This window comes from Mya arenaria, chromosome 16, assembly GCF_026914265.1.
Source record: "Mya arenaria isolate MELC-2E11 chromosome 16, ASM2691426v1".
NCBI classification, from domain to species: Eukaryota; Metazoa; Mollusca; class Bivalvia; order Myida; family Myidae; genus Mya; species Mya arenaria.
Genome location: NC_069137.1, coordinates 13,420,011 through 13,492,099, shown reverse-complemented (window position 1 = coordinate 13,492,099; position 72,089 = coordinate 13,420,011).

Genomic DNA, 72,089 nt, shown 5'->3' with positions numbered 1-72,089 from the left:
ACATGCTTGTTCTGAATTAAACATATAGTGTATATCGGTATGCCATGGCGGGCTAGTAGACATAAGGGGGCTACACTGATACGCAATTGTACATTACGTGTCATCGCCTTAATAAGCACACAATATGAACATACCAGGCATGAACTGAAACTATATTGACCTCATCCTACATTTGGTCGCTCTGATATACATACTTAAGCGATAAATAAGTCATGTAAGGAGCATCAGGTGACATTTGCCGACTGGTTGTCGTCAAAATAAGCACATATAAGGGTCAAATCGGACCTAAGCCTCACACAGTGGCCTCTTCCTTCTTGTTGTCACTCCAGAAGATACCCTTTTAACCAGGCATGATATGCCTTTAATCACATTTATATTTAAGATTGTTTCTTGAAACAAAATATATTAACGTTATTTCGGTTTTAATGTTGTTTAAAGAATGATTTAAATTGTTGTTCATTTATGCTGTATGTATGTATGTATTCGCGCCTCCGATCGTTCAAACTGCATTAATGAACAGAAATCACATATCACTAAGATGTCGTGACGTCACAAAATCTATGTTTATAAACTTTTTATACCATAAAGAAACACATTGTCTCATGAAATCCGCTTATCATTATCAAATAACTTTTTAATCCTTGGACAAAAAGTAGCAATATTGTCAGGGTTATTGTGTTACAGCTGTAATCTCACGGTATTTATTTACATTAAATGCAGAAGCCCGGTAACCTCAAACTCTAAATGTTGTTATAAGGTTATACTATGTTCGTATTGCCCTGATTTTTCTATCCTGTGATAGATCCCCTCGGAGATGGGATTCTGCGATGAACGTGATATTATGCAACCGACTAGTATGTTTTGCTTATTTCAGCGATAAAATTTAGTTATCAATACTGCGCTTCAATGACGAGTGATATATTTGAATTCGCTTCTAGTTATACACTTAATTATGTAAATATAATAGCATTATAACGGATGGTAGAGGTTTAATGAACATAACTTCATTGGCATATTATAGCATGGTACATTTTACTGTTACTGACAATGCATTTTCTGATCCTAAAAAATACTTTACTTTTAGGCAGAGGTAAAATATTCATGTCATGGGTAGGCAATAAAAAAGGCAATTTACTTCTATGTCCTTTAATAATAACAAATGCGATAACAGTAAATATAAAAACCCGTATGCAGAACTGTATTCTTTTCAAACACAGTAAATTTCGGGCAAAAGAAAATTTTGTAATCTGGTAAAATAATTACATGTCTCCCAAAGGTCGCAGCGATGTTACCCAAAGGTCGGATTGTGTTAAACATTTCGGACACTATATAAAGTCATTTTCTTGAAAGGTCACTGTTGCTCTTCATATGTTATGAGGAATAAATGTCGCAAGTGTCAGGTTCAACGCGGGGAAAGGGCAACTACTTCAATTTCAAACATGCAATTTATTCATTTTTTTGTTAGAATGTTTATTATATAGTGATAAAAATACCCGTGTATAACAATACATGACAGCCTAAGGCGTACAGTCGATATTATTTATAATGTTATGTGACAAGAATGCGACCTCATCCTACAGTTTGTGGTCCAAGTTGGCACCTAACAGGTCAAATCAAGTCCTAAGTTGTGCATTAAGTCACTCCGGTTTCTGGTTGATGCCATAATATATACCTAATAGGGAAAATAATGTCCCGAACAGTACATTTAATGTACTTTGCCATGACAACGCGGCAAAGTAGTCAAAATATGGGGACAAACTGGTACTCAGCTGCACACAAAGTGTCATTGCCCAATAGGCACATACTAGGAACATACGAGATATGACCTTAGGTTATTTATGTGATGTTCAAAGTTGGGGAGCGGTAAATATTTATTTTTTATGTATGCAAAATATTCCTCTTTCGTTAGAATGTTCATTAAACAATCATGCCTACTTGTGCGACAACCAGTAGTCGAAGGCCACTATTTCCTGTTCAGGACTTCAGTGTCGCGTTTAAGTGCATTCTAGGACGGTAACAAGAAAGCAAAGATCGCTTTATGTTCATTTCAGGATTTATATGTCTTTGTTATATTTTTACAGGGACTTGATTTACATTATGAATGCATGCATGTGCTTTAATTTTTATTTACATAAATTTTAAATAAAACAAGTATAATCACAAGTTATTTGTTATTAATTAAACACTGTTTTGACATAATTATATACTGAACTATCACTCAACTAACATTCATAACGGTGTTAAGGTGTTGCACATTTTCACGACTTTATGTTTTATGTCACCAATAAATCGCGCATGCTGTTTTGTCTATAAATTGTTTGTTCAACATACCGTTAATCCTTATCCCGACTTAGGATTAACGGTGTTTAATGTGTATATTGACATCGGCTTACGGATTATTGCCCTAGTAGAAACAAACCCGAGACATGCTAGTACAAATCTGAACTGAACTGAACATAAATGGATATACGCCATGACTGGCAGCAAAGAATTCTCATAAAACGGACATAGTAAACATCCATTAAACATTAAGTGTTGTAGGCGATCTATATCATTCGAGTTTTAAGAACTATGTTTGGGAAAAATACAAGAATATGAGGATAATGGGGATATATAGTACATGTGGAAAATAAAAATATTGGAAATATATTGTCATAAAGTTATTAAAAACTATCGAGTATACTGGCGAGGAGGAAACAAGTCAATGATTATGAAAAAGTGTAGAAATCTAACTGCTATGCGATTTTGGTCAAAAGAAACGCGTCAGTTAGAAACTAGCAATATATGTCTGAAGATCTCAGCAAGTTGATACCAAATTCTGCAAAAACAGTGATATCTTGCCACCGACTTGTAAAGTATGCCTATATGAGCAAACAAGTAATCTTAATAATTATTACAATACGCCTCAAAAAAGTGATACGTTTGGAATCGTTCCAAATTATCCAAATAAATATGTATTTCTTGTAGCACCATAACTTATAACAAAATTCTAATTACCATTACTTATTTGATATATATTCTAGCATGGCAAATACTACTTTTACTAACCTATTAGGCTGAGGTTAATATTCCTTTAATGTTTATGTGATTATCATCTCTATCCTTTCATACCATTAGTGTATCCACATTTCATCAGAACATTGCATCTACATAAAATATATTATATTATAATTTATATATATTGGATTACACAAAATGTAATGAAGCATATGCCAAATTATGTTTTATCAAACACCATACCTTTTGGGCAACATGCTATTTAACCATCTAATAACAAGTACAAGTTTCCCAAAGGTTGCACCCATGTAACCCAAATGTCGGATTTGTTTAAATATTCCGTAGACGATTTACAATCTTTTTCTAGAAAGGTCACGGTTGCTCTACTGCTCTACACACGACAATTTCACATATACCATGTTGAAAGTTGATGGGGGGTCGACACTCTAGTTTCCTTTTACTGTTGCCTGAACTTACAAAATAGTGACCTCCACCTACTAATTGTGGTCCGCGTATCCACAAAATAGTACTAGCACCCACTGGCCGATGCCCTAGTAGACGCATGAGACGTACCTGTCCTGAATTGAACATAATGTGACATCCACGATGACTTTATGCCCTAGTGGGTTCATAAAAGGAACAAACAGAGCAAATTCAGCTGTTCATATAGTGCCATCCGCATACAAATTGTCACCCTAGTACGCACAAAATATGAACATGATATTCGTGAACTGATTGTTTATGACCTCCGCCTACTGGGCATCACCCTGTTACGCACATGCTAGCGTTAAATGCAATAAGAATTAATATGAACCAACTGGTCTAAGGCCGGACATACATTGACATCCAGGTACTGGTTGATGGGCAGACAACTGATAGAGACAAATTTGTTTCAAAATGGGTTTATTGTGACGTCCGTCATTCCTCGTCGCACTATTATGCACATAATTGAGTCAAACGATAACATATATTGACAATCTGTCAACTGGTTGTCATCAAAGTAAGCACATAATAAGAACCTACCGTACATGAACTTAATTTTATTGACCTCCGGCTGTTGTCCAACTTAACACATATAACACATATAAGGATATAACAGTAATGAATTCAAGTTATGACCTCCACGTACTGGTTTTTGTCCTATTAAACAAATGATATCCATTTGCTATTGGTTTTGGCCCTGGTAGTCTCATGATACCGACATACTAAGTATGAGCCAAAAACAAAGTGATATCAGCCTACTGACATCGCCTACTATTTATCTGCCTTGTCGGCACATAATAGGGATCTACTGAGCCATATCGGAACACATGGTGACCTCCACCAACTGGTTGTAATCCTACCAGCTGCATTGTAGGGACAAACTAGACATACTGTAATCATATAGTGAACTGCGCCTACTGCTTGTCGCCATAGTAGGCGAAAGAAAACGACATACTAGTCCTGTCTAAAATAAGTGACCTCCGCCTACTGGTTGTTGCACTAACTGGCACAAAATAGGAAAATACTTCGATTAAAGAAACCAAAAAGCTGAGACTTTCGCCAACCGGTTTTCATCTTCGTAGACGCAAAATAGCGACCGAATAGACATGATAGTGATCGCCCCTACTGTTTTTTCAATAGAAAGCAAATAATAGGGACGGACTATTTCGAGACTATAAGGCAAATTATAGAAACATCATAGACGTGAAATGTTCATTATGACCTGCTTGTGGTTCTTGCACTAATAAGCACCCAAAAGGGCTAAGCGGAACAAGAATGACCTCCTGCTACTGGTTATCGCTCTTGCCATAGAAGGGATATTTTAGGGACATTATTAGTTTGAACTAAACACACAGTGACATTTGCCAACTTGTTATTTCCCTAGGACGAACAAAACAGGGACATATCGGAGCTGAACTTAACATAAAGCGATCTCTGTCTATTGGCTGCCACACTTGAAGTCACGAAAGAGCGACATACACGCCCTGAACCGAACTGGACATAGTTAGTTTTGCCTACATTTCGTTGCACTAGTAAGCACTAAAAACGATATACGAGCTGCACACATACTTCTGCATAAAACATTTCAACATAACTTCTTTGGTTTAGTATAGCATGACACGTACTACTGTTACTGACCACAGATTTTCTGAGACCTTAACAATATTTTTAGGCTAAATATTCATGTCATGTCTAGGAAGTTAAATATCAGATATACCTTTATGTCCAGTTATATAAAAATGCATTTACACAGCATTAGAACAATGAATTTACAACGACAAAAAAATAAAACACAATAAAAAATAAGAAATGCGATAACATTGCATGTAAAAACTCGTATGCAAAACTATATTCTTTTTGAACACAAAACTTACTTTCGGAAAACAGAAGATTTGACCATCTGGTAACATCATTTCATGTCTTTCAAAGGTTTCAACAATATTACCAAAAGATCGGATTTGTTTATAATATATTTTAGACATTATACAAAAATCACCAGCCTATGCTGAACACAAAATGATCTCCCTACTGGTTGATACCCGAGATGGCATATATCTTAAACCGCAGCATACTACTTGTCGCCGGAGTAGGAACATAATAGCGGCATTCTATCCCAGAAGACCGACTTCCGGCATGACCTTGGACCATAGCTTATACTCATTCGGAGCTCCTCGGCCATTTTTTTTTAAAAACAACCTCGGATGTATTTGGACGGTTTATATACTAAAAAAGAGGTACGTTTACGTCCGCTGCAAGTAGATCGCGTAGTGATTTTATTCAGTAGTTAAACTTTATGACTTTACTCTTGGAAATCTTAATTATGTTTGCAATAATATACTTCAATGACAATCAGTTTAAACTAAGATCAGTAAACACAATTCTAAAACACTACATTCTAAAATGATTTAATTAAAAAAATACGAACTACTTTAACTGATGTACCGACAAACATCCGAGGTTGTTTTCAATAAAAATGGCCGAGGAGTTCCGAATGAGCTTATACTAAGCTTAATCTGAACAAATGGTGACCGCCGCCTACTGGCTGTTGTCCTAGTTTACACATATAAGGGAAATACTAGACATGAACTGACAAATACAACCTTTGGGTAACATCGTTGCGACCTTTGGGAGACATTGAAAATTTTCACCAGAAGGTCATTTCTTCTTCTCGCTAATAGTCAATGCGCGTTTAATAATAATATATTATTGTTAACGTATTTTTATGTCACATATTTTATTATCCCAGTTGTTATTTGATAAATATATTTGAGTTTTTGAACCAACGTTCTGATGAAGTGGCTACACGCGTTTTGATTCGGACGGAGAATTGATTTTTGCTTTTTTTAATTTGCTAGATATCACACCTTATTAATTCTTTACTTATGACTTTTAAATAAGGCATCGTTTATTGTTACAAACAAATATGAATAGCATGGTACTTCAAATTAAATTTCTTTGACGCGTACCAAATGTGACGTTTTCAAATACATATACAATCGAAATCCGTTGTCTCGATATATCAGGGACTGGCCATAATACTTCGAGCCTCGCGAATATTGAGCCAAGCGATATTGCGTATTGTATGTGTATATTTATACGTTAAAGAAAGACTTGTTAACCTCGTTTGTTGTTTGCTACGTTATCTCATAAAGACCTATTATTATCGTGTGCATATCGTACAGTTCACAATATGACAAATTTGATCATATGAAATAATTTGATTTTTTTTAAAATTTATTTACGCAATAAAATTATATAAACCCATCCATAGAAAACATAAACAACTAATCTTGATACTAAGTTAGTAGGAATACGTGTGAATAGCTTAGGTTGTACCGAGTCCTCTCAAGATTGCTCAACATTTGACAGTTGTATTAATTCTTCCATTTGGAGAAACCTTCAGCGCAATAATTTTATCTGAAGACGCCTGATTAAAACACAATCAGATTTATACCTGTACTGACATTACTATTAAAACGCACATTAGATGAGTTTGGACATACATAAATGTGACATAATGCAAATGTTACGAAAGTTGAATTGGAGATGTTAATCCAACGTGTTTATGATCAATGCGTACTTTGTTGGTTTCAAAATGTTAATAATAGTAAAAAGCTAGAAACGTATGTACTTATGAAAATAAGTGTTGTATGTGAGCCCAATCTTAACTATATTAATATAATCAAACATAGAATAGCATGTATCAATCTATTAAACTAACACAGTGGGCGATTTGTTAAACACGAAATCCTCGTGCACGTTCTTATCAATGAGATATTTATGTCAAATTTGTTCTTATACATGTATTCAACAATATTCAAACCCTATATTTTCATCAGGCATGTTATTTACAAACTTAGATAATTGTGTAAATGGAAAAGTTAATGATAACTTAGATTTATCTGGTTCATTTTTTAGATATATTCTCTTTTATTCCACTTTTCAGTGATTTAACATATGATATAAGTGACATGGCATACAATGTAGTTAATAATATAAATAATACATGTTCAAAAAGTACATTACTTATACATATTATATAGTTGTATGATTATTTACAAATGATTGGTTATAATGATTGAACCAACCTTTCAAATTTTGCATTCAATATGTACACGCATGCATACTGTATAATTACCCGTCAAATAACTAAGAGCTTATCGAAAACGAAAAATAAGCATTTAGTGGCAGGTTTAAGATGTGTATGTTAGGGTACTTATGCAACAAAATGCAAGCAATATTTTATCACACTTACACACTATTATTTTTATTGTACAGACTGATAGTGTCGTGAACAAATTTGCATGCTTTTTTAAGAAACATCTTAAAAGTTTTCTCCGGGAGACTGAAAGCAGTGATGAAGTTTGGCTGGAACAGTGAACGCATTAGATATTCATTATCCGAACTTACGAGCAACGTATATATGTGCTGACCGCATAATGTTTTAGTTTCGTGTAGAAAAGTTTTTCTGAGGCTGCCAGTTTTTGAGCAGATGATAATGGTATGCATTATAATATCACTTGTTTCAGTTTTGCAGAGTTTACACGTGTATTCGGGTTGAAATTGTCTGTAAACTAAGGCCTTGGTTGCACTTATGGCGTGAATGATTTCCGTGCGTGACTGTGCATTCAACCAAAGAATGGATGGGGCAATAGACTCATGGACGCTTTGGAATCTTCGGAATTCCTCGTCGGAGTTGGTTCTTCTTCGCCACTGAGTTTTGTGATACAGTGATAATGTTCGATTGACTATTTGTTTCCACTTACTTTGACTTGGGAATATGGATGTTTGAAGGTACATATTCAAAGACCCAATCAGTTCGTATTTTTGCAAGAGTGAAATTATGTCCGGAATGTAGCCTGTCTGATGTTGAAATCCCTTTGCTATGTATAGGTTCAGTCTATAGTTGAATATTTGACGAGTTAGCAATGAGGTGGGCATAGTACAAAGTTTTTGCAGGAACATGAGTTTACGTTTATGGATGTCGTATTCCATTGTGTACCAGCCTAGCATGCTTAGGGCCATATCCGTGCGTGTCGATGTCGGTAAATGTTGACTTCGTTTAGCTGCTAGGCGCTTGAATCTTTCTAATCGCAGCATTGATGTAGCGGAAACATTGGACCATAATTTTGCGCCGTACAGTGCTTTGGATATGCTTACTTTTGTCACGAGAGAGGCTATTGTCAAAGGGTTAACATCGCCCTCTGATTGTTCAATTGAAAGTACACTGAAAAGGGAGGAGTATCCTTTTCGTAGACGATTGTAAATAGTTTCACTGCAACTTAAATTATACCTCAAGTTCACACCGAGGTGTTTAGCAGAGTGTACGCTGACCAGTGTTTGCTGCCCAAATGGTACTGTTGTTTCACGAGGAATGTTTTTCTGGAATATAACTAGTTGGCATTTACTGAAATTAAATTCATAGTCCCATTTGTTGGCGTATTCAAGGACAACAGCGAGTTGATTTTCAAGAGACATTTTGTTCGGGCAAAGTAGAGTTTGATCATCGGCGAGAGAGGGGTTCCCACAGGGGATATCATGCAGTGTTAAACCATGGCCATTATTTTCAAGGATGTTCAGTATTTCATCAATGAAGAGGAGATAACTCCATGTTGATAATATTCCGCCTGTGTCGTACACTTTGAAGAACAGGAAAGGTTTCGGATAGGACTCCATTTGCAAGAACACATCCTTTAAGAGATGAATATATATTAACCATCAGCCTCAGGAAAACGCCTTTTAGACCAAGTGATTTCATTTTCATAATTATGGCACTGTGCCGAACGGAATCAAATGCACCCTTGGTGTCCAGTAGGGCACAGTAAACACTTGATCCGAGCTCCAGTCTATTTGCAACTGCTTCTTGTACGTTGAACGATGTTGTTACGGGCCCGATATGCTTTTGGTATGCATTTTGTTGTTTATTAGGGAAGTCGATGCCACTGTCAGCACACCATGTATTCAAACGGCTATGGATGACATTTTCAAAAAGCTTGTATAGCACCGGCAATAAAGAAATAGGTCTGTAGCTACTTGGGGAGGACCTTGGTTTTCCCTCTTTGTGAACTGGTATAATGATACCAAGTTTGCATTCTTCCGGAACGTAAGCACATTTGATCATTAGCGTGAATAGTCGTGCAATATATGCCCGCAGAGTTTTGCCGCCGTATTATATGTGCTCCGGCGTTACTTTGTCATATCCGGGGGATTTTCTCATCTTCATTTTTCTAATAGCATTATTTAACTCTTCGATCTGTACGTTTTCTGTTAAATTTGGGTCGAACTCATACTCATTCGATTGTATGAATGCATTAACATCAGAATCTAATTTGTTCAGAAATTCGTTGTCGAAATGTGGTGCACTCTTAGGTTTGAAAGTTTGTGAGTAGTAGTCACGAAAAGCATTTGATATTTGGTGTGGGTGCCTCAATGAGATACCATTTATAGCTAGCTCATTTATTGGATTCGATCTAGAAGTACGTTTCGTCTTTACTAAATACCAAAATAAACTCATGTCGCACTCCGCAGCCTCGTTTAAGTCATTATAAAACTTTTCATTGCAATTGTATATAGCAGCCTTTTGGGTGTTGATGAATGCTCGTTTTGCTGATTTGTAACTGACATATAGTGGATTATCACGCTCTCTGGGTTTTCCTGCAGAACACCATTTTTTTCGTTCATCTTTTTGGATCATATGCGCGCATTTTACATCACTAGTCCAATAAGGCTTAGCATGCATGTTATATTTTGACATGGGCAAGTTTGATTCAGCACATTCTAACATTGATCTAATTATATGATCATAGAGTGAGTGTATATCAGTATTACACAACCGTATACTATCAAGACTAAGTTTGCACAGTTTGTTATCAAGAGCGACTGCGTATGAATTAAAATGTTGATCTGTACATTTGTTCCATGCAATTAATAGTTTATCAGGCACCTATTATTACCGTGTGCATATCGTACAGTTCACAATATGACAAATTTGATCATATGAAATAATTTGATTTTTTTTTAATTTATTTACGCAATAAAATTATATAAACCCATCCATAGAAAACATAAACAACTAATCTTGATACTAAGTTAGTAGGAATACGTGTGAATAGCTTAGGTTGTACCGAGTCCTCTCAAGATTGCTCAACATTTGACAGTTGTATTAATTCTTCCATTTGGAGAAACCTTCAGCGCAATAATTTTATCTGAAGACGCCTGATTAAAACACAATCAGATGTATACCTGTACTGGCATTACTATTAAAACGCACATTAGATGAGTTTGGACATACATAAATGTGACATAATGCAAATGTTACGAAAGTTGAATTGGAGATGTTAATCCAACGTGTTTATGATCAATGCGTACTTTGTTGGTTTCAAAATGTTAATAATAGTAAAAAGCTAGAAACGTATGTACTTATGAAAATAAGTGTTGTATGTGAGCCCAATCTTAACTATATTAATATAATCAAACATAGAATAGCATGTATCAATCTATTAAACTAACACAGTGGGCGATTTGTTAAACACGAAATCCTCGTGCACGTTCTTATCAATGAGATATTTATGTCAAATTTGTTCTTATACATGTATTCAACAATATTCAAACCCTATATTTTCATCAGGCATGTTATTTACAAACTTAGATAATTGTGTAAATGGAAAAGTTAATGATAACTTAGATTTATCTGGTTCATTTTTTAGATATTTAACAACATAATTTTCTTATGATTAATATTTACATTTGTGTTTGTATATACATTACTTGTTCACCGTCTTTAAATTGTATTATGTATAATAGCAATGACATTTTTATGTTTATGCTAATAAAACTTAAACTTGACTCTGACATACTTTTAACGTCTGTATTCGTACCAGCTAAAGACAGAAATTAAAGTGAAAGCATGTTTGCTCAAACTGTTAAACCATTTAAATATGATAATGATTATAATACCAATCAAGCAAAATTAATCGATCAGCGCCTCGGCTTAGCCAAGCGAACAAATCAAGGTGTGAAAACTGACATCGAGTAATACAAACAAAACAAAATGTTTACTGTTTACTAGAGACCGCAAAATGACATCGAGCGTTGAGAAATATTTAACCTCAAAATACCAAGCTAACCGATCGAATTTTATATGAACATATTGAAAAAAACAAACACTTTAAACCTTGTTCGAGCCAACGAGGATATCGAACATTGCGATACCGAGACACCGAGTTTCGACTGTAATCGAATATGAATTCATTGGCATCAGTGGCCGAACTGCCGGGATGAAAACCTATCATATTTATCATTTTGACACTTCCGATTGCACTTAAGTTTGGGTCGCAATTTTTACACCTTACTTAATATATTGTTTAACGCTATGCGTCTAGAATTTTTATATTCACTCGCGTTACCACGCGCCAAGAAGGCAAGTATCTTAAACCATAGCATATTGGTTGTCGCCAGAGTAGGAACATAATAGCGATATTCTATGCCTGAATAGAAGACAGGGAGACCTCAGCCAACTGGTTGTCGAAATTTTGGAATCATAAAAAGACATTTTCAGTCTTGAACAAAACTTGTACGAGTCTTTACCTTAAAAAACCTTGATAAACAGTGGTCTTCACCATGTCACGGCGCCGTATTAAAACACCCTGAGTCTGAGCAGAGAATATAATGACCTCATACTTCTGAGTATTGCCATAGTTTACTCATTATAGGGAGTAACTAGACGTGAACTGGGCATAAATTGACCTCAGACTACTTGTTTTCGCACTAGTAGAAACATAATTGAGACGTCCTTGACCTAAAGTGATTATGCAGTGACCTCCGCATGCCCTAGCGGGCATTAATAAGGTCATCAACCAGGCTCAAATGTCGCAGGCCATCTTTATTATTGGAACATACTGGGCCTGAGTAAACGTATAATAGCTTGCACGTACCGATTGTCGCCCTCATGTGCACATTTAGTGAATCAGCCTACTGGTAGTCTCTCTGTTTGGCACAAATAAAGACATACCAGACCTGATTTGATCGCATAAATATTGACCGCCGCCTACTGGTTGTCGCCCAGGTAGGGATTCAATAAGGACATATTATGAGTCCTGAACTGAACAAAGAATGATATCCGCCTAATTTTACCGTTCTAGAAGACACAGTATATGGATATACTTGGCTTGAACTAAACAAATTGTTGAGAAGAAATATAGTTGGAACATACTAGGTTGAACTGATCATACAGTGTCATCCTGGTTATGCCTGACGCCCTTGCATATGCATAAAAGAGACTTACTAGTCCTAAACTGAATGTATAGTGACTTCCGGCATGACCTTGGACCATAGCTTATACTCATTCGGAGCTCCTCGGCCATTTTTTTCAAAAACAACCTCGGATGTATTTGGACGGTTTACATACTAAAAAAGAGGTACGTTTACGTCCGCTGCAAGTAGATCGCGTAGTGATTTTATTTAGTAGTTAAACTTTATGACTTTACTCTTGGAAATCTTAATTATGTTTGCAATAATATACTTCAATGACAATCAGTTTAAACTTAGATCAGTAAACACAGTTCTAAAACACTACATTTCTAAAATGATTTAATTAAAAAAATACGAACTACTTTAACTGATGTACCGACAAACATCCGAGGTTGTTTTCAATAAAAATGGCCGAGGAGTTCCGAATGAGCTTATACTAAGCTTAATCTGAACAAATGGTGACCGCCGCCTACTGGCTGTTGTCCTAGTTTACACATATAAGGGAAATACTAGACATGAACTGACAAATACAACCTTTGGGTAACATCGTTGCGACCTTTGGGAGACATTGAAAATTTTCACCAGAAGGTCATTTCTTCTTCTCGCTAATAGTCAATGCGCGTTTAATAATAATATATTATTGTTAACGTATTTTTATGTAACATGTTTTATTATCCCAGTTGTTATTTGATAAATATATTTGAGTTTTGTTTTGTTTTTGAACCAACGTTCTGATGAAGTGGCTACACGCGTTTTGATTCGGACGGAGAATTGATTTTTGCTTTTTTTTAATTTGCTAGATATCACACCTTATTAATTCTTTACTTAGGACTTTTAAATAAGGCATCGTTTATTGTTACAAACAAATATGAATAGCATGGTACTTCAAATTAAATTTCTTTGACGCGTACCAAATAAGACGTTTTCAAATACATATACAATCGAAATCCGTTGTCTCGATATATCAGGGACTGGCCATAATACTTCGAGCCTCGCGAATATTGAGCCAAGCGATATTGCGTATTGTAATATTTATACGTTAAAGAAAGACTTTTTAACCTCGTTTGTTGTTTGCTACGTTATCTCCTAAAGACTAATTATTACCGTGTGCATATCGTACAGTTCACAATATGACAAATTTGATCATATGAAATAATTTGATTTTTTTTTAAATTTATTTACGCAATAAAATTATATAAACCCATCCATAGAAAACATAAACAACTAATCTTGATACTAAGTTAGTAGGAATACGTGTGAATAGCTTAGGTTGTACCGAGTCCTCTCAAGATTGCTCAACATTTGACAGTTGTATTAATTCTTCCATTTGGAGAAACCTTCAGCGTAATAATTTTATCTGAAGACGCCTGATTAAAACACAATCACATGTATACCTGTACTGACATTACTATTAAAACGCACATAAGATGAGTTTGGACATACATAAATGTGACATAATGCAAATGTTACGAAAGTTGAATTGGAGATGTTAATCCAACGTGTTTATGATCAATGCGTACTTTGTTGGTTTCAAAATGTTAATAATAGTAAAAAGCTAGAAACGTATGTACTTATGAAAATAAGTGTTGTATGTGAGCCCAATCTTAACTATATTAATATAATCAAACATAGAATAGCATGTATCAATCTATTAAACTAACACAGTGGGCGATTTGTTAAACACGAAATCCTCGTGCACGTTCTTATCAATGAGATATTTATGTCAAATTTGTTCTTATACATGTATTCAACAATATTCAAACCCTATATTTTCATCAGGCATGTTATTTACAAACTTAGATAATTGTGTAAATGGAAAAGTTAATGATAACTTAGATTTATCTGGTTCATTTTTTAGATATTTAACAACATAATTTTCTTATGATTAATATTTACATTTGTGTTTGTATATACATTACTTGTTCACCGTCTTTAAATTGTATTATGTATAATAGCAATGACATTTTTATGTTTATGCTAATAAAACTTAAACTTGACTCTGACATACTTTTAACGTCTGTATTCGTACCAGCTAAAGACAGAAATTAAAGTGAAAGCATGTTTGCTCAAACTGTTAAACCATTTAAATATGATAATGATTATAATACCAATCAAGCAAAATTAATCGATCAGCGCCTCGGCTTAGCCAAGCGAACAAATCAAGGTGTGAAAACTGACATCGAGTAATACAAACAAAACAAAATGTTTACTGTTTACTAGAGACCGCAAAATGACATCGAGCGTTGAGAAATATTTAACCTCAAAATACCAAGCTAACCGATCGAATTTTATATGAACATATTGAAAAAAACAAACACTTTAAACCTTGTTCGAGCCAACGAGGATATCGAACATTGCGATACCGAGACACCGAGTTTCGACTGTAATCGAATATGAATTCATTGGCATCAGTGGCCGATCTGCCGAGATGAAAACCTATCATATTTATCATTTTGACACTTCCGATTGCACTTAAGTTTGGGTCGCAATTTTTACACCTTACTTAATATATTGTTTAACGCTATGCGTCTAGAATTTTTATATTCACTCGCGTTACCACGCGCCAAGAAGGCAAGTATCTTAAACCATAGCATATTGGTTGTCGCCAGAGTAGGAACATAATAGCGACATTCTATGCCTGAATAGAAGACAGGGAGACCTCAGCCAACTGGTTGTCGAAATTTTGGAATCATAAAAAGACATTTTCAGTCTTGAACAAAACTTGTACGAGTCTTTACCTTAAAAAACCTTGATAAACAGTGGTCTTCACCATGTCACCGGCGCCGTATTAAAACACCCTGAGTCTGAGCAGAGAATATAATGACCTCATACTTCTGAGTATTGCCATAGTTTACTCATTATAGGGAGTAACTAGACGTGAACTGGGCATAAAGTGACCTCAGACTACTTGTTTTCGCACTAGTAGAAACATAATTGAGACGTCCTTGACCTAAAGTGATTATGCAGTGACCTCCGCATGACCTAGTCCCTAGCGGGCATTAATAAGGTCATCAACCAGGCTCAAATGTCGCAGGCCATCTTTATTATTGGAACATACTGGGCCTGAGTAAACGTATAATAGCTTGCACGTACCGATTGTCGCCCTCATGTGCACATTTAGTGAATCAGCCTACTGGTAGTCTCTCTGTTTGGCACAAATAAAGACATACCAGACCTGATTTGATCGCATAAATATTGACCGCCGCCTACTGGTTGTCGCCCAGGTAGGGATTCAATAAGGACATATTATGAGTCCTGAACTGAACAAAGAATGATATCCGCCTAATTTTACCGTTCTAGAAGACACAGTATATGGATATACTTGGCTTGAACTAAACAAATTGTTGAGAAGAAATATAGTTGGAACATACTAGGTTGAACTGATCATACAGTGTCATCCTGATTATGCCTGACGCCCTTGCATATGCATAAAAGAGACTTACTAGTCCTAAACTGAATGTATAGTGACTTCCGGCATGACCTTGGACCATAGCTTATACTCATTCGGAGCTCCTCGGCCATTTTTTTCAAAAACAACCTCGGATGTATTTGGACGGTTTACATACTAAAAAAGAGGTACGTTTACGTCCGCTGCAAGTAGATCGCGTAGTGATTTTATTTAGTAGTTAAACTTTATGACTTTACTCTTGGAAATCTTAATTATGTTTGCAATAATATACTTCAATGACAATCAGTTTAAACTTAGATCAGTAAACACAATTCTAAAACACTACATTTCTAAAATGATTTAATTAAAAAAAACGAACTACTTTAACTGATGTACCGACAAACATCCGAGGTTGTTTTCAATAAAAATGGCCGAGGAGTTCCGAATGAGCTTATACTAAGCTTAATCTGAACAAATGGTGACCGCCGCCTACTGGCTGTTGTCCTAGTTTACACATATAAGGGAAATACTAGACATGAACTGACAAATACAACCTTTGGGTAACATCGTTGCGACCTTTGGGAGACATTGAAAATTTTCACCAGAAGGTCATTTCTTCTTCTCGCTAATAGTCAATGCGCGTTTAATAATAATATATTATTGTTAACGTATTTTTATGTAACATGTTTTATTATCCCAGTTGTTATTTGATAAATATATTGAGTTTTGTTTTGTTTTTGAACCAACGTTCTGATGAAGTGGCTACACGCGTTTTGATTCGGACGGAGAATTGATTTTTGCTTTTTTTTAATTTGCTAGATATCACACCTTATTAATTCTTTACTTAGGACTTTTAAATAAGGCATCGTTTATTGTTACAAACAAATATGAATAGCATGGTACTTCAAATTAAATTTCTTTGACGCGTACCAAATAAGACGTTTTCAAATACATATACAATCGAAATCCGTTGTCTCGATATATCAGGGACTGGCCATAATACTTCGAGCCTCGCGAATATTGAGCCAAGCGATATTGCGTATTGTATGTGTATATTTATACGTTAAAGAAAGACTTGTTAACCTTGTTTGTTGTTTGCTACGTTATCTCCTAAAGACCTAATTATTACCGTGTGCATATCGTACAGTTCACAATATGACAAATTTGATAATATGAAATAATTTGATTTTTTTTTAAATTTATTTACGCAATAAAATTATATAAACCCATCCATAGAAAACATAAACAACTAATCTTGATACTAAGTTAGTAGGAATACGTGTGAATAGCTTAGGTTGTACCGAGTCCTCTCAAGATTGCTCAACATTTGACAGTTGTATTAATTCTTCCATTTGGAGAAACCTTCAGCGCAATAATTTTATCTGAAGACGCCTGATTAAAACACAATCAGATTTATACCTGTACTGACATTACTATTAAAACGCACATTAGATGAGTTTGGACATACATAAATGTGACATAATGCAAATGTTACGAAAGTTGAATTGGAGATGTTAATCCAACGTGTTTATGATCAATGCGTACTTTGTTGGTTTCAAAATGTTAATAATAGTAAAAAGCTAGAAACGTATGTACTTATGAAAATAAGTGTTGTATGTGAGCCCAATCTTAACTATATTAATATAATCAAACATAGAATAGCATGTATCAATCTATTAAACTAACACAGTGGGCGATTTGTTAAACACGAAATCCTCGTGCACGTTCTTATCAATGAGATATTTATGTCAAATTTGTTCTTATACATGTATTCAACAATATTCAAACCCTATATTTTCATCAGGCATGTTATTTACAAACTTAGATAATTGTGTAAATGGAAAAGTTAATGATAACTTAGATTTATCTGGTTCATTTTTTAGATATTTAACAACATAATTTTCTTATGATTAATATTTACATTTGTGTTTGTATATACATTACTTGTTCACCGTCTTTAAATTGTATTATGTATAATAGCAATGACATTTTTATGTTTATGCTAATAAAACTTAAACTTGACTCTGACATACTTTTAACGTCTGTATTCGTACCAGCTAAAGACAGAAATTAAAGTGAAAGCATGTTTGCTCAAACTGTTAAACCATTTAAATATGATAATGATTATAATACCAATCAAGCAAAATTAATCGATCAGCGCCTCGGCTTAGCCAAGCGAACAAATCAAGGTGTGAAAACTGACATCGAGTAATACAAACAAAACAAAATGTTTACTGTTTACTAGAGACCGCAAAATGACATCGAGCGTTGAGAAATATTTAACCTCAAAATACCAAGCTAACCGATCGAATTTTATATGAACATATTGAAAAAAACAAACACTTTAAACCTTGTTCGAGCCAACGAGGATATCGAACCTTGCGATACCGAGACACCGAGTTTCGACTGTAATCGAATATGAATTCATTGGCATCAGTGGCCGATCTGCCGAGATGAAAACCTATCATATTTATCATTTTGTACACTTCCGATTGCACTTAAGTTTGGGTCGCAATTTTTACACCTTACTTAATATATTGTTTAACGCTATGCGTCTAGAATTTTTATATTCACTCGCGTTACCACGCGCCAAGAAGGCAAGTATCTTAAACCATAGCATATTGGTTGTCGCCAGAGTAGGAACATAATAGCGACATTCTATGCCTGAATAGAAGACAGGGAGACCTCAGCCAACTGGTTGTCGAAATTTTGGAATCATAAAAAGACATTTTCAGTCTTGAACAAAACTTGTACGAGTCTTTACCTTAAAAAACCTTGATAAACAGTGGTCTTCACCATGTCACGGCGCCGTATTAAAACACCCTGAGTCTGAGCAGAGAATATAATGACCTCATACTTCTGAGTATTGCCATAGTTTACTCATTATAGGGAGTAACTAGACGTGAACTGGGCATAAAGTGACCTCAGACTACTTGTTTTCGCACTAGTAGAAACATAATTGAGACGTCCTTGACCTAAAGTGATTATGCAGTGACCTCCGCATGACCTAGTGCCCTAGCGGGCATTAATAAGGTCATCAACCAGGCTCAAATGTCGCAGGCCATCTTTATTATTGGAACATACTGGGCCTGAGTAAACGTATAATAGCTTGCACGTACCGATTGTCGCCCTCATGTGCACATTTAGTGAATCAGCCTACTGGTAGTCTCTCTGTTTGGCACAAATAAAGACATACCAGACCTGATTTGATCGCATAAATATTGACCGCCGCCTACTGGTTGTCGCCCAGGTAGGGATTCAATAAGGACATATTATGAGTCCTGAACTGAACAAAGAATGATATCCGCCTAATTTTACCGTTCTAGAAGACACAGTATATGGATATACTTGGCTTGAACTAAACAAATTGTTGAGAAGAAATATAGTTGGAACATACTAGGTTGAACTGATCATACAGTGTCATCCTGATTATGCCTGACGCCCTTGCATATGCATAAAAGAGACTTACTAGTCCTAAACTGAATGTATAGTGACTTCCGGCATGACCTTGGACCATAGCTTATACTCATTCGGAGCTCCTCGGCCATTTTTTTCAAAAACAACCTCGGATGTATTTGGACGGTTTACATACTAAAAAAGAGGTACGTTTACGTCCGCTGCAAGTAGATCGCGTAGTGATTTTATTTAGTAGTTAAACTTTATGACTTTACTCTTGGAAATCTTAATTATGTTTGCAATAATATACTTCAATGACAATCAGTTTAAACTTAGATCAGTAAACACAATTCTAAAACACTACATTTCTAAAATGATTTAATTAAAAAAAATACGAACTACTTTAACTGATGTACCGACAAACATCCGAGGTTGTTTTCAATAAAAATGGCCGAGGAGTTCCGAATGAGCTTATACTAAGCCTAATCTGAACAAATGGTGACCGCCGCCTACTGGCTGTTGTCCTAGTTTACACATATAAGGGAAATACTAGACATGAACTGACAAATACAACCTTTGGGTAACATCGTTGCGACCTTTGGGAGACATTGAAAATTTTCACCAGAAGGTCATTTCTTCTTCTCGCTAATAGTCAATGCGCGTTTAATAATAATATATTATTGTTAACGTATTTTTATGTAACATGTTTTATTATCCCAGTTGTTATTTGATAAATATATTGAGTTTTGTTTTGTTTTTGAATCCAACGTTCTGATGAAGTGGCTACACGCGTTTTGATTCGGACGGAGAATTGATTTTTGCTTTTTTTTAATTTGCTAGATATCACACCTTATTAATTCTTTACTTAGGACTTTTAAATAAGGCATCGTTTATTGTTACAAACAAATATGAATAGCATGGTACTTCAAATTAAATTTCTTTGACGCGTACCAAATAAGACGTTTTCAAATACATATACAATCGAAATCCGTTGTCTCGATATATCAGGGACTGGCCATAATACTTCGAGCCTCGCGAATATTGAGCCAAGCGATATTGCGTATTGTATGTGTATATTTATACGTTAAAGAAAGACTTGTTAACCTTGTTTGTTGTTTGCTACGTTATCTCCTAAAGACTAATTATTACCGTGTGCATATCGTACAGTTCACAATATGACAAATTTGATAATATGAAATAATTTGATTTTTTTTAAATTTATTTACGCAATAAAATTATATAAACCCATCCATAGAAAACATAAACAACTAATCTTGATACTAAGTTAGTAGGAATACGTGTGAATAGCTTAGGTTGTACCGAGTCCTCTCAAGATTGCTCAACATTTGACAGTTGTATTAATTCTTCCATTTGGAGAAGCCTTCAGCGCAATAATTTTATCTGAAGACGCCTGATCAAAACACAATCAGATTTATACCTGTACTGACATTACTATTAAAACGCACATTAGATGAGTTTGGACATACATAAATGTGACATAATGCAAATGTTACGAAAGTTGAATTGGAGATGTTAATCCAACGTGTTTATGATCAATGCGTACTTTGTTGGTTTCAAAATGTTAATAATAGTAAAAAGCTAGAAACGTATGTACTTATGAAAATAAGTGTTGTATGTGAGCCCAATCTTAACTATATTAATATAATCAAACATAGAATAGCATGTATCAATCTATTAAACTAACACAGTGGGCGATTTGTTAAACACGAAATCCTCGTGCACGTTCTTATCAATGAGATATTTATGTCAAATTTGTTCTTATACATGTATTCAACAATATTCAACCCCTATATTTTCATCAGGCATGTTATTTACAAACTTAAATTATTATTGTGTAAATGGAAAAGTTAATGATAACTTGTATTATATATAATAGCAATATTCAAATATTCAAAGTTTATTGGCAAAGATCGGCATACAAATGCCTATTGCCATTAAACACATAGTCATGGTGATAATATACACAAATAGAAACACACAAAGATTCAGTAATACAGTACATATCATAATACAAAAAAAGACACAAAAACATAAAGCAAAAAAACAACAACATAATAATAAGCCAATTGGTTTATACTTAATTATTTCATTAAATTTTAGAAACAGTTAAGGTTCCAGGGTAGATTTTCTTAATTCCATTGAAAATTTGATAAATCTTACAGTATTAAGTAACTTACAAGTTGATTTGTTTAGTAAAACAGATTTTAACATATTTATAGAAGGCCAGGAGGTGTTGCCTAAGTAAGTTTGTCTCAATCTATTGTATAGTTTAGAACATAACATAAAATGATACTCGTCTTCTATCATATTTGAAGAACAACATTTACATTTTCTGTCAACTCTGGCAGTACCAATATATCTACCAGTTTCAATTTCAAGATTATGTGCTGATAACCTAAAACAAGTCATATATTTTCCTAGCCTATCATGTTGAATTTGTACAAGATAATTTCCAAAAGAATTTTTTTCGTTAAGTTTACAATTTAATGAAAGTTTTGGCATACTATTTATAGAAGCATTCCATTCTTGAATAAACTGATCACGAATTCTACATTTAAGTAAAGGAAGATAATTTATGTTTACATCAAAGTTTAGTCTTATATCCATAAAACCAAGATGATCAATAATGGAATTTATTCTCTTTGCCCAAGAAGAATTATTTATATTAGCATTCAAATCATTATATACCATATGTATTGGTGAATTTGCATTTTTTTTAACCAAAACTTAACCGATCGTTCCTTGCATACAATGGAAAAAGGAAATCTGCCAAGCTCACCATATACAGCAGCGTTAGGGGTTTGTTGCTTTACACCTAAAATATACTTAAGAAATGTAATGGGTAGCTTGTCAACTTCCTTAAAGTTATATACCCCCCATACCTCTGAACCGTACAGTAAAATTGAAACAACCATAGCGTCAAACAAAGACAATTTGGTTTTAACATCGAGATGAACTTTGTCAAACAATGACAAGAGAATATGGCAGGCCTTTAGAGCTTGATCATTTAGCATTTTTATTGCATGTGACATATTGCCTGTATAATGAAAGTTAACACCTAAATAAGTAAAGTTATCTACTATATTTACCAATTCATTGTTAATATAGAATTGTACATTTCTAGCTTGCTTCCGTTTTTCAAAAAACACAAGTTTTAGTTTTATTTACATTGATTTTTAAACCCCATTTAACAGAATAATGATAAATAGCATCCATCTGGGCTTGTAAACTTGCTGGATCTGTGGTAAATAATACAATATCATCAGCGAATAAAATCATATACATTGATAAAAGTTCTAAATCCTTAGTAATAAATGCTTGAAATTTAAATTCTCATAGATATCATTTATAAACAATATAAATAAAAGAGGAGAAAGAGGTTCTCCTTGTTTCAGACCGACTGTTACGTCGAAAAATTGGGAAAATTCCAACTCGCCAGCAGAGCATAGTTTAACACATGACTGTAAGTCAATGACATTTTTATGTTTATGCTAATAAAACTTAAACTTGACTCTGACATACATTAAACGTCTGTATTCGTACCAGCTAAAGACAGAAATTAAAGTGAAAGCATGTTTGCTCAAACTGTTAAACCATTTAAATATGATAATGATTATAATACCAATCAAGCAAATTTAATCGATCAGCGCCTCGGCTTAGCCAAGCGAACAAATCAAGGTGTGAAAACTGACATCGAGTAATACAAACAAAACAAAATGTTAAATGTTAACTAGAGACCGCAAAATGACATCGAGCGTTGAGAAATATTTAACCTCAAAATATCAAGCTAACCGATCGAATTTCGTATGAACATATTGAAAAAAACAAACACTTTAAATCGTGTTCGAGCCAACGAGGATATCGAGCCTTGCGATACCGAGACACCGAGTTTCGACTGTAATCGAATATGAATTCATTGGCATCAGTGGCCGATCTGCCGAGATGAAAACCTATCATATTTATCATTTTGTCACTTCCGATTGCACTTAAGTTTGGGTCGCAATTTTTACACCATACTTAATATATTGTTTAACGCTATGCGTCTATAATTTTTATATGCACTCGCGTTACCACGCGTTCTGTTATGTTATACATTGGTGTTATTATTACCCTCTCCTAATGACTCCGGGTATTCTGCGTTATCTAACACTATGTTTTACAATTTGAGCAAATTTGGCGGAACTAATTTCAAATGAATTCTTAAAATAAAACGCCATTAACATATTGATGCCGGGGCTCTTTCGATATAGAAGATATAAAATTCTTAAGTTCTGTTTCCGAGATTATCCCATCTAGCGACTCATACGCCTTAAAAGGCACTTTTTGTTTTAATTTTTCGCAGCACCAAAAGGTTTCTAAAATGCTTATACAACTCATCTATAGATAAGCCTTCTGAGCTGAGTATACTTTTCTTGTACTGAGTTTTCATTTTTTTCCCAAACTGTTTTGTTTTTGTTATTGCCATGTTAGCAATTCTACACCCTCAATTTATGTTATTATTATTATTATTATTATTATTATTATTATTATTATTATTATTATTATTATTATTATTATTAAACGCGGTTAATCGTTACTGTGCGACTGAAGTAAATTTAAGAATGAATTACGTTTATCGTTATCACACGCAATGTGTATACTGGGGATATCCAATTGATCAAGTACTTGAATTCCTGTTTGTAAACAAATACCTTATAAACATATTGTTATTGCCGAGTGGTCATAGAATTGTGTGGAAGGAAGTATTTCAAAGTTGCTCAAAAGAGAGAAATATCGATAGTTAATGAAAAAATAATCTACCGGGTTATTTGCTTTAGTTTTATTGAAAATAAAGTCGCTTATTTTACTATCCTTACTAGTAACGTTTTTACGTGGTTGTCTGAACATTTATCTTTATGTAGGAACATTTGTCAACATTTGTTCGAATTGCTCGTTGTCTATATTATTATCAGTTTCAGTTTCAGTTTATTGGCAATATCAGCAAATACATGCTTTTGGCCAAAATTAACATCAAATATCACATAGATGGCCACAAAAAAAAGAAATGAGAAAATTATCAACATACAAACATATGAGTATTTGATAACTATAATTTTAGGCTACACATGGTTACTCACACATGCTCACATTCACACATATAAAATACATACATATATTAATACAATCAAAAATCAAAAATGCTACTGTATGTAATCAAAACTTATGAAGCCAATTTCATCCGCCATGCGGCCGTTTAAATTGCAATTTAATGCAAGTATATAATCAGTGATATATATTTCGATTTCCTGTTAAGTTTTACAATTTGTATGCCTTTCAATAATCGTAATATTATCTTTAACACTATCCTTAAAATAAATGGAGAAACATCCACTATAACGATTTTTGTTTGTATTTTTATTGGAGGTACACCATTTGTGATAAAATAGCAACAGATAAACATGTAAAAATGGAATATAAGACTGATTGTATGTTGTTTGTTTTAATCATATAACTTGCAGTGCGTTTTTCAATTAATTATTTGAATAAGACTTCTAAGCTTGTTCGGTCAGAAAACAATCAGAGTCAATTATTGATTAACAAAGACATCAAAACAATCTTGAAAAACTGCAAACTTTCCATTAGTTTTTTTTAACGAAGCCGGGCATTAATTTGTGTCATTATAACTTCTTTAATTATAAACAATGCGAGAGATTTGAGTAATAAACGCTTAAACCAAGCTGACTTAAAATAGACCGCTTGTGAAAATACCCATCACAAGGCGATAGGCGGATTCGAAATAACAAGACCGACCAATCAACGATCCGAATCCGCTACAGAGATAAGCACCCTCTATTGAAAAATGAACTGGACGCGTGGCTTCTGTAAACACCAACGGGGTTTAATGGTCTTATCCGATAAATCAATACTCAACCACATGCTACAAATGCATTTGCGTTTACGTTTGGAGAGGAATTATAAGCAAGATATTAGTATGATTTTTTTTTCAATTGCTAAAGTGAATTTGATGTTATATTTAAGATATTTAGGACATTTGGTATATTTATAAATATAGACATAATTCAAAATAAAATCCTTAAACGTTGTTAATGTCATTTCTGCACACGTTTTTGTTTTTGATTCTAAAAATTGATATGGTTTCCGTTAATGTAGGTCTAATACATTTGACTTAAACATAAACTATTACAATGAGGCATTCATTTAGATAACGCTACAAAACAATTATGTTTTATTTAATATCATTGTAATGTCCCAAGGCCTATGTCAAGCCTTCTGTAAGTGACAATTGATCCCCGACCCGAAACTCGTGTGAATAACTTCTCGGTATTGATCTTTATTTCAATTGTCTTGTGTTCCCTATTTTTACATAACATTTATTCAGCGTCAAATGGTGTAAAAATAAGCACTAGTAACTCTGCAATATATGGTGAACTAGGACGGTACCCTCTGTATTTTACTAGACATGTAAGAATTGTAAAATATTTTCTTAAACGGATTAATTTAAAACAGACAGTTCCTTTTTATACAAAACATTGCAAAGCCTTCGATACGATGCGGAAAATAACGCAAATTCAAACAAGTGGTGTTCTAATGTACGCACACATATCCGGAGTCGATTTATATTGATTATTTTATTCCTTTTTTAGAAGAAGATTAATCGACTCATTTATTGGACATTGGAAAACTTATATAAACTCATTAAGTTCATTAGTGTTATACAGAGAACTACAATTCACTATTCATATGTCATCGTATATAGATAAATTGTATAACTATAGACTTAGGAATATTATTGCTAGATTTAGATTGTCTTCTCATATGTTAACTATTGAAAAAGGCAGATATGTTAATATTGAAAGAAATCAACGTAAATGTATTTTATGTGTTTATAATGATATCGAAGATGAATATCACTTTGTTTTGATTTGTCCGAAATATAATGGCATAAGGAAAAACAAATATAACTAAATTTTACTATGCAAGACCAAGCATGTTTAAATTCATTCAATTATTAAACTCGGAAAACGCTGCATGTCTACGAAAACTAGCTTTGTATTCCAAACATACTTTTAAGCTACGATATACTGCTTTGAATAATAATGCTTAATTTTTAACATGTTGAAAGCATTGATAGTTTATATATGTATAATGCACTCTCGCATCTATCAACTATTGCCATGCAATGTGTTATATTATTGTAACAACGATGAACTGTAAATGTTAAAGTTAACAATAAATGTTCTGTTCTGGTCAATGATATATAACGTTCAAAGACAAAATGCAAAAACATATGAAACAAATCATCGTGATATCATTATAACCATCATGCACGCTGAATTGTGTGATTAACTTGGTTGATATTTTCCTTTTACTCTTTTATTCTTTCGATTTTTGAGTAATTTCTAAAAATTCTGTCAATGATAAAAAATCATTTAAAACGTGTTATACATTAAACTATATATAGTTTGATTGTTTATGTGTGTGTATTCTATATTTCTGTTTTGTGTTCATATAATATAACGATGAGCTTTTTATGTTTAAGTAAAAAATAAACTTTCTGTTCTGATCTTTTCTATCAATAGAGAAGTATACTATACATCATAGTATCAAATTCTTAACATAATAATGTTCTCGATCGTAACAAAGATGCATACTATAAATATTTACTAACTTGGCATATTTTTTTCCGCTGTCTGAGGAAAAAGGGTAATACATTTTGTTTTGTTGGCCAAAAGCAAAAATATGGTTTACAGCAATGATTTCGTAGATTATGATGTTTTTGACATACAAAATGATATTCATCTCGATGACATTCATATTACAAAAGCTACATATTCTATATTTTCTTGGAAAGTGATGCTGTCTTCCTGTTTCGATTAAAAGGTCATGTGAGGAAATGTTGTAACGACCGTTCTATATTTATTCATGTGCATACTATTTAGATATTTTCATGCTTGAGTTCATTTTTATACCAGCGATATGTTTCTAGTCTGTTCGATTCATTAATATCTGCATTCCATATATGTCAATTATTCTTTGTCGTATTATTTCGATCAAAATCATAATTGAATGTAAAATATAGGGATGGCAACGAGTAGTAAAGTTAATACTCGAGTACTCGGACGATCGTTCGATCTAGTACCCGGGTACTCGATTACTCGGAAAAATTGAATATGTGTTCGCAAAGACAAGATTGTGTATACATGTATCGTTAATGACGTATATTGCGCGTTGGTCGTATTATTGGTCATTTTCACCTTTAAAGTAAACTTTCATTACGTATTTTAACAAAAAATGATATAAAAAGAAAACAAATGTTGTTTCAGGCTTTTAATTTGTCTTATTCGTTTCATTTTATACAAGTATGCACCGCAGAAATGAACAACAATCAGAATTACAATGAACGAAAATTAATAGCATCCATAAAAATAGTGAACGAAATTCAATACGAAGTTCAGTTGTTTAGTTGTTCACTCTACAATTTTTTTTAAATGATAGTTTTTTGTACTGTGTAATTGTTGTTTACCTCATTAATATTCATAATTCTTGATTTAAAATATCAACCAATCAATTGTGATAATCATTGCAAAAATAGTTAAAATACGCCCATTAAGAAATCAATTCTCGTAACATTCGATACTCTTTCGCTCGTTAGCGTCCATTGTTTGGTGAAAGGTCTCTAATTGGTATACAATAGAATTGTGTAGGTGAAAGTACCTCTATCAAAACTTCGCTAATTGACATCAGTGCTAATTTGAAATAGAGGTCCTTTGTTGACAGTTTAAAACTATCACAACAATTGTCAAATAATTGACTGAGGTCAATTGTGTACACAGCGGGGATTAGAGGGACCGTAAATTGTCCTCTTGGCAAATAACCAGATCTGATATTTTGTCTGTAAATCGTGAATTTGGTGATTTTTATAGATTTGTTCCCGAGTACTCGAGTAGTGATTTGGTACTCGAGTACTCGGACGTTCGATCGAGTACTCAAGTCCTCGGGTACTCGTTGCCATCCCTAGTAAAATATCAACAAATCGTAGACTTGCCTTTTTGAAACTGATTTTAAATAGTTTTTTTAAGACTGCTCCAAGTCAATCTTTTAAGAAATATTTGAGAATTAAAGTTCGAAAAATAACAATGAGGGTTATTTCTCTATAGTTCTTTGGGTCGTCTTCATTGCTCTCTTTAAATGCAGGTACTAATAATCTTCCCTAAATGGATCTGGGATATTCTCCTGTGGTAAAGATGCGATTTAATAGTTTCAATAGAAACGATGATATATCTGTAAATATGGTTTTATAGATTTCAGCATTACAGCTTCCTTAATCTGCCAAAATGACCTTTTTATCAAGATTGTCATCGCAAATGTTTGCTCTTAATTTTGAGTTGTTAGTATAATCTTAAGTACTATATAGTGTTTTGAAATTATCCTATAAATCCGACGCATTTTGATTCTCAGATTTTGGTTGACTTTTTTATATTCGTTTTTATTTTATTTCTAAAATTCGTTAAGGTTTATTTTGCTCAGGCTCTCACGGCTTCTTTTGAAAGCGATTTTCTAGAAGTTGTATCATTTTGTTTTTTGGCAAACCGACACAAAGACGAATTTGAATTATCTGTATGAACGAATTTGTTGAACCCTCAATGTTTAATTAGAATCTAATTGTTCTACAAATCAAGACAATTGGTTACATTTGAATGACAAACTACTTTTAAGTTCTTCAATTTTGGATGGATTCCATTAAATTGTATTATCTTTATTGATATTATTACTCTTACTATTATTTTTGGTTAGATAGGGCCTATATAAGGTTCATGTCGCTCACACATGAGTGAACCTCAGTTACAGTGATTTATAAGTTGACTGCATTTTTAAAAGTTTCTGTAGATGCTCACTGTCATGCGATACATATTAGTCATAACTGATATCGAAGAATGAATTTGAATTTAGCAACTAAACACTCAAGTTGATAGAAAGAAGATATTAATTATAACTGTTTTTTAAGTATAGTCGACTCAGGTTATTGCAGATGTACGTGTATTACGTATTAAGTATGAGTAACTACGTTTATTGTCTTCGAATGAACATTTACATGTTAAGATATTATTTTGGGATTCAATATTTGATCTTGAGGATTTGGGGAAAACTAGTTAGATATGCCGCTTGTAAACCATACACCATCAGATTAAAATGTTTGTTTTTGGTGAGGAGGTTTAACCCTGAACTGATTTTGGTTTATCAGTACATGATAACACATTTCGACGTATTTTATGATTTTTGCCGTCCATTTGAAAAAAAGATTATATTTGCTTAACAGATTTCCGCTTTTATGTCGGAATAATTGATTACAAGACGTTTGTTCGGGTTATGTTTTATTTAAAGTGTTTCGTCTGAAATTTTTATCTAGTAGTAACCCAGAGCATTTTTATCTAGACATGAAGAAAACGTCTTGTTGTTATCGAAAACATGTACCTTATTTTAATATATGAACTCATAGTGGATTCGTCATTTTCATGTTATTCCAAAATGTAATCAATGCATCAATATAAATATTAATCAATACAAATAAAACATTAAAACAATTCTATATCATTATCTGATATTCACTATCAACTAATGATAGATGACTTCTCTTAAATTCTAAATGTTGGTCAGTTATAAATAGGCAGGAAACTTGAAGCAGGAAACGACATGTTATATGTAAACCTATTTGTACCAGCATCTAAGGATTGTGGAGATATGGCGAAGTTACTGTTTACACTGCATATATAGATAGCAGATATTTGTTTATCTACTTTGCAGAACATGTGTATCCCCTTGAGAACGAATTATTCTTAATAAGCTTAAAACAACCTTATCTATAAGAACAGAGTGATGGTTTTATGCGTTAGATTTTAATTGTTAAACCTTTGATGGATGAGAATAAATACAACCCAAATTTCTAATTACATGACAAAAACAAATCCGATAATCCATTCAAATTATCGCAGAAAAAATATCATACGCCAAGAAATTGATTTTGTTGATCACTGAATACATGTATATATGTACTGTTATCACATAATTGCTTTATAAATCAATATACTTTTGTGTCTTAGCCATCATTAGATAGTTTGTAAATGGTACAAAGGCAAACATGCCGATTCACCAATAAACTCTTGAAACTCTTAATCACGAAACTCTTAAACATCAATTAAAATTATAGAATTTTTGCTATAATCCCTTTAAACATTGATTTTGTTTTTGAACGACATTCATCAAATTGATAATTCATATTCAGGAAAATTTATAAACTCTTTAGTTGACCAAGGGTCCATTCTGGGACACCTCATGTTTTATATATATAAATATATATACATCATAGGCATTCCCTTTGAAATACAAAATCTGATTGTCTTGTATATGGATTGTGTCTTACCTTATCATAATAATTAACGTAAATGCACAAAAAATAAATGTACGTAGAAACTATTCTTGCACAGCATATCAGAGTGGTGCGTATCGGAAATAAAAGTGAAGAAAATAACTAGACTTTAACTAACAGGTCCAAACAAGTATATTGCTTAGCAGCACAGATTTAACGTTTTTTACAACCTTTTTTATTTTTTGTACAGAAATGAGCAGAATTTTTCGTAGTACTAAATATCTGCAAACCAGCGATAAAAGACTGCTGATAAAAGACCGCAGATTTTCATAGTTCCGTTCTTAAATTTATATTTAAAGCTAAAAGTGTTACTAACTGTTTACAACAAATGCATAAAACATCATATTTCGAACTTAAATAATTGTTTTTATCTGGGACCAATTTCTGTCTGAATTCTTATATGCCTTGTTTACATGCATTTTCACATAATTTGGCTCGTTCTAAAACAGTTGTCACAACGTTCAATCTGTGAAATAACAGCTTTAAAACGCGAAATAAGAATTGTTTGAAAAAATAAAACGGATTCAATATATAAACCATTGGTAGTATCAAACAGCTGCATTTGAATATTAATCCTTACTAAATCGTCACACTAGCTATTTTTAAGAAATCATTACTATATCTTATACTGCAGCATAGGACATCGTCTCTAAACGAAGAAGATATCGCTCATTTTAGGCATACAAAACGATAGAAGAAACACATGCTTGTAGAATAAACGTTTAGAACTTTTACGAATAGATAAACATAAATCTAAACACATGTAAGAATTGCTTTACAACATCAGATGCAAATAAAAAATTGGATTTTTTGTGTAAATTCTGTTAGATACATATTAACAGATAACCTTTAATTGTATTTACGATATTATAGTTGTTTTAATTGATCGATATACTGTCTTAAATACATTGTATGTGTTCCTTAATTTACTGTAAATAGTTTATAAACATTTTATGTGATAACATGATGGTATCGATGGATCGATACAAAATGGTGTAATCTGTGAGTGTGCATGTGCGCGTGTGCGAGCGTGTGATACACGCGGGCATTCATATTTCTTATAAATGATTGATTTGTTTAATTGAAGTAGCCGGGAAAGCTGCGTTATTGACCGATAGTATTGATAATTCTGATTTTGCGGTCACAATGGACTGCATATGCAACAAAATCAAGTATCAGTGTGACGTTATATCTATTTTTTAGAACTGCACAAGTTGAGCTCACTATGGCAGAACCAATTTTATATATACTACTCGTATCAGATGATGCTTAAAATTAAATATAAGTTAATTAAAATGTTCCTCATACAAAACGTATTGTCATTCAGGAACGGATGTTGTATATTGAGCAGAAATAATAGCCTAAAATCATAGTAAAACTTCAAAAAATCAATCTTTAAAAATGTATATTGATTGAGATAATGAAAAACGAATAATAAAACACTGTGTGCAACTGTTTGCAGTCTTTTTGCAATGGAAAACTAAAGTATATTTTGTCAAACTATCTTTAATTGGTGCAATATTTAGGATATATTCAAGGAGCTTGAAATACCAAAACATATAGTCCTCGACGTTTTGCTGAACCAGTGTTGAATGGTCCATTGTGAAGAAATTAAAGTTTACTGATAAGTAAATTAACAGTTTTCGCAATCATTGTAAAATAAGTAAGACTCATATATTAAACAGTGAAGGCGTGTCACGTTGGAACTGAAATATACGGATTTCAAAACAATGTTTTAAGAAACGCAACATTTTGTGTTGTTTACCATTATTTTGATTCCTTTGATGATAAAATTTCAGCCAACTTATATACAAATCAAGAACACTACCAGGCGGTCGGTCTTAAAGCTAGTTCTGCATTAGCTAGACTTAGCTAACTTAATTTGTAGCCTAATAATAATAATAACAATAATAATAATAATAATAGTTGACTATCAATCAACTAGTGATTGATGAAATCCGATCAGGCGTTAACGTTCAATGCTGCTCATCTCTTTAACACAAAAGTATGTTTGGTACCATTGTCGATAAAAAATATATTAAGTAATTTAGTTTCATCCTAGATTTCTTACAGGTAACCAATGGTTTCTACAAAACTTTGAAATGATGTACTGACTACTGAATGTAATATAATTATGTGCTTACTATCATGATACGAAATTATGTTAAATAAAACCAGTATCTCTATACGATGTTGATCTTAATGTGCGATTGCCTGTAATTATACATTTGGCTTCATTTAGTAAGAAACCATAGGCATAAGTATTCGTATATATTTTTAAGATTAATGCCGTTTGACTTCACGAAACTGTATTCATTTTATTGCATGTAATATTTTGTTTATTCCATGTTATACACGATTGGTGTAAGAATAATATTTGTCAACATTTGTTCAAATTGCTCGTTGTTTATATAATTAACAAAATTTAAGAAGTCAATTTCATACGCCATGCGGCCGTAAAAAATAGCCATTTAATGCAACTATGCCAGCAGTGCTATATATTTCGATTCCCTGTTCAATAAGATCGAATAAATATATTTAAAATTGTTTTAAAATAGTGGAATTACTTGGTGGTAAATATAGACTGCATATATATAAATCTTCGAATGCTGAAAGGACACCTAAACATATTTTAGTCTACAAAACAACATTTTTATAGTATTTCAATAATTGTAATATGTTCTCTAAAACTATCCTTAAAATAATTGGAGATACCTCCCATTATAACGATATTTTCTTGTATTTTTATATTTAGTACCAAAGAAAGCCTCATAATGAAAATTTCCTATGTCTAAATTTATAGTATGTTTTTCTGATAGGCATGTCTCTGTTAAAATTACTATATCATATTCACATATAATGTTCACAAATTTAGTATCGCCAAGTTTTCTACGAAGTCCATTTATATTTCACGATCGACTGCAAATTACAAGTACTACTAAATTGGGAGCTATGTTTTGTTATATTAACAATTACGGATAATCATTAAGTCGTAATTATATAAAAAAAATAACTTTTGAAATTATCACTTGACCTTTGAAACTGTGCAGATAATAAATGTTTTTTGCAAATCAATAATTAACTTACGACGTAAATTAATCTTGAATAAGCATACACATAACGCACAATGACTATTGGTCGAAAGAAGATATGACCTTCTGGTGAAAATTTTCAATGTCTCCCAAAGGTCGCAAAGATGTTACCCAAAGGTCGGATTTGACCAAATACTTTGGACACTATTTACAAGCATTTTTAGTATTTTCTTACTGTGGCTCTACATCTGTTATTGAAAGTGTCATGTGGGTGATATTTCGTTTTTCATACATGCAAAATATTCACGTAATAAAAATATAAACCCATCCAGATGAAAACAATAAACAAGCAATCTTGATACTAATTTAGTACGAATATCTTAGGATTGTACCGAGTACTCTCGAGATTGCTCACCATTTGACATTTGTATTAATTCTTTTATTTGGAGAAACATTCAGCGCATTATTTTTATGTGATCATCAATACGCCTTATCAAAATACCTTCAGATTTATACCTGTCCATACAAGTAAAACGCTTATTAGATGAGTTTGACATACATATATGTAGCATAATGCAAATGTTACGAAAGCTGAATTGGAGATGTTAATCCAACGTGCTCATGATCAATGCGTATTATGTTGGTTTGAAGATGCTTATAATAGCAGAAAGTTAAAATCGTATGCAGTTATGAGGAAAAGTTATATATATGAACCCAATCTTAACTATATTAATATTATGAAGTATAGAATAGCATTACCACGATTCAGGTGTTCTAAACATAAACTTATCATTAAAGAAGGTATATACAGAGGCATCGATTGAGCAGAAAGACTGTGCACAAAGTGTAATATGCGTACTTTATGAAATATGTGCTGAAATATTTGTATTTAAATGTGCTATGTAAACTTTTTATACGCAATAAGGCCAGAGTTTTTTTTTATTTTTTTCAAAATTTTCAAAGAAAGTTTTCAAAGTTAAGCGCCATGAGGAGGGAATAAAATTAAGAAAAAGATGTCGAAAATGAGCGTCGAGAAAAAATAAATAAAAAAAAGATTGATTTTTCGTATTTTTTTTTATTTTTTTCGGAAACATTTAAAGAATGTATGTTTTGAAGTTGTGCACTCTTGTTTCGCACTCCATACTGCCTGTTGTATTAATAGATCTGTATAATAATGTCAAAACAAGAAGTCGTTTTCACAAGTAGCCTCAATCATGCACCATTGAATTGTAACCAGCCCCTCCCCCAACCCAGGTCTTGCGGAGACTTTGACTTTCAGTCCAGCTAATCCTTGGTAAAACCCTGTCCTGCGTAGAGACAGGCGACAATCTACTGGTCAAATCCACGCCAAATCCCCTGCACTCTGAGGTAAGGCCCATTCCCCCACTATTTTCGGCGCAAAATCAAAACCACCGCATTCTCTCAGCACTGCGGGGCCACCTGGAAGGTAAATAACCGCCCAATTTCTCTCGTTATCCCCTTTATACCCCCGGACCTAGGGGCCGTGGTTACAATTGACTGGTGCATAACCTGGTTCATAATGCACGTTTAAGGAACTTATTTCAACATTAATTTTGGATATTCATTTTACTTCCTAAACGCCACAAGTCAACTGATTCACACAACATGTAAATATATTCTTCAACTGTAACTCCACAGTATTTAACACTGCACTTTTAAATAAAAATTAGTAAAATTACACAAATTATTATATATGCATGATTTTAATATGAGCATATATACTTTTGTCGTGCTTTTTATAGTCACTGAAACTGCACCGGCAAAACATAAGGCATCTGGCATATTGTTTGTGTCTAAAATGTTGATAAATATCATTGTGGGTACATATATTGAGATAAACAACACATCTGAACAAATTTAATGTCTTTGATATACAAGAAAAGAAACAAGGTATGTAACTCAAACTTACCAGATTTCACAGTAGAGTCCATTTATTTCAGTTTCTTAATCAACATACAAACAATCCATTTTAAAATGAGTAACATGAAAAGAGGAGCCAATGCCCATTAAAATGGTATGCGATATGTTGGTATAACTTAATTGTCTTTAGACAAACAAGCCAAATCCAATGTCACATTCTCGTCTTTTTCTGTAGTCGGAACATGTACAGCAAATTACAATTCTCAATGTTTCCCCGTGTAAACAGGTCTACACACAGAAATATTTTAGAGATCTTATGCTTTGGTATAAATATCACAAAATGACAAACGCACTGATTTTTATAAACAACAGTCTTCAAACTAAATCCACTTTAAATTTCGTAAAGGCGGCCACTTTCCTTGCAATCGCTTAGATGATGATAATAAGCAAGTTTCAAGTTTTATTTTCATCATCACATATAATATGCATGTGATATCACAAAACAATGAAACACATTTCAGTTAACATCATATGCAAGAAGCGCCGGCTTCCGCCATCTTGGAAATTGTGCGCGATAATTTGTTGTTGTTGTGAAATGAGCAATAAGTTAAAAAAACACTAAATTTTATTTTCTATCGGAGATCAAAAAAACGGGCGGCGGAAAAAATAAAAATAAAGTTAGGAATTTGAATATTTTTCTTATTTGGGTTTTGCGATATTTAGGTACGGCGCTCCCGTAAAACGAAAAAAAAAAAATCTGGCCTAAGATATGAGTAAACCAAACAGGCGGGTCCGTGTAGATGCGTACGTGCGTGGGTGCGTCAGTGTTTGCGTAAGTGCGTCCGTTCGGCTTATTAACACTATAAGTTGAACATGCAAGGAGGATAACGAGTGTCAAGATTATAGTCTTAGCTTTATAATAATGAACATTTCTAGAAATAGCGAAGACTGATAATTATTTTGGTTTAACAAGAAATATATATCTCATCACATTAACATAATTATAAGACAAAAAGAAAATAGTAGCTCGATTAGATAAAAGGTCTTCATTATTTATCACGTACATAAGTGCTGAAATAAGTTTATTTATGCAAAGATCTTGAATAGCTTAAACACCATAGTCATATGATTCTTTTAAAAATGATAAATTACACTTTAATCAACAAGTTATTTATTACAGCAGTACAAGTAAGTCCAGTATAAATGCGTACAAAAAAACGCTATGGCGTATAAAAAAGGATAATTTCGAACAAAATATTACAAAAATGCTATTCAAAGTACATGCAAAATACAGATATAATTTGTTTAGTCTGTATAAGATTAAAACAACATCAATCTTATTTTGGTTACGATGTATGTGTAGTCTTAGGTGTCAATATATTTCCACCTTTTTTGTGGCGTCTCTTCTTGTGTTCTGGCTTTTAGTGACGTTAAAGCTTTACGATCACTTCTGATTTATCTCTTGCTAAAATCATTTTTCATACAACATTTAAGAAACATAGCAATAAGTCTTATAAAGAAATATGCAAAACATGTTTTGTGGCATACTTCTTACTAACTACATTCCCTGCTTTGGGAGGGTTTCTGCATGTTGCCTAAAAATACATCAAGACAAAATCTGCATGTTTAGTAACGTAATAATACTGCCCTGTATCACAAATAAGTCTTATTTATTTCATTATATTTCATTATATTACTGACAATTTCTTATTTCAATATGAGATATTCATGAAAACACACACCTTCCCCACCATTATTCTGTTTTTGCTGCCCAACATTTTTTAAGGAACATTTTATGTGACTGCGCAAAACAACTTGAGCCAGCCAATTCTTTGAAGGTTTGTGTAATTTTCCGTCTTAGACTTATGCTTTATGGCTGGTTGTTGGTACATTCATGTTTTCTGTTCTTTTTGATAATAGTCAGTGTTCTCTGTGACATCTTGTTAGGAAGAGGCAGTGCATTTTTTCTTTAAATCATATAAATTTGACTTCCCAAACCTTTTCGGTCAGAAACGATCACAATCAATAATGAATTAACCAATATAAAATACTGCCATCTAACTGTTATGCTTTCATCAAGGCTTCAAATTATAAACAATGTGGAATATTTGAGTTATAAACGATTAAACCCAGCTGATTGTGAAAATGCCGATCACCAGACGGTAGGTGGAGTCGAGATAACAGGACTGACTAATCAACAACCGTATCCGCTAATGCGGTATGCATCTTCTTATAAAGAAATCTATGTAAACACCGTGAGAGGTATAAAGTCTTAACCGATAAATCAATATACAACCCCATAAAAATGCACTGAAGATAAGTATGAAAGTTATATTATGCAAGTTCACTTTTTATGCTTTATGGCATTCGAAATCATTTTTTTTTCTTTTGCTAATAAAAGTGAATTTGCTGTTATATGTATCTTTATAAATGTATATGTATTTTGAAATATAACTTGAACTTATTTTTTTTTTGCTTTTTCTTGTGAATAAAAGATATGGTTTCCCTATTCTTTGTCTAATACATTTGACTTAATCATTAACCTAATAATAAGAATTTCAATGTATGAACGCTTCAAATATATGCTTATTTATTTGTATTTAAATGTTTCAAGCTTATTTAGAATGAACCCACTATAGGTGCTATAAAATGCTGTTTAAATAAAATAAAATTATATCGTCCGCATAACAATGTTTACATTTTCTAAAACGAAGTGGGTAACCAAATATAGCAGAGCGTACTCATAATGGGTCGCTGTTTAATAATTACTTCCTATACGGACGTCAAAATCACACCAGGTTATAATATACTACTATTATGGCGTTTACTCCATATTTTATCATACTAATAACAACCATCTTCTAACTAGTTTAAGAGGCATTTCTAGTTCTTCACATTTGCACAAATGCGATTGTTTCAACTGGTAAATGTTTAACCAATACTTTGAGCGAATAAGCCAGGACACGGTGCCTTTGGGTGCCATTATTCGCTTATACCAAGTATTAGCCCTAGATGTCCCATACGTACCGGTACCCAGTCTTTAGGCGTCACACCACCCCATCTAGTAGTATTTACCCCCAACAAAAATCCACACCCTAGCTTATAAAGGAAAACTCTGTGGTCCTTGACACTTAAAGTCATTTTGAGTAGACCTACCCGATCCTCCCTTATTGGTTCGGGTCCGGATGGTAAACTAAATGTCACCTACCTGCCTGTATCCAGTTTCCGGAAGTCACATTGCGCACTTATTATCCTCCCAGCCCAGAGTCCACATACTCGCGTATAATAGCAAATTCCGCGGTTCCTGACATTAAGACTCATTACTAGTCAACTTGACTCAAAGCTGGCCCTTATTGGCTTGTATCAGATGGTAGCCCTATATGTTCCCTACGTACCAGTACCCGGTCTTTGTGCGTCACATCACCTCCATCTAGTAGTCAACCTCAATCTCTAGTACTTCAATCTTAAAATTTGCATATATACCTATTTCGCTTAATTATGTAAAGGATAAATTTACACCGTTGCCCATATCGCTATTTCTGAAAAAGGGTATAGGCGTAGACAAGTTTAGTATATATATCTAATATTCACATGTTAAGTAGCAATTCACCATTAATCAGTCTAAGTCATTTTTGTCTGACTGGCTCCTACGATGATATTATATTCTAATAACTTGGTTATACTTTTTTATTTCGGCTTATCCAATCTAGTGATTGGCTTCTGGTTGTAGTTATTCTCTTTTTCATTTGTATCAGTTATCATCACTTGATCAAAATGGGGCCTATTGTTTCATGTGGCGCTTGTAACCCCTAAACCTTCAGCTCAGTTTGAGGTTTAAAGTTTTTTTCCTGAAATAATTAAGTTAAATCAATACAAAATGATAAATTCAGACGGTTGGCTTCCTTTTAGACAATAAATTATGCTTGGGAAATAAAAGGTGCAGGGGCTGCTGCCCAATTAAACTGCATGTTTAATTTAATTTAAAAAAAAACAGAAACTTATTAAGTTATAAAATGTAATCGAATCAATTGCATGATTATTTAATTTCTGATACAAAAGTCAGCTTTAAAATTAAGCTATGCATGTAATTTTGAAAATCTTGTTGTTCAACTGTACGACTTGTTAGGGGCATTTCTACATCTTAAATTAAAAAAAAATCATTATAAATGAACTATATATGTATGTAAAAATAAAATATAATATGCATGCAAAACTTGATTTTGAACACATTGATTTTACGATTCGATTTGTGAACAAAGATTTGTGCACTTAATTAAAACAATACCCGATTAGTTTTAGCAATATTCTAATGCATTCAATTAGACCACTTTTTTCTAATATAATAGTTAATCAATATAAATACAACATACTATTCTCGATTGTTATATCTAATATGCAATAACACCCTAATGATGGCTGACTTCACTTTAATTTGTAATGCTTATGTGTAAAACAGCTAGGCTGGAAACTCGAAGCAGGAAACTAACTGCTAAATGTATCAACTTATCTGTACCAGCATCTTAAGGATTGGGGGAAAATGGCGAAGTGTATGTTTATACAGTAGATATCAATAACAGTGTTTGTTTATCTACCTTTGAGAACGTGTCAAACCATTTGAGAACGAACCATACTTAATCAGCTTAAACAACCTAATCTCTTTACCCAAGTGATGATGCTATGCGTTAGAAATACCGTTATCAAACCTCTGATGAATGAGAATGAATACTAATCCAATGTCTAAATACATGACCAAAACAACTCCAATAATCCTTTCGAATGCAGACAATTGATTTCCCCATCCGGATGAAAATATCATAGTATTTGAATAGGTTAATCACGAAATTCTTAAACATCAATTAAAATATAGAACTTTTAGCTATAAGTCCTTAAAACATTTAATTTTGTATTTGAACGATAGACATCAAATTATTAAGCTTGAAATGAATATTCACGAAGATTAATAAACTATGTAGTTCTCCATTCTAGGACTCATCATGTTTCTTATGCATGAATGTAAATAGCATTTCCTTTGAAATACAAAATATGATTATCCTGTATGAGGATGGTATAACAAGCAAAAATTTGAATGTTTGCAGAAAATAAACTTAAACAGATTGTCGGAGTGGAGCGATTGGGAAAAACAGTAACATGTGAATAAAATAAGGCTGTAAAACAGGTACAGACAATTATATCTATGAAAACACGACTCGTTTAAAAATAGAATGGATTAATATAAATAAATAAATAAATAAATAAATAAATAGATAAATAGATGAATAGATAAATAGATAAATAAATAAATAAATAAATAAATAAATAAATAAATTAAATAAATAAATAAATAAATAAATAAATAAATAAATAAATAAATAAATAAATAAATAAATAAATACAATAAATAAATAAATAAATAAATAAATAAATAAATAAATAAATAAATAAATAAATAAATAAATAAATAAATAAATAAATAAATAAATAAATAAATAAATAAATAAATATACTTATTTACTTTTAAGCTGGGAAATATGAGGTCATATTGACCCAAAATAAATTATTGAACGAGACGATAGAATAGAGAATACTGATTTTGAGGTTAACAACAACTGTATATTATCTCACAAAAATAAGTTAATAGCTGTTTATCTACATGATAACGCATGACGTAGCATCACGTCATGATAACAGTATAGTTAATTGAGAATTCAACTGATATTAAACGCATTGTCAATCAGGTACGACAGTTGTATATTGATCAGAAAGAATAGCCTTTAATCATAGGTCAAATTAATCAATCTTAATACATGAATATTTATTGAGAAAATGAAATACAAACTATAAGATCTTAGTGTGCAAATGTTTGCTGTCTTTTTGCAATGGAAAACTAAAATATATTTTGTCAAATTATCTTATATGTATTGCTATGTTCATTATTCGGGAACTAAGGGACACATTCAGAACAGCCGCTCGCACTAACACTCCAACCACATTCCCGCAAGGGACACTGAAGTAACTTTAGTGGTACAAGGGGGATGACACTCAAGAGATATGTTCGTAATCACACGCCTCACTAACACTCCACTTCATCAAGTCACCAATACAATAACAAATACATGTACTTGTTCATGATCATTTCGGATTATGGTGGTGTTTTCAGTAAACATAAAAAATATGTTTATATAAGATTTAGGTACCTTATTGTTAGAAATGGTGTCAAATAAAAGACAATTACTATTATAATTTGAAATTAATATTTTAAAACAATCGCTTGAATAAACATTTTGGAAATAAACAAAATGATGCAAAACGCATTGAAACGCACTTGTGTGTGTGTTTTAATATGCAGCCGTTATGCAATGTATCACGTTAATTAATGTGTTTTCGTGTATAAATTTCTTTTTTGTTTGTTTGCAAAAACTGTTTTTTAGCGTTTAAAAATACTTAATGTTAAGTCGAAAACACATGGAAAGAATAAGCAAATGAATCGGCTTCGGGTGTGAAAATAATACATCATAGTGAATAACAACTCAAGCGATGTAGGATATTTTTTATAATAATAAAAATGATGATAATAATAATAAGAAGAAGAAGAAGAAGAAGAAGAAGAAGAAGAAGAAGAAAAAGAAGAAGAAGAAGAAGAAGAAGAAGAAGAAGAAGAAGAAAAAAAAGAAGAAGAAGAAGAAGAAGAAAAAGAGCGATATTAATAATAATAATAATAACAATACTACTACTACTACTACTAATACTAATACTACTAATAATAATCCAACTGACTGGTGTTGGGGAAAGAAATATTAATGCCCTGACCACGCTCTGTAATAAAAATCTTGCGTAAATCCTCAAAGCTGCAATGTACGTGATGTTAGCGGCCTATCGGCATGTCGGCCAAGCGGCGTGAAGTAAGCGGCCACCTAAAATTGCTTCCTAATTCAAAACATTATATATGCGCTTTCTTCTAAAACAATAATTAATCTTATGTTCCTATTCACAAATCAATATCCTTAAGCGAATACCGGCATTTTCCCTAAATGGATTGGTGATCAAATTTGTTTTATACTCGCTTTAGAGTGTTGATTGTTTCGTAAACAAGTATTGTTTAAGAAACAAACACATATACAAATGATTTGTGTTAATCTATGAATACATATGCTTTGATTAATCATTGTTTTCATAAAATGAAACGAATGTTCAATTGCATTGAAGTAGAGAAGTAGGACGCTAGGCCACCAACTTCACTCCGCAAGGCCGCTCGTTCCCAGATAATATTCAAGAGACCGGGATAATCCATTGAAGTACATTTTACTTCAATAACGTGGACTTCAAAAAAATTCAATTTTTCAAAAGGATGCAAAAATCACATATTTGTTTGTTTTTGTGCTGATCTCAAACGCTCAGCAAACTTGATGGATGCAATTCATCGATGGCTGCAATAAAAGGCAGCTTCATGTACGTGAATTAAGCGGCATAGCGGCGTGAGGTAAGCGGCCAAGCGACGTAAATTAGCGGCCTTGCGTCCTAGCGGCGTGAAGTTGGCATCCTAAAGTCCTAAATTTTTTCTCTATCTCAAAGAAATTGTGCATGTGTTTAATTGGAAACTAATGATAAATCAATGTTTTATTCACAATTATAGTATAATTGCGGCCTTATATCATTTCTTATTCAAAACATTTGTATATTAGTTTTTTCTAAAACAATGCTGAAACCATTGGTTTTTTTATGCGAAATGCAATACTCTGGAGCGATTATTAACATTTGTTTCAAAAACTTGATCGAGCAATCCAGCGCCATAGCAGCGTAAATCTTGGGGCCTTACGGCCTGATGGCCTTGCGGTCTAAAATTCCGATACCACTCAATCCAGCAGCCTAAAAAATAAGGAAAAATGCTTATATGTTCGTAAGAACATTGACCTTTGAATAGAAACATCTAATTTATCATTGTTGAAAAGAACGCATATTAAAAGTTTTGAAATACGGAACGTTGTTAGGCCGCTAGGAAGCGGGGCCGCCAGGCCTCAAACTTCATGCTGTTAGGCCGCTAACTTCGCGTACATGGTTTTACGCAACATGTTCATTTCAGACCTTGGTCAGAGAAATAATATGTATTTTCCAGCCTACATTCAGTTGGATTTATTCTATTATTATTATTATCATCATATAATGATATTATTATTATTATTATTATTATTATTATTATTATTATTATTATTATTATTGTTGTTGTTGTTACCGTCATCATCATCCGATCATAGGCTCCCTACATTTCTTGATTTGCTTTCAGTCCGAGATGTAATTTTCTTTAAAAAGTAGATTCATTCGTTTATTATTTCCATATAATGTGCTTTTTTATAAAGTCTTAATTTATTTTCAAACTCTAAGACCTAAAACAACAACAACAACAGAAAACGAATTTTAACGAATTTTGGAACTGTTATTTTAAATATTCACAATCCAAAACATATGTTAACATTAAATACTGTAAACACCACCATAGTGAAACGGATAATCCGATATGATCATGAAAACATACATGTATTTGTACTGAATTGATCATTTGATGAGATGGAGTGTAAGCGAGGCGTTTGAAAACAGAAAGATCTTTTGAGTGTCACTCCATTCATTCAACTCAAGTGATCACTTGAGTGTCCCTAACGGGATAGTGGTTGGAGTGTGAGTGAGAGTGCATGTTCATTCGGCCCTAATTTTAAAGAAGATTTTTAAAATAAGACTAAAAAAGAACATGGAAATCCTTGTACCACACAGGGTCAGTCTAGAGAGCAAAAAACCTTATTTTGAACAAACTGTGTAAAGCACCATTACACCATGCTCAAAAACTTTATTTCAAGGGTCTGCGACTTGCGGTTTCAGGAAATTTTCTTTATTTTCTTTTTTTACTTCAGACGCTATTTACTAAGGCCAAGGCATGCTTTGGCCAAAGGAATATTATTTGATTTTTGTTAGTTAACAGCAAAAATATGAGGCTACATACAACTTATCAACATTTTTGTCCTTGTGATTGAGAGACATCTTGGGCAGGCCAATTTTTGGCAACAAAGCAATCATTTTATGTTGTTGCTAAATTGGCATTGAAAAAAAAAAATTGACGCACGGAAGAGTGAACACCGCCTCCCGCACTCATCCACCAATACTTGCACGTGTCTTCTAGGGGAAGGCCTTGATCTTAGGTAAAACCAAACACACGTTCAAAAGCATGTCAATACGAATATCTTAGTGTTTGGTGTACAGCCATAGTCAGGCGCGTAGCTAGCCCTCTATTGATGAATTAGCTTGCACCCCCTTCGGAACATTTGTAAACAACGGTGCAATCTGGTTCATTCTGGTCGTTCTGAGGTGCTTTATTAAGTATTTTGAAATAAACATCAGGTAGTCAAGTATGCGTATTGCAACGTTGTCTGTTTTGTGTCAATATCATATGGATTCAGCCGAGTACTCGTATATCTATATTTACGCGCCTGATAGTCCATTTAACTCTGAATTTTACTAACCTGTGACGGATATCGACCGACACTTGTATCCGAGAACAAGGTGCTGGAAGACAGATATATGTGTATAACGGCCCAAATAGACCTGCAGTACTACTGTGAACATTGCAGTGTAATGGGGATTTGAACGTATGTACAAGGTAATATTATGATGCACACCAATTGCTTGGTCCGGGGTTGTAAGAATCCAATTCAAGCAGATAATAAGTGTCATCTTCAATGTTTCGATATACACTTTTGCAAAGAATGGTTGTTATTGGGTTGATTGTTAAAACAAGAAGTGCAAAATGCATTGTTTGTACAATATCACAGACGGCGAATTTTGTCACCACATTTTCACAGCCCATTCCTGAACGTAGTAGTCTGGGTCTGTTTCAGCATTGATTCAAACCCGCCACTACTAAATAAAGTTGAAACATGCGAGAAATTTGAATTAGCTCGTGAGACAAAGACATTCTGCAGGTCACAACTATAATGGGTTGTACCTGCTATAACCCCGTTATTGCACTTTGGACACTTATTCATCAGAATTTTATGAGGATGTGTGTACTGTTGCATTAAAAATCATATTTTTTTTATACTTTAAATGTTATATCTAATGTGCATGCCCTACTAAAACGGGCCAGTATTTCTGAGTGCCTATTTGACATGAACAATGATGACCTTATCCCTAAACTAAAAAAAAACATGAAAGTTATTTATACGGCCGCTTTTTAGAGTCGTGATCGCGCCATGGATTTAATAAAAATAAATACCCTGTTAAATACATCTGATAAGTTCAATTCAAATTGACGAAAGTTGTGCATTGATATATCAACGCAATTGCATGCATTCAGAAAGTCTCTGACGTGTGGCTGAACCAGTGTTAAAATGACCATAGTGAAGAAAGTGAAATTTACTGATTAGTTAATTAAGATATTTCGCGCTAATTGTACAATAAGTAAACAGTGAAGGCGTGTCACATTGAAACTGAAATATATGGATTTCAATACAACTTTTGAAGAAGCGCAACATTTGGATTTTTTTACTATTATTTTGGTCTTTGAAGATATTATTTTAGCAAACTTTTATACAATTATCTAAACGAAAAATAGCTCATTGTGATAAGCATACAGATAATTCCCTTTCGAATTCCCAAAACGCTTAAAAGGGTAAAATGGCACAAATTAAACCAAACAAAAAAATCGGCTGAACTTAATACTGTTTTAAGGGACTTAAGATGTATCGAGCAATTGGGGCCGGAGGTCTGTAAATGGTACATGATAAAGCTGACGTCACAGTAATCTTGGACCCTTTTTTATTATCGAAGATTTAATCGGCTGACAACGCGATCTGATTATTTTTGAAACTTATATATCGCCCATGTGCATTTTAGTCTTAGCAACAATAACTGTTTATTCGTCGTATTGTTTAAAATTCGAAAATCATATCACGAATAACGTTTGAAAAGTGAATTCTTCGACAGTGTATACTTTTGAAATTCTTTTTCGGGCGGATTCATCTTTCATAAAAACGTGGTTTGAAATATTCATTTCAATTTGAACATCATAACTATTGCATTGAAATTGTAAAAAATAAAATAAAAAAGTTCATTCAATAAGTTTTCATAGAAAACATTACCGATAAAAATAGGAAGATCAACCATAATTTATGTCCACTGCCTCATGGGTTTTAGACCTATTTGCGTCGAAATGAGAAATCCTGAGATGAATTGTGCGGCTTCTGCAGTCTGCTCAAAACTACATGTAATCATAACGAATGAGATTTCGGCGCATCACCTTCTGCTCTTAAGAAATGTTTTGATCAGTCCCACAGAAGTACCACAAAGGTTTAAAACAAGCTTTACACTGAAGAGCTGGCCGGAAGGATAAGTATTGAAAATGTATCTGTTCACAAACTTTGACATTGACTCATAGATGTGAGTGCGAGGTTGGTGCCACGACACTTGAAAGTGACGATAATGCAAATGGGGCAATTACCATAAAAATATAAAAATGAGTCATTATGCCCATGCGGTTGTGCGGCATAGTTGTTTCGCAAGAGACCCTGCTTCGAATCCTAATCCCGAGTGGAACTATTGCTTATCTAGGAAACATAGTATACTGGATACTTAATATTGGCACCGTTTAGGGGCCATTTTGAGTTAACAGTTTTCGGTTTCTGACTTATATTGTCTGAAGGTTGCAACTAAGTTAATCTTATCACTTTCAGCTGTTAAATAAAGCTTAAAAAGGCCATTGCTTGGGTCCTCACACTAAGTGACCGATATTCTATACTGTAATAATTAAGAAAACCCAAATTATTTTTCTTATAAAGATTACACATAGTCGAGAACCTAAATGTTGAGAAAATGCATATATCAAGGTTATGAAAAAAATATCATTATATCGGTATAGAAGCTAGAAGCACATACTTGTACAATGCACAACCCCCCTTGACCTGCAATCACGCCCACTGCTTTATTTTAAGAGATTCTATCGACATTTCAAGATATTTATGGTGTTTTTCACATTTCAATTTAAAAGTTAACTACTGTGTATTCCAAAGTAATAAAACACGACTTGCATGAACATATATCCCTATATACTCGGTTTTAAAGTCATGCTACAACACATTTAATTGTCAACATTTAAAAAACAAGTATCTCTAAGACACAAGTATTATGCTATTCTTGAAAATGTTAACTCTTACTTACGCTTATATAAAGGCAATTAAGTATCCATGAGTTATTTACAGCGACTAAAACATACATGATATGAGTAAAGGGTCTGGCATTTACAGACTATTCATTTGCATATGGTAGACATATTTCATGCATTACTTGTGAAGTGGTAATGCAAACAACACAATGGAACAACTCAATGAAGTCCGAATTCCTCGGTTTAAGTGTCAGCGGCCAGTCATTGTCAGACGGGATACTAGTGTTGTCTCTACGTCGTTCAGTTCAGGATTCAAGCGATTGACTGTTGAATGTTCGCAAAAATCATATTTTAGTATTCTTAGAATTGGACTTTCTTTGGACATTAAGCAAGAGAGGACTTCTGTGACATTTCATGTGTTTCAAATTTAGTTGAAGAGTTACTGGTCAAAAGATCTAAAGAAGTGTTTCAATTTATCAAAATTAAGAAATATAATTAAAAAATATAATGAAGGACACCGTCTTTAATATGAAACAAAGGAACATAAAACGGTATTTCTTTTAAGAGACAATACTTGATGACTATTATTATCTTAGGACCCACCAGTCATTTATGTTTTGTACGGTTTTAGCTACTGAATACATGTTTATAATCTTGTTATAAGTAAGAAATATTTTCCATAAATGCATAATTTCGCAGTTCGTTTCGCCGATAATAGTTAACACATATAAATACACGGAAACAGCCAGTCATCTAATTATTCACTATTAACGCATCATTACGCGTTAAACAGTAATGTAACAGAATTAAACTTGTGTTTTACTTTTTTAAACCGTTCTTTTTCTAAAGTAATATGCATATATGAACTGAACCTGTACCAATAAACAAGAAGTATAAATTGAAAATAAATAACCTATTACTAACTAAGATATAATATGTGCTTTATTTAGCTTGCAACTCCGAGCATATTCATTTTATCTGAAGAATTATATCCGAACGTATTTGTAAGTATATGTACCTTAAATGGTTTTGAAATGAACTGTTCCCATTTATATCAGTGTATAAATATAGAACACGGTTTTCTGTAATATAGAGACGAAGCACATGCGACCATATTTGCCATTCGTTATTCGCAAATAGTTGCGTCAGGTCCGTCACCCTTGGTAGTGACTGTAGGCCAAATTGAAACTTCCTCGACGTTTGGTTCGAATGTCCAATTAAACATTTTAAAATACAACTATTATAAATTATATATTAGCACTTTTGTCATTTGTGTTTATTAAATTTTCAATAAAATAACTAATACAACTAAAAAGAACATGCCGTTCTTATAGTCTGCAAAGCATTGAATATACATCAACCTTTGGGCAACACGAAAACACGGAACGTACGCTTATTGCGAAAATATTTTTTTGAGGGTATTTCGGAATCTTTAAAATTGAACACAATTTACTTTTCTGTTAAAAAATATTATGTTCTTTACATTTATGAATTCTTATCTCAAACATATACCTATGACAAGAAAATTATTGATAAAAATTTAAATGTATCCCAAAGGTTGTTTTCAAAATATACACACTTTTTAAAAATTCATGATTTTTCCTTAAATTGTATTCCTGCTGATAAGTGCTTAATGACTGAACCTTTTTTAAAGCGTTCAAAATCGTTTGCAAAATTGTTTTATTATTTTAAAAAATAAATTGATAGAAAAAAACACAATTACTTTTGGGCGACACAACATATATCCTATGGGCGACACGAGTCTCCCAAAGGTTGCATCAAAGTTACCCAAAGGTTGGATTGGTCTAAATATATATATATATATATATATATATATATATATATATATATTGGCGACAAATATGATAGTATATGGTTGAAAAGGGTGTTGTATAATAATTGCACCAATGGGAAGAAATGTAACTATCAATTACTAGTCAATGACATCTTATTCTGTGTGAAACATTCGTATTGCCATTTGACCCTGTTAAGATTATACATACATGTTGAATATGTAGAGAATAGGCGTCAACAGGACGTCGTTTTAGACATATATAAGATTTACAACGTCCAATTAACTTTATTCGGGATTGTTGCGATAAGAGTAAGCATACACTCTGGTTTAAACCCCATGTAAATTTATATTTTTCTGACCATTCCAAGGAGGTAACTAACAATTCTAGATAAAAATCCTATATTTAATAGTATATAATAATTACGCACTGTGCTGTTTAAAACACATTAGATAGTATTTCTGTTGTTATGTTTTTGTTTTTTATTGATCTGATCGGATGAGTTTAGCGTTCAGTTCAATATGTGAGAAGGCATCTAGCTTTAATCTCTTTTAGTCTTTTTTTTTCGTGCGAATGACGTCAGTGGTGCACGTCAAACGGAATTCACGTTTGTGGGAAAGAATATCCATAGTCGGATATTATTGCATATGCTAATATGCACATTATTGTAGTATAATTGAAACTGGTTTCGAAAGTTGTCATGAAACACATTAATTCCAGAAACTAAGTATTTTTCAATTACAGGTTGACCGTTTTCGTATGAATAAAAATGTTCTTCTTAGCGATATCGTGTTCATTGACACCCCGGGAATACATTTAGATGGAAAAGGACTGACACAAGAGCAACTCAAATCTGTCTGTCTCGGGAAAGACCAGGTTACATATTTGAATTCATTTGTAGACGGATACTAAGTTTGTTGTTTTTAAATCAGATCGAAAACAAAACGGTCTTATGTCATATTTGATAAATCAGTGAGTAGATTTACCGATTATTTGAAAGAAAACAATGAATGGTAGGAAGAGTGAAAATCAACTGTTATTATTTTAGCTTAGTTATGTTTCAATTACATCGGCATACGGCAGATATCAGAATATATATTTACGCAGACTTTATACTACCTACGGGACTTGGATATGTTACAAGCGCCACAAATAGTTTAGTTTACGTAATATTACGCACCAAGGTTTACATTTAAATACAATATTGTTTTGTAGAAAAACAGAACAGAAGACGGAACTCAACACTTACCCCACTGTGCAATTATTGTTGTAAATGCGAACTTATTGGAACACATTGGCCAACCTGCAAAGAAAGAACCTTTGGAACACATTGGCAATGATAAACCTGCAAACAAAACACCAATGGTACACATTGGCAATGATCAACCTGCAAACAAAACACCAATGGTACACATTGGCAATGATCAACCTGCAAACAAAACACCAATGGTACACATTGGCAATGATAAACCTGCAAAGGAAACATCATTGGAACCAAAGGAAAAAGAAGATGTTGTCCGTTTAAAAAAACAGTTGAAAAACATATTTGACACCGTGTCTAGAGGTAATATATCAATAAATACATATTTGACTGAAGATGGATAGCCGCAACCATTTTAATTGTTAAATATAATTGCATTATATACGAAAGTCACTGAGTATATTTGCACTGCCCTATTGAAAGCGGTTACCTCAAGATATATCAATGGCGATAATTGAAGAGTTGTGCAGCGTCTTTCCTTTCTTTAGCCATTTCCATAAGGATAATGAACCTTTGTTTTTATCCTTATGAATCTTTTCATTGATCCTTGTGCATCTTTGGCTTCTTCCTTGTGCATCTTGGCCTTGAATATTGTGCAACTTTGCCTTGATCTTTGTGCAACTTTGCCTTGATTCTTGTGCAACATTGCCTTGATCCGTGTGCATCTGTACCTTGATCCTTGTGCAACTTTGCCTTGATCCATGTGCATCTGTACCTTGATCCTTGTGCAACTTTGCCTTGATCCTTGTGCATCTTGGCCTTGATTATTGTTCAACTTTGCCTCGATCCTTGTGCAACTTTACTTTGATCCTTGTGCACGTTTGCTTTTGTCCTTGTGCACTTTTGCGTTGATCCTTGTGCACTTTTGCGTTGATTCTTGTACATCTTTACCTTGGTCCTTGTGCAACTTTACCTTGACCCTTAAATATCTCTATCTTGATCCTCGTACATTCTTGCCTTGATCCATGTGCAACTTTGCCATGATCCTGTGCAAATTTTCCTTAATTCTTGTGCAACATTGCGTCGATCCTTGTGCAACATTGCCGTGATCCTTGTGCATATTTGCCATGATCCTTGCGCAATTTTGCCTTGATCCTTGTGCCACTTTGCAATGATCCTTGTGCCTCTTTGCTTTGTTCCTTGTGCAACTTTGCCTTGATCTTTGTGCAACTTTGCCTTGATCCTTGTGCGATTTTGCCGTGATCTTTGTGCATATTTGCCTCGATCCTTGTGCAACCTTGCCTTGATCATTGTACATCTTTGCCTTGATCCTTGTTCAACTTGATTCTTGTGCAAATTTATCTTGATCCTTGTGTAACTTTGCCTTGATCCTTTTGCAACTTTGCCTTATCCTCGAGATGTTTTTTACTTGATCTTTGTCTTGATTAGATTACTGATTGTTTGAAAGAAAACAATGAGTGGTAGGAAGTGTGAGAACTATTATTTATTTTTCTCAGTTATGTTTCAATCACAACGGCATAAGGCAGTTTTCAGAATAAATATTTACCCATACTTTATACTACTTACGTGACTTAGCTATGATACATGCGCCACAAATAGTTTAGTTTACGTAAAACTACGCAATCAGTTTTAAATTTTAATACAATATTATTTTGCCTCGATCCTTGTGCAACTCTGCTTTGATCCTTGTACATCTTAACCTTGATCCTTGTATATCTGTATATTATACTCGTACATTTTTTGCCTTGATTTTTGTGCTTCTTTGCCTTAATCCTTGTGCAACTTTGCCGTGATCGTTGTGCATGTTTGCCTATATCATTGTGCAACTTTTTTTGAACTTTTGTGCAACTTTACCTTGATCCTTGTGCAACTTTGCCTTGATCCTTGTGCAATTTTGCCTTGATCCTTGTGCATTTTTGCCTAAAACATTGTGCATATTTGCCACGATACATGTGCATTTTTTTCTTGTTGGCCCTTTTTCATCTTGCATTAGTTTAAGTGCATATTTGCCTTGATCCTTGTATATCTGTGCCTTGATTCTTGTATATCTGTGCCTTGATCTTTGTGCAACTTTGCCTTTGTCAAATGACCACCATTCGGCAAGTATTATAGTTTTGATTGTTTACATATATCTTAATGAAACTCTTACATTTTTTAGATACAGCAACTGTTGTTGTGATAACACACTGCGACGATATAGAGAAGGATATAAAAAATCTATACTATTCCGAGAGGGTAGATAACGTTGTTTCGATCGCAGAAAAGGTCATCGGCGTTTCAAGAGAAAATATCGCTCCAGTGGTGAATTATCATGGCGAAAGTGCTAGGAAACAAGACACAATTAAAAACATGTACCTGTTTGCTGCTCTGTACAACGCCGTACACGATGCTAAGACACGAAACGAGAAGATGACATCAACAACACGATAAGAGGGGTAAACCTATTTTCATAAGGGCAAAGCCTTTTTATACATATGCGTACTCTGCATACGTTAAAACCAATATTATTTCAAAATAGATAAGAAGCTCAAAATATCCAAAGAAGATGTAATTATATCGAACAATGCTTAGCTGACACATTATATAACTTTTTGTTTTCCAGTAACTTACAAGTTATTATGTTTTATTGGTATGTTGTTACTTGACAATAACAATTTGTATGTGCCGCCGATGTTTGTTAAATTTTTGTAATCATGTCACTATTTAAATCATTTTCAACAGATGCTACGATTTATAATAAAACGGATTGTTAAAATGTGTATACTTCTAAAACCAGTTAGAATATAACTATAATGTTGTTATTTCTAATACGTAAAATAAAAATAGAATTGTGCCTTCTGAGTACTGTATTCAGTTAATGCATGCTGCACGATATAAGACATACACATAAAGTTATTTGCAAAACACACGGTTTATTATAAAAGTGAAACCGTAACATTAGAATAACTTAAACACAGGTTTGTGCTAAGTACTATGTTTAACAACTTCAAAAGTGCAGGTATATTGGTAAATAGAGTTCGATATTTCTATAATCATGTATTACATCATCTCCTGGTAAAATGATTTGAAGTTAGTCATAAAATTGTGTGGTACGATTTTAAAATGTATGTACTTATGCTTAAATATCACCATTACCAACAATTGATTAGAAAAGTTCGCACATATTTGTAATATTTTATTTACATCAAATTGATAATTTGATAACATATCATGAATAATTTACAAGTGTTCAAGTCCATATCGAAAGGATATCCATTGGTTTCAAAAACTTGTCGATAATACAAATATTAAACATATTTATATAATTAAGATAAATTATAAATATGATATGACATTGTGCAACATCGATAAGACAAATAAAGTATTTTAACGGTGTTTGTGTGTTATTCCCTTAGGTAACCAGTAGCGTGGTCTTGTTTGTAGCTAAGTTTGACAAGAAAAAGCTCTCATAAACTACTCGTAAAAGGCGCACGCCGGAAACCAAATTTTTGCCAGGTATGATTGCCGATTTTAAATGATGGACCCATGACATACATAGTTTGATTTGGCGTTGTGGAAGCAAGTAAACAATTTGTGCTGCTTACAACTGCTAAATCGTGATGTTTCCATTACACTGTCTGATTGTTGTCATGATCAAAAATATGATTAACATCTGATGATCTAAATATCAGAGAGATTTAATCGTTAATGGTCCTATCAAATTGTCCTAAAGCGATTAGCCTCTTATGTATAATGTTATACATCATGAAATCGGCATGAGCTTCTGTAAAGTAGAAGATTACAATGCAGATCATCAGGACATGAATTTTAGTAATCTTTATCATTTGTCTTCGATTTTGTTATATCTATCGAAGTCAAAGATGTTGTCAGACATTATTGATTTTGATGACATTCAAACTTTAACTAATCAAGCTGAAAGTCTTCGAAGAAATGAAGCTTAATGTACTACATTGACTTAGTAAATAAAGGTTTTATTTCATACAGTTTAAACGATAAAACTTGGATTCACAAAACTGGTTGATTAGCTGCTTAACTTAACAACACAATGTTGTGTTTGTAATGTTGTTCAATTGGGTTAACTGAATCTCTACAGTTGATGAAATAAGTCATTTTTCTTAAGCAATACATACTAGAGTAACGTCTTCTCATAATATGATGAATACTTTGAGATTTTTCTTAAATCATTTGTAAATTGTATGGACTTATTACAGTGTTATCTTAATGTATTCGATGCTCTTGTATTATATTTTGTCATATGATGCGATGAAGTCCTCATTATTTGTTATTATACATGTATTGGTATTGCTTATGACATGGATTAACTTTGGTAAAAACATAACAATACCAATCTGAATCAAGTACAAACTCGTTAAAAGTATTGGAAATAAAATACCTCTGCCATACGTAGTTGGCTTTGAAATGAATACATGCTCGTTCGGTTTCATATCATGTCATATATATCGATATACCAATTGTGTGTGCTATAGAGTATAGATTAGGGCAAGATCATACTTATGAGTATCATGTTCAGACCGATATACATCTTCAAGCTAATAGTTCAACCCCATTGATAAGAAAAACTGATTTCATACTATATTTAATCAACGAACTATTAAGATTTATAATGTCATTCAATTTTAAGTAAATACTTTCATACAAATAACAATTATCCGAAATAAATTTTACAAATGTAGTTTCTCTTCTAATAATGACACAATGAAAACTGCAAGCCATTTAGCCTAAAAAGTTACCAATATCGTTCTCAAATAGAAAAGGATCGATCCCAAATATTATACTAAACAAGACACAAAAAGCTCAACAGACGTTACAAAAGTATCAGTTAATCATCACAAACAAAGTTGAGGGTATAAGCTCAATGAACATGCTTGGCATAATATGTTGTGCCACTACGAATCTTAATGATCGCATGCTATATGAATTCAAATCAAGGTCACATTTGACATCTGCTTTTGAATGGTATCGAAGAACAACCATTAAACTACTGATTGTTGATCCTGCAACTGTTTGAAATATAAGATCGACAATAATATGGTAATTTTTTAAGTGATCATATGTCAAATATACCTCAGGTAATCGTTCGACGATCGCTCGACTTCGTTGGAGTAAATAATGACTACCAACGGTTAATGGTGGTTTAAAATACACTTACGACTGTTCTGAAGTGTGAAATTCTTCTGTTCGACAAACGCCTAATTTGACCGATAAAACACAGAGTTTTCAACTGACGATTGCCAGTCCCAGCCAGAAACCTCTATGGGAATGAATGGATAAGACTGTCAAAGAGTTCCAATAAACGCACTTAAAATCATTTTCTTTTTATTTGCCGTTTATAGTAATCTTAAATGATTTAAATGGCCGTGAACTCCACTATTTTTATATAATCAAATCTTTAACGATATTATTTTTATATCATGTTTACATAATTATCTTATAATCTTAAAAAGATTTTGAGGCTTACGAAACTAATGTTATAATCAAATATTGTCCCAGTCTTGGTTGTTATCAAACTGATAATATCAAAGCAGTCAGTTTAACGAAGAAGTATGAGTTATATACCGAGCTTATTGCGTAGACTATATTATAGTGAAAACAATTATTTTCTTTACTTTGGAAGCGGATGCATATTTATCTTTTGCATTTGGAAGAATTGTCATGAACTGGTGAGATTAGTTAATATCTTATATGTCTTACGTTGTTAATTTATTTCATGTTTAAGATACTGTAAATAGTTATTACAAGTACATATATTATATGCAAACTAACGTTTTATGTAAAATGTTCTATTTACAGTATCATGCAATATTTATAAATGAATCACGGATAAGACACAATATATAAGTTGTAATATTGAAAAACATTGATAAACCTGAGTCAAAAGAGTTGTTATTATTTATATTCACTGCACTCCCCGAAATAAATTCCTTTTACAATAAGTAATATGTAAACTCACAATTATGTGTTTAAGGGTTTTCACTGGTACATTTTTTTAGAAAGGGAATAGTCTTTAGTTCAAAGATGCTAACGTATGTACCGATATATGAATTTTCCATAATATTTTGTATTAATCCACCAATACGACATATGCTATTTATAATGATCTAAAAAATGCTGACCATATCACAAGCAACAAAATTATGTCGGTCTTTGGTCTGTTTAGTTTAAGTCTTGCAATCAACCGTTCTTCGGAAAATATTGATTAATTAACTTTGAATTTATTGTCTGTGCCTAAGATACGACAACAATGCATATAGAAAGTGAGCAAAAATTAATCATAAAACTTATACGCAGGTATTCGGTTAAATAATCAAAAGCTGTTACTTTAGTGAAATTTAATCCTATTATCTTTTAGATATGTAAAGTAAACATCATTATTTGTAAGTGACTTCTCCTAACCATTTCTACAATAAAATGTATGGCAATTAACAACAAAACCAAAATTTGCTTTAACATTAATCTAAATCTATCGCACATTACGTCATTAAGAAATTTGCATATCACGTGAATTGCTGATTACTTAATTATTTGCATGTTAAAAGGAAGACGTTTTTTGTTTACATTATTTGGGCTGTTGTTTTTTAATAAGCGTCTCCAAAACGTTTTATTATTATCATTCAACTCAATAATGCAGAACAACTTCAGTTATAACACGTATGTTGGATTCAGTAGGATGCTAACCAAAGCCGGTGAAGTAAAGTAAATCATTAGACCATAATTACTTTCTTATAAGAAATAGACATGTTGACATATCTACTATGCATTGAAACAATAATGTGAACGTGGAAAATGAAATTGTTATACAAAATATTTTCCATGATAAATTCTTATATCAGTGATAAGGCTATTTGTAATCGTATTGTATTTGTAAAGTGTGTTGTTCACTGGTAAAGCACATAGTGTATGGATTGTGAATAATTGTGGGTCACACATATGCCAAACATTTGGAGTGAGATTGTATGTCCCTCAGGGCAAGGACTGCACTTGATAAACATTTCTACATGAATACCATACTAAATGGTCAAGGTTCTCTTTGTTAAAGAAGTAAAATCCAATTAACATCCTTTCTTTTTCTGAAACTTTGTTGGATTGCTTGACTATCAATAGGAGATGCGTATGTCAGGTCAGTGATGGCCATCTTAACTTTTTGGTAACACGTATATGTTTCATACTTCAACATTTTCCCTAATGTTCACAATTTTACATCTTTTGAAAAATCCAATTACTGGATACGTTTATTAAGAGTAGTATTATAACTGGATAAAACAGTACGTTGAAAGTGATAAACTTCAGAAACAGTTTTAATATTTATCAATGTTCCTAAAACATGGCATTGGCTTGAATTCCTAATGAAAATGAAAATTAATTCAAATGATTGGCATTAATGATTTGTTATACTATATGCACACCAAGTTGCATTGGAACGAGTATATATCCGTTAAAATTATTTTTAATAAGCAGTTTTTAATAAGCAATTTAGGTTGAAGTTCATGACAATATTAATTTTCAATCTTTTATAGGGGTCTTTAGTTACGTTTTTGAAACTATATGGTGATGCGTGTTTTGATTTCATGATTTAAGCCAAATAACGCGAGAAAATGCGTTTTATGCTTATTATTTTGCCTTTAAGACCTTTTATCCCTTTATTTGTTGTTCTCCTTAACAATGTGTTTTTTAGAATCTCCCGAAAATCTAAAGACAAAAAAGTCTGGCCTAATGATTTGCAAAATCGTATTTCGTCGTAGACTTGAAAGTATATATATATAACAAAAGCACGAGCGAATACTAATCTGTGAATTACACATAATAAATTTGATAATTGTTCATTCGAAAATACTTGCATCATATATAATATATTGTCATTATTATTATATAGTACTGTAGTACAATCAGAAACAGGAGCTTCTTTTCTTTATAATAACATTTGATTAGGTTATTTAAAGACGTATGTTATCTATCCAGTATAATCCGGCAACTGCTCAGTTACTTTTAGCAAAGCGCTTTCCTCCGGCCACTTATCTACCTGTTAGCATATTGTGAGTCAGTGATCCAGTATGGAGTTCAGTTGGTATTTCAAAAACATTTCTTTCGTAATTAGTCAAATATTATGTGAACATTTATCAGATAATGCATCTTGAGGCTAATATCGAGTCGCCAAACGCTTATGATCAAACAGATTTAATATACTACTAGATGTTTTTAATAACTTTCCAAAAACGATGCATTTTGACAAATTAGGATATACTATTTTCAATTTTTCTTTTACCAGTCTAGAGATTTATGAAGCTAATGTCCAATATCCTTTATTGCAAGTGATTAAAATAAAGGTAGAAAATGGACCCTCATGTTATAAGTGAGCATTTCAAAATCCTTTAACATATTTTAAATTACAGTTTGCTGATTTCAACGTCCGACGTGCATCGTATGTTACAAAAATGCCAGTGTTTTATTGGTTTTTGTAAAAGGATATAAAAAAGCTTCCCATTTTTCTAGTAAAACAGTTTACCAACGTTCCTTCCCAAAACATTTAGTATTGTAAGTAATATTTGAATACGTTCATAGTTCAATTTCATCCGTTTTGGTACCTGATTCAAATAAAAATATTACTTTCTCATATTTTATCAAGTCCGGAAACAACCCATTGCTTGTAGTAGTGTGTATGACAAAGACAACGCATGTTGCTACTACGTCCTATCTTGTTTTGTTCATAATCATTGACAATTATTTTTTTGCAAAATAAATATTTCTCCCACCTTAGATAAGTGGATCGAAAACATTGGCCATACTGGTATCCTTATCGTGCCAACGGGCAATGATAAAACAAGACCCCATATAGAACTCCTTTTAAATTGTCATCACACACTTACCTCCCTTGTTCAAGATCGACGTCTGTAGCATCATCGAAACCTTGTCTTGTGGCAATATTAAAAATATCTTCTTTACATGTAAATTTTGGTATGCTCAATATGTCACTTCTAACATTATTAACTCAGCATATTCCACATAAGTCCAGTATTTTCGCGAATGATTTGTTATAAATTGCAATTTAGTATATCATATTGTATAAGCAAAAGCTGTTTATTATTATCAAAATTTCTGGCAACAGAACATTTAGAGATAATTGACTGTTGCGGATATCACTTGCTTTCCAATTGTCGATTTACAACATTGAATGTGTTCTATTGTTTATCAAAAAGGCTATGATATTTTTATGTTATTGATTTCTTTAAAGTGTTGTATAGTAAGCCCGTATTATTCTTAAAACTGTTAGTGAACACCTAGCGATAAGGATAATACAAAAGAAATGTTTATGTGGTCAATCATTTTTTTCGTTGAGTATGGCCTTTTTCAAATATAAAACGCTTCAAAACATGATTACAGTAAGTGTTGAATTCGCCGGAAAATATATGCTGTGTTGTAAGAAACTAACATACATAATTCTGCTTAAATCAAGTCAATCCATGACTGATGTTTATCTGGTTCCGTAAAACTCAACTTACCTTTAAGTATGGTCGCTTTATTCCCGAATTTTTTAACCAAAATGATCCTATATTTGTGATTCATATACTCTATTTTCCTTACAGACTACACCCATCATACCTTCTTAACATGTTTTTTATTGTGCAATATGTCATAACTTAATTCAACAGGGTTCACATAAACCAAGTATTTCCGCAAATGCTGTTGCTGTAAATGACAGTTTAGTTGAGCTATCTTTGGAGTAGAATGAAGTATTATGTTGAATTTTTGACGTCTGTAAATTGGGTGATGATTCACTATTACGATTAAAGCTTACTTTTCAGCTGTCGATTCACCAGGCTCAACATCTACTAGCTGATCTCAAAAGATGGATCGTGCGAAGAGCTGCTGTTTGCTGGAAATATATGGGGGTCTGTATTCGATTCCTCGGTTGACCTGATTTTCCTAAATAAGTCTCATTAATGATAATTGACACATTTCGCCTTGTAATAGAACTTCCGGCGAATAAAAAAATGCACATATTCTTATATTTCATAATGACAGAACATTACTGTTTTCTTTGAATAATATCTTCTTTACATGTAAATTTTAGTGACATATTGAGCATATTAATTGTTGACAACGTAGAATGTGTACTGGCATGGATCGTGCGGACAGCTGTTATTTGCTGGGAATATCATTTATAGAGGTCTCTGTACCACAATTTGATATACCTGTTTTCAAATATATGTTTCAATAGTTATAATTGTCGTATTTTTGGATGACAAAATCAATTTTGGCGCGTCTGCTACTGTCATTTGTTCATAAACAGTTAAATCGCAGATTCCTCTTTGCAGTTATAATTATTTGTGTCATAAAACCTTGCGCTACACATTTAAAATATTAACGTCTCTTTCTTCTACACTATTAAATTCAATCTAATTCATTTATTATTCATTTCGCAAATGTTATTGTAGGTGTTTTGCAAACCAAAACTTCTACTGAACATTGACAAAATTCGGAATAAACTGGATACTTTAAAAGATGACGATAAAAGGGTAAGTATATATATAAATTGGAATATATGTTAAAAGGATCCTCTCTACCGATAACGAATATGATATGCATATAACAGAGTAAAATTGATTGTTTCGGATTAGAAATTAATGCCAGAGGCACGTATTAATTGTATATAAATGATTGTACTTGTAGCTGATTGTAAGATTTTAGTGTTTATCATTACTAAATATAAGCTAAAGGTTCCCAATAAGATTGGAATCAAGCTTCTGTGTTAGTTCACAACAAACGTTTCGTCTAAGTCTTGCATCATTTGTCAGGAAATATTCGTCCACAATTACAATGCAGGCGACAAAGAATTTGAGGCATTTGAACAGCTAATACCAACGAAAGCGACATGCGAAGAAAACGCAACGTGTATAATGATATTAGTGAAATTTGACCACACGAAAATAAAGAATTGCTTGAGTTATTGCATCACGAACATGTGGGAAGGTAGGTTACAACCTATTACTAATAATTAAGTAATTGTCTCACAATACAAAGGCGAGTTCTTGTTAAACTCCTGATTATACTGCTTGCCTATTTGACCAAAAAGTTGACCAATCACAAATTATATTTCATCTTTTATTTTCAAAACCACTCTTAAACCAATAACGTGATTATTTCTTTCATGCTTTACGATGAAATATGGGGTTTTAACAGTGAAATAACAACAGTGAAAGTATCAATATGATTTCTTTGATTATATTTATATGATATTTACTGGCAATCATAAATATCCACAATTTACAAATTTTAGTGCTCTCATATTTGACTTATATCGTTTTTCAGTTTAACGCATTTATGACTGGATTATGTGTGTTATAAATGGTTGTTGTTGTTGTTGTTGTTTCAGATGGATATTTAAATGGAAGCTCAAAAATAATCCTTATAATTTACGACGAGAAATTTCCTTGAGAGTTTGAGCATGAACGAATCGCTGATGTGTGGCATGCATAGATGTACAATGAACAAGCGTACTTTACAGATTAACTACTATTATTATAGTTTGCTATGGTAGATTCGCATTTCAAAAAAGTTTACATACACTGTTTCTATATGTTCATCCTTTAAATTGTGTACTTTCACTGCTTATATTTTCATTCGTAAAATATTTTATTTTAAGCCTATGTTATTGCTAAAATCCTTAAGCCATATGTGTTCAAAATGGTTGAAAAATTATATACTCAAGATTAATTTCATTTATGGCTTGTTGTGGTAAGAAAATCTGTACAAAGTGTTTGTTTCGATTTCAAACTTGTAACGCACTTTAATAAAAATACTCGAAGCTTCAACATATCGCATTATTAATGTTGTAATACAACAGCCGTATACAGGTCCGTTCTAAGTTTATACAGCACAAATACAACTGCCGTATTTTCAATGATCTTGTGTTAAAATATACAGTCTTAATACAGCAATAAGATTACAGGTTGTTGAAATTCATTTAAAATAAATTGATCTACATGCAAAACCTGTTATCTTTAACTATCAGGGACATTTTAGGGGTATCGTTATATATCGTATTGCAAATAGTTCTGATATCAAATCAGCTTCTGTACCTGATACTGTCATTTACGTATTGTACGTAAAACGTAAAATGTAAATACCACAACGAAACTGCTATCTTTAAAAGCAGACAAGGCCCAGATGTAATATCAGCCATATTTGATTTAATGTCCTATCTTTATGTAATGACTGCAAGCACAATCTTCTACAGGATCTTTCTTTATGTAAACAGTTTGGACTAGTTTAAGTTCAATAACAAATTAGAGTTATTTTCTTCAACAGTTCACAGCAAATACAGATTTTATCTCCAGATGTTACCACTTTCAAAGTATTATAATCAAACATTTTGTCACATAACCACTAAAAAGCTAACAACTGAAAACATTCCAACTCTTAATACCTGCCAAGGTTCTTTTTGGATTAGTTAAACTGCAAAAACATGAAGTGAACGAGTTTTATGTATAGCACGAAATCACGAGTCATCGGTGCTCTTCGCCGGGGCAATGTCACCGTGAAAACACCGGTACAGTCATGTTTTATATTTTAGCGGTGTGATTGCAGTTTGGATGATAAAATATACACTCATGAAGATAAGGTTCAAGCTCAAATGTGCATAAAATATGTTATACGAAAACGATTCATGTGTCATAAAGAAAAATCATAGAGTAATATTTACTATACCTCACACGTAAGATTACCATATTTATATGACATAAGATGGAATCTCAAATGCACTGTTTATTCAACTTATCTATATAATTATAAAGTCACAATCTGCCATTCCGCAGTGATCGCAAAAACGGTTCATGCATATTTTATTTAATATAATATCATTTTTAAATCATAGAAGGACTTTAATGATAATAAACATACACAGTGAATGATTTGTAGACAATTTAAAATGGTCTTAAAATTAAAGCTACGTGGTCTTAGATAAAAAAGCGCCAATATATAGTTTTATCTGCACACAAGCGATATGCCTGTCTTTGTTTTTGAGTGCATCATGATACTAGTACATCTTAAGTATTCATACTTAGTTATAGCCCTTTTAATACTACAACGTAAAAATAACCAAAACTTTTCTAAAAGGATATAAACAATGTTCTAACATTAAACGTGCAAGCAAATTATCTATATAATCCTAATGAAACTACATTAATAGTTTTTCTTGCTTTTACTAGTTTGATGGAAGTTTTTATTTCTAAACTTTTAGCTGATGCAATATATATATGTGGAAAATTCGTATATACTTTTAGTATTTAGTTTTACTGTTTATAATGTTTTGTTTTATTTTAATAATTGGTAGCTTTATTGCGTTTTTTAATATTATGAGTAGTAAAAACGTCTATTCTACGACACATTCAGTGCTTGTGCCAAAATGACGAAATTTTCAAATGGTTTTGGCGGGAATGTTAAAAAATTGCGTGATTTTTTAAAATATATTTTGCGGAATTTTCAAAAATCTACATGGCGTGATTATAAAACAAAACAAAGTCGACGGCAATGAGCCCGGAATTCAAAATGAATGGATAACATTTTGGTTTAGTGAACCCTGTGTTTGATAGTTAGGTTTCATTGCTGATTGTTTTTGTGTCATCGTCAAAGAACGCATCTCTTTGACGGGAAACTGGTGTGACCCTGAAGTACAAACGATCAGACGTCTTAAAAATACGTTTCTTTACATTGGTAGTAAACAACAAAATATTGTCCTACGACCCAAGAAGTTAGGTTGTATGCTAAAGTCATCAACACCTTCCTTAAGTTTGAAAAAAGCCAGTTGTTTACCAGAATGGAGTAAATCTTCTGAAATACAATAAACTCTATATTGAAAAGGAAGGCGCTTCTTTAGACTGAGAAGCTTTTGTGAAAAATCCAGAACTGCTCGCTCTAGCAGAAAAATGCCTCCAAAGTAGCTTGAGTAAATGTGGTCAAGGTCTCAACATGTTTCAAAAAAGTTTTGTCACGAATCCGAAGCTAACAAATTCTTTCAGTTCTTCACTGATTCTATGAAACAACCTCAGGATTTCGTCATAGTCGCGGACACAGTTCAAATAGAATGGACGTATAAAACGATCGTCTATTCGAAGATTACAAATCCAACATAAACCTGGCCATTTTTACCACTTCTTTGACCAGAAACAAATTCTATCGTGTGTTGACTCTACAAAGGAATAGTGTCATTTTTGTAAGTCGACCCGGTCAGTACGAATCCCTGACGATTGATTACTTTAGAAAGCATACAGATGTATTGGATGGAGGTTTACATATTGTAGATTTTGTATCCGTTGGTCCCAAGATTTACGCTTTCAGAACCAACACGGAAAAGAAACGCGTTATTTGGGTTTTTATACTAACAGTCAAATGATCAATTTTGACAGTGTGAAACAGATGGTGACAGATCCGATAGCTCAATAATCAATTACAGTGACTTACCATGGTATAATATGTAGCGACAAAAGAAATTAATAGAGAAGAATAGGAAACATAGAATGGTCACAAAACACAACACAATTGCACATTATCGCCGCCGCCGTCGCCGATGCAGAATAACAACAATGTAGAACCACGCTCAATGACCGTTTAAACGGCTTTACCTCCGAACAAAGCCTGTTCTTGTATGACTTTAAAGGGGCCAATCGGATATGGTAAAAGCTGGTGGGTGTATCGTTTATTGTATCATTTCGATTCCATGTTTGGGAGAGAGCCACCAAAAAAATTATGGTGCTACAGTGTAGACCCTCTTCGATGAGATGGAGAAAACAAACCTTTATTAACTTTACCAAGAACAAACGGAGATGGAACATGGAGAATGGAGAACATTGTTTCACAGTTATAGGCGACCTTTAACACCAGGTGGAAGATAGTAATTCAACACAGTTGCTACATACACAAGGGTGCCACCAATGCATGCTTTATTGTTATGTACCTGTTACAGGCACTATTTCAACAAGAAACTTAAGCAAGATCAATTGCTTCCAAAAAGCTGGTTAACGGTTCTCTTCAAAATTATACGGGGATCAAAACATCATGACGTTAGGACTTCAAATATTTCCAAGCATTGTCAGTGCGTTCTTGGAGGGATATCAAGACGCTACAAAAAACTGCTATGGATATATCTTTTTGGCTTTAACGTCAATGGGTGACAAACAAAACCCCAAAAAGAACAAATGTATTTCTTCCTCGAGAACCAAATCATCTACAAGAGGTTATAAGAGGAAGAGACACTTGGTCATTTAAGTTGAGTCGACATGTCAACAAAATTGGAGTCTCCTTTGAATGAATACCATTTCCGAACAACAATGAAAACTGTTGGATACCATCAACAAAGATCAGCTGTGAGCATTGGCCCAAGTAGTGGTGTACTTACTCCAAGTATACTACAAATCAGAACATCTTATCAATCGAGGTTCAAGAAACACAGAAGCATTATTTGACTTATTTATACGAAGATCAGTGGTAAGACAGAACTGCTTTGTTAACAAGGCGCAGTTATAACTCAACTGTTGAAATCTGTGGAAGCAGCTCTACGGGACTTTATAAAATGTCAGGTATTCAAAACTCGATTATTTTACCCTATGAAACATATCAACGTTCACTGAACTGTTTCGACACGAAACATGAAACCTACACAGCAAACAAGTAGAATACCTGGAATTGATGATTCCAAATTTTTGAAAGTGCTACAAAAATGATATCGGTCTAAGCGGAACTGACCTATATATCATGAGACCCCAGTGGCACAATATAGTGGGACAAATAGGAAAGATCTACTTAAGAGACATATATTCCTGAACCTAAAAGATGAATAATTGCAGCACAATAATAACATTCCTGTTGGATCTTTCAAAGGGACTAAAATAACAACAATTAGCATATGCTCTCAATGTTTATCAAGTACCTTTAGCTATACCTTAGGGTTAACCAAGAAAAGAAGACAACAACAAAACTTTTAAATACCCATGTAATGAACTAACGACATAACCAACAGTATCTTCAGGACAATGTGCTAATTCTAACTAGTTTCTTGGTATTTCGTATATTGTCAGGAAGTACCAACGAACATTTTAACTGCTTAAATTGTTTGACGGCTTAAAACGTCATGAACACATTCCCTATCTTTCATATTGTCTCATATTTCCGCATGTCTCGGCTTGTTCTCGGTGTCAAAAACATCCACAGAGTCATTGCGGATATCATAAACCTTGTTGCAAAATAGCGTTCGTAGTTATGCCGGATCAGGCTTATTATCGTTCGACGGTCCTTAACACTCTTCGAGTATTTGACAAGTACCATACTTCCTCAAGTTGGATGATAAGTAAATATTCTTAAGATAAGTTATTCCCTTGCGTTAATGAACATCAAAATCATTTCTTATTTTGAAAGCGTTTTGTTTAAAAGTTATTACACTCATACAGATCTCGTCAATTTTATGCTCATACCTCATAGCGCGCATAGCAAAAGCTATAATTGTACAGAATCATGTTAATTCGTTACTACCAGCTGTTGTAAATAATTTGTAGAAAACCCCGTATCAAAAAAAGAAAATAGCATGTTATAAACGTAAGTACGCAACTAACATATCAAAGGCAAAGCAATATTTAAATAGAAAAAAAATCTTTAAAAGTCGCTTTTCTTCATTTCACCGAAGTCATTATTGCATTCAGATAATTTCACAACACATGGATATGAAGATGAACATTATGATGAACAGTTTAAAAAAGAGAGAAGAAATAAAAAGCTGGAATCGGCTAACTGTGTGCATGAAACTAGTCTCTGTAATGATACCCTTTGAGAATGCAATACATTAACGCAGACATTGCGCACAAGTCTCAGTCGTCTCAAAGATTGCGCTGTAGATCTAAAGACACTCTCTCGACAGATGTTTTGGCAATTATATTATTTTCGTATTTATCGTACTATAAGAAATCTTTTTCACTCACATAATAGTACTTTTCCTATAAATGATCCCATCAAGCTCGTAGAATTGATTATCTTTGACGGACGCGAGTGGTTTGACCAGTAAAATGTATTTTTGTAAAACTTCGGATATAATTAAGTTTAGCTCAAAGACCGACACAATTAAGGTTTCGACATTTTTCATACGTTTTAAATAGTTTTAAACTAAATCATTTAAAGTGTGTTAAACAGTAACTGTTCAACGGACTTCATATTTTGTGTATTTTTGCACGTATGTACATCTGTCTCTAGGACAATCTTTAATACGTGAATGCTCAAGATTATAACTGCGATAACTATACCATCCACAAATTGTTTATCCTATACGGCGACATTATGTCATCACATGATTTCACGGCTACACAAACAATGGACACGTTACATATTTTAACCCATATTGGTGACGCTGTTATCAAAAATCGACGCAAACTTGATAGTATCAAAATCATTGTTTTCGAGTGATAGGGTAGTTTTTTGTTTGTCTGATATTTGCAAGATCCAATTTGAGCGGGGTTGAGAACATGAAAATACAAGTTATTAGTTTCGTTTAAAAAGAAAAATAGGCATAGGCGAAAACTTTTTCTGGATAACATGAATTCATTTTACACTGAAAACGTTACCTATGCTTCGACTGCTACCTTTAAGGCTAAAGAATATGAAAATAAATAAATAAAGTTGATAATCATGCATAACTTACTACTTACCCAATAATATAAAGTGGAAACAAAAGGGAAAGCATTTTAGCTTACACATTAACAAGCAACATGTGAAACGACCCATGGATACGATTCAAATTGACATAGATTAAGAGTATAACACTATTACAAATAGACATTATGCACCTATCAGTATATCGCCACTCTACATAGACATAGAATAGCCGCTTCATTTTTCAGATGTGTCCCGGACTGCACACGTTTGACTGCAGTATTATATGACAGTAGGAAATCGCTTGGCTTTAAGAAATAGCATGACAATTATGTCGCAAAAATCTTTCAAAATTTGTTGAATATTAAAGGGTACAAATTTTATACACACACCTATAGTAATGTAATATAAGCATGCGAACTTGTAAACGTTTTCATATGTTGTTCAAAAAAGAAGCCTTTACATTGAAAATATATCGGAGAAGTAGACATATAATTACAAATGATATTTTTGCTGTGTTTTCGCACTTCTTAAAAATAATTAAGAACTGTGGCAACGAAGTATAGCATAGCTGTCATATTTGTATATGTTTTAGACCATAGCCCTGACTTTAACAATACAACACATAATTATAAAGTTTTGAAAGCTTTGTCAGTTAACTGTTTCTGATTTAATGCATCATTACCAGAATATTCACGACGTCAATAGATTGGCAATAATTAGTCCAAATTGATGTTGGCAATAACACTCCCCTCTACCATAATTTTCGCTATGAGTGTATTTAAAGATAAATCCCAATGAAAACAATATTCGTTACCTTATCGTCTATATGTAAGTCTCAGTCATGATTATTTTGAAAATAAAATCATTTATTTCACATTACCCTAACTACTAAAAGACGCTACGTTAATTTTAAAATGATCGCCGCTTGAAAAATTCATTTATGGTATACATCTACTGGAAACCCACTTTCTCCTAATGTAGTTTGTTCACGCCAGTCACCGAGGTCAACATTGCGAGAACGTATGACACAAAAAGTATACCAGAAGACTTGTTGTAAAATGACATGGGAGACGATGGCGATTCCAATTTAACGTTATCTTCTAATGTACTAGATACTTAATCGAGTGGTCCACGAGACATGTTTGAGTTGGGGTGAAATGTCAATTGCCTAAAAATGAACGACATCGTTTCAAGTATTCATGGACATCTTTAATTGACATCAGCACAGCCTTTTGTATTAATTTTGTAAGAAACTCAAAAGCTACAAATAACCATATGTACAAACAAAACTTAAATATAGTTCTTAATTGTGCAAATCTGAGATAAACTATATAAATGATCAGTGGCAATATAGCATGACAATTCTGCAATATCATACATTTATTCAAATCAAAGCATTTAAAGCCGAATATCAAAACCTTGAAAAATAGAAATATAATAATTTTTGAATCTGGAACAGTTCAGTATGCAGTTGTTTGTTATTGACAGAGAAGCCATTAATGAGCTTGTAAATATTTGCACGAGAGTAACATATAAGTAAATATTTCAACTTAATTATAAAAGCTAAAGGTAATAATGAAATTGATTTGAAATATTGACAATATTTGATATGTTAAGGTATCTCAACCTTCCAAAGTTATCATGATATTAATGATAACGATGATAAAGATTGTTCTTGTCACAAACATAATAGGCTAGACCATATGCGATATCAGCTGGACATGTTATATATTGTAACCCTTTCATGCTGAAGCGGTTATCAAAACTTTGTCACAAATTTGATAATATCAAAATCGTTTGTGTAGAATGATCGAAAAGCCACACAAATGTTTTATGTGTTAATCGGATACGTGACAAATCATTTTGATTGAGGTTGCGAAATAAAAAGAATAATCCCCATTTTTATGTTCGATTTCGTGTATTGGAAAATGGCCTGGCTAAGACGATGTATACAATGATACAACGTACTATTTAATGCAATCTAATGCAAAGTATTTCTATAGTTAACATACTGTGTGGGGTTTGTTTCTAATGCTGTCTTTCCTCCGCTTGAAAACATTGTCGTAACATAACCTATACACAAATAACACAAGCAATCGTTGTGGGTGTATCCGAATATTTAGGTAGCAAAATAGGTTATACTTCTTAAAAGAGATCAATTCACTTAGCGACTTACACGTTGAGATACATTTTTCTTGAAACAAATTGCAAATAATAATTTAAGTGTTTTTATATGTATGTGTTGCCCTTGTTTAATATATATTATCACTTTGTGCGATGGATTAACATATCTTTGTCATACATATTAAGCTATTGTTCAGATTATAGATTAACTTCATTGAAGCCAAGGCATTACTCTGTTATCATATTTTAATAAAGGCAAACTTGATAGAACAGTTACAGCATTGTCGTGAGAAGTTGGATATATCTATATCATAAAACAAACTGCTTTGAACTTTCTCTTACATATCAATGTGCGATTTTTTTAAATATACCGATTTGTTTCCTTTTTTTATGCGCAATGAAATATTGAATTTGGGTACTGTACGTCTACACTTACTTGTTTCCCAATATAAAAAAACAAATTATGTGCCGTTCGATTTTATTTGCATTAAGTCTTTAATATTGTATGTTCTTTGGTATATTTATCATTTTAAAGTGTTATTATATCATTTTGTGTAGGCTTCTAGCATGTTTGTACAATATTTGTATATACTAAGTTGTATATACTAAGATTTTGTATGACAATTTTATTGTTAAATAAACTTAATTGTTTTTCTTGTGTTAACATTATGTTTGTTATTGGATACTCCTGATTTGTCGGACAACAGTTTATATCTCGTGTAACAGACGCTAAAACGAGATTATCCTTTCCTAACATATCCTTACATTAATTGCCATGGCAAAAAACCTCAAGACTGTTCCTGATTCCAAAACGTCAAACGCGCAACAAAAGTTATGATAATTTAGGATCGCTAGATCTAGCGAGTTTTTGGAGCGGAACTGGAAAATATTGTTTTTTTGATGTCCGATAATTGCAATACATTTAAACATTTATCAACGATGGGCAGTGAAGGGTAATTTAAATTGAAGATCAATGTTCGCGTGTATCACTGATTTTTTCTCAACAAATATTGAACGATCAATGACATCGCGAGAGTTAGTTAGCCTTGCAAACAAGTTTAACCAATGTAACAAAGGTCTGTACACGAATTCAGGACTGTTAGGGTAAGAGTGATGTTGTGCACGTAAACTGGCTCAACCCCCAATAAATGTATCTTCCTGTCCGTTCCTTGACGTACACAACAAACCTTTTTAAACTCACCTATATTTTGTATAATGTTTTAGCACTATTATGTTTTGGGAGTTTTGTGCTGATGTTCAGGGTGTCTTGTTTATGTTTCTCTTTTGTTT